The 72089-nt window shown below is 40.8% G+C and overlaps 4 protein-coding genes across 8 annotated transcripts in view; 1 reads left to right on the top strand and 3 right to left on the bottom strand.

Moving 5' to 3' along the window:
* The window catches only part of LOC138195164 (bcl-2-like protein 11), a 25432-nt gene extending 22650 nt beyond the window's left edge, over positions 1-2782 (bottom strand). The window contains exons 1-2 of the mRNA XM_069144298.1: positions 2457-2782; positions 1-267 (exon numbers count right to left, since the gene is read on the bottom strand). The exon at positions 1-267 is cut by the window's left edge and continues 158 nt beyond it. Coding sequence (XP_069000399.1) covers positions 1-267; positions 2457-2473 — 284 coding nt within the window. The 5' untranslated portion in view covers positions 2474-2782. The remainder of the gene's footprint in view (positions 268-2456) is intronic.
* Positions 2783-24839: 22057 nt separating this feature from the next.
* On the bottom strand, positions 24840-51396 carry pank1a (pantothenate kinase 1a). Its single transcript, XM_069144297.1, has 8 exons — positions 50962-51396; positions 39081-39227; positions 38644-38849; positions 37896-38149; positions 35125-35301; positions 33847-33970; positions 30935-31060; positions 24840-30717 (listed from the first exon to the last, which is right to left on the bottom strand). Exons 1-8 carry the CDS (start codon positions 51254-51256, stop codon positions 30658-30660), a joined length of 1389 nt encoding a protein of 462 aa, XP_069000398.1. The 5' UTR covers positions 51257-51396; the 3' UTR covers positions 24840-30657.
* A 2896-nt stretch (positions 51397-54292) lies between these two features.
* LOC138195162 (C-signal) lies at positions 54293-57661 on the bottom strand. Its single transcript, XM_069144296.1, has 4 exons — positions 57281-57661; positions 56043-56220; positions 55842-55936; positions 54293-55319 (listed from the first exon to the last, which is right to left on the bottom strand). The coding sequence occupies exons 1-4, from the start codon at positions 57605-57607 to the stop codon at positions 55128-55130; spliced, it is 792 nt and encodes a 263-aa protein (XP_069000397.1). The 5' UTR covers positions 57608-57661; the 3' UTR covers positions 54293-55127.
* A 496-nt stretch (positions 57662-58157) lies between these two features.
* Positions 58158-66447, top strand: nphp1 (nephronophthisis 1). Of its 5 annotated transcripts, XM_069144295.1 has the most exons (21): positions 58258-58337; positions 58547-58717; positions 58825-58886; positions 59038-59098; positions 59448-59581; positions 59817-60018; positions 60935-61036; positions 61290-61414; positions 61571-61619; positions 61741-61843; positions 62347-62441; positions 62532-62660; positions 62965-63039; positions 63164-63274; positions 63448-63530; positions 63843-63919; positions 64046-64145; positions 64282-64394; positions 64509-64582; positions 64959-65003; positions 65429-66447. In XM_069144295.1, the coding sequence occupies exons 4-21, from the start codon at positions 59054-59056 to the stop codon at positions 65705-65707; spliced, it is 1941 nt and encodes a 646-aa protein (XP_069000396.1). In that variant the 5' UTR covers positions 58258-58337; positions 58547-58717; positions 58825-58886; positions 59038-59053; the 3' UTR covers positions 65708-66447. The 5 variants fall into 5 exon arrangements, with proteins under 5 accessions (XP_069000392.1, XP_069000391.1, XP_069000393.1 ...); XM_069144291.1 differs by lacking the exon at positions 58547-58717 and having other exon boundaries at positions 58158-58337; positions 61574-61619; XM_069144290.1 differs by lacking the exon at positions 58547-58717 and having other exon boundaries at positions 58162-58337.
* Positions 66448-72089: the final 5642 nt, after the last annotated feature.

Here is a 72089-nt window from a genome sequence, read left to right as displayed (position 1 = left end):
TAGGAGAAATATCCACTGGAGGAGCGGCGAGGGAGGTGAAATATCGATCTGGTCTGAAACACGCCTAGGCTGGCTTGGGTTCTGCACCAGGACGGCGAGTCCGGCTCTCCTCCTCCGGCGGAACTGGGGTGGCGAACGCTTTTCTCGCCGGCGTTGTCCGACCGTGATGTTTGGGCTGAGGCTCCAGCGGCACCGACGGGTTGTGAATCTCCACCGCTGTCCTCCGTTGCCGTTACTGCGGGCGAGCCATCGGGCGGATTTGGTGGTCTGTTGGATGAACAGAGCGGCACCGTCAGCCTGGGCTTTCAGCACTCTGGCCCAAACAGCCTACAGCCTCACGTCTCTGCGGCATCTGGTGCTGCAAATGTGCAGGATTGTATTTTGTTTCCATTTTGTCCTTTAAACCTGCGGGATCTCTGTCATTTAAACCTGGTTAACTTCACACAGGCGCGGCGATCCACACACAGCTTTTAAACAGCGGACGTGCCAACAAATAACAAGCTTTTATGAAACGTTACCATATTCTCTCTTTCTTCCCACTGCGGCTGATGCCGACAGAAGCGCTGGCAGACGAGCAGTGACTTTGACTAGTTTACGTGCCCTGGCTGTGTTCCTGTTCAGGCGGTAGCTGCAGGTTTCCTGTTCAAACTGGCCGTCTCCATTGTTTGACAGAAATTTGCTGATCGCAGCAGATCGACTTCTGGGAAAAACATAATCCGGCATGAAGGAAGCGGCTGGACTACTGCGTCACAGACAAACAGTCAGGGATATTCTTAGCGGATGAAGTGAATCAATTTAATCTTTCAGTTTGAGGACATTTCTGCTTTTTGACAGTTATGGAGGAATTTATGACATCAAGTTTCGTAAAGTAACTTTATCGAAAGCAATCTGCACTAAAACAGAAATCGTACTCATTTGACATTTTAATCACCAAAAGCGGACTCTGAACGTGACATTCTTACGAAAGGACAACATTAAAATGATATTTTGTAACGGCGCTTCCTGTTTGTCCAGACTAAACTACAGCTTCCTCCACGCACGGACTCCCAGCGACAATGACCTACTTCTGCTCCAAAATAACATAAAATCATAACCAACTAGTTTTCAGCATAAAGGCTCCATTTGCTGCCAAACACACTTTTACACACCTTTGATGTAACTCTTCATCACTTTGAGTTTTGCGCATTCTTACACGCGGATTAAAAGCGTCAACAGCAGCACTTGAACCGAAGGCGAAGATTGTCCACCAGCTATATTAAATTTAAAACTCTCCCTGTGCGTTTCGGTCCAGATCCGAGTGCCAGGAGGAGAGATAAGACTGTGCTGCACATACAGGAGAAATGGCTACGATGCGCACTGGCGGCCACCTTGCCAAGAGGGAAAAGTAAACGGGGGAGGAAATCCGCAACGCCGCAGCCAGAAAACTAACAAACACGGTATACAAGACCGTCCAGCAGCATGTCTGCACCGTCACCGTGTTAACACGAAGAGGGAGGTTGTAGTTTCTGCGCCTCTGTGAGCAACAGGCACAACAGTCTCACCAGAGGGGGGGGAAAAAAAAAAAGACATTTCAGTTTGCACGACGAGGTTTCGCTTTATTCAGACTAACGTATTCAAATAGTTCAGCAGCTGTCACAGAAAGTGAGTGCCTACTGGATTATGTCTACTATATTTAAAGCTTTCTTCTCCAAAACCAAGTGCATCGTTTTTGACGCATCGTGTGCGCCGCCCACTGGACAGCGCGCACGCACTGAGCCAACTCATAATCTGACAATGACTGGTAAATTGACTGGGATGAACTGGATGACCTCGGTCATAAAGCAAAGTTACTGATATATGACCACAAAAAAAACAAAATAACATCTCGTCTGTTCTGTTAGAAGCTAAATAAATCAAGTCCTCGTATTATTCAGAGAAACAGGCACGTCCGAATACTGGGTTCTGGGGTTATTCAATTTAAGAGAAGCCGGTGCACATTCAGCGTTGCCAAATATACCGGTTGAGCCAGAGAACCGCTGCAAAACGCACTTCTAAATCCATCTAATCACAACAGGAAAAACCCTCATAAAACAGTGAAGAGTAACTTTAATCCCTGACTGGAGTATGATGATAATTATCTTAATTTAGGAATTACATGACAAGAAAGCATCGTACAATTAATTACCTTTGGTTTTAAGACCCTTTTTTTTTTTTTTACAAGAAAAAAAGTCTTCAAGTAGATTAATGACACTGTAATAAGACAAACAATTACAATGTAAAAGCCAAGTAATTATCAATTACCTGCATATTTAAAACACTGTCATTGAACATTAGTTATAGGCTGTTTGCAGCGTGACAGTAGTCATGCCGGTACGGGCGACGAAACGGCTAAAAACATACACACACACACACACACACACACACACACACACACACACACACACACACACTTTTCTGATCCGTGTGTCCAGACTCACCTGGACGGACGATGCATGTCAGTGGCGAGACATCACCGCGTGCTCCGCAAACAACTCGATGATGACTGGAAGTTGGCTTCAAAATATAGATGTTACAACAGTATCAGAGCAAGTCCAAATACGATCCACAGGTTCAAAGAGAGCGACGCATTTACTTCCAAAAGTAAATTAAAAGTCGAAAGTGAAATAAATCCCCAGAGTTTTTGCTGAGTAATGTCTCAAAATGGATGGAAGAGTGGTTGAATAATCCGCCTCGTCCGACTGAAAACTACAGCAGAGGAGGTAAACAACCTCCAACCAGCTCTTTTGTTTGCTCCGAGGTTTCCTTCCTCTCCTTCTGTCTCTCGGGTACAATGCTGAAAGGTAGTCTGAGCTCTGGCTGATATTACGCGCTCCTCAAAATACTCCACCCACTAGGTGGAGTTTTGGTTGTTGTTTTTTCTGCCTCATCTGTCTTCGGAGCTTCCGTGGCTCTCTATCGCCCCCTGTCTCTCACATGTAATGCTCTTTGTCTCCCCCCTCTGTCTATCATCACTTGCCTTTGCTGGCATTCAATACAAGAGTGAACGAAACAAAATACTGATAACAACCACAGAAATTATATTATAACAAAACTGCTGTTGCACTCATTCTGTCCCACTTAAATAGACAGACAAGACAATACCACCGGGGGAGGGGGGGCTGGCCCCAAAAAACTTCTGCCTCCAACAGACGCCCATTCAAAAAGCATTAACTGCTCAAAGTCAATGCATTTTCTCCAAATCAGTATGGTGGCATTAGTTAAATTCACTCCTTCTGATCGGTGTTCTGGCGGTCCATCTTATAAAATATTTCAATCATGAATTCGATAATAGGCCTCAAAGAGTTTTGGGGGTGTGCCTTGTTTGATTGACAGGCCTGTGGGGCAGTCAGGTTATAGGTGGGTGGGCATGGTGTCCTCAGGTTCTCAGGCAGATCCACCCATCGTTCCTCCCCAGCTCGTCCAAAAATGGTCGCTTTTTACTCTAAAAACCCCAAGATGGATTTCCAAAATTCCAGACTCAAGCAGCAGTTCACAATCTAATGGTTGAGGGTACAGTGGGTTGCCACCTCCTCCACTTGAAATGCTCCTTTGGCTCAGACAGTGGCTGGGGACCACAGTAGCTGTCGGTGTGAACGATGAACGTTAACCTTATGTAGCTGTTTGTTGAAACATTGAAAACTCACAGGATGCGGGCAAAGTCCCTTCAGAAGGTTTCGGTTTTCTTGTGGTTTACTTATCCTTGACTAGCAAGCTAACAATACAATGAAGAAATCTTAGCTCCTTCTGTCTTTCTTACTTTGGTAAATACAAATCAGAGGCCCTCATACTGTCGGTGCAAACCGAACGTGCCCAATCCTTACAAAAACAGTTTGTACACGACACAGAAGAGGATGCCAAGCTTCACTCCAAGCACCCAGGTCGTGATAAGGGTCAACGCAAGAGAAGAGTGAAGCCTCATTGACAATACAATGACTGTCCATACATTTGTGAAAGAATTGTTTTCCTTGCTTTAACAAATGCAAGTCGAGTTAATGAACTGTTATTCTACTTTCATCGTGTCTTTACCGTGGTCAAAGTCTCACCTCCGCTGGCACAGTGATGCTGACGTCAAGGCGAGGCCGAGGTCTGTCGGGAAGCAGAGGGCCCACTGAGAGAGGAGTCACACACACATATACGCGCGCACACACAAATCAATACAGACAGACAAGAGTGAGACAATCAATACCATTTACATGCGATCAATACCAATCAATTCCTCAGAGTGTGGGAAAATGTTCGTAAAAGCTGCGGTTTTCCAGTGCTGCTATTGTCGCTTACTTTACGTACACCAGGCAGTGTAGAGAGGTCGGTTCAGTGTGATGAGAATAGTGCTGTTGGTGATGGTGATGAAAATATACAAGGAACAGTCACACCGACCCATAACAATATAAACAGATCTTTGAGATCTATGCCGGAATCTGTACAAAACTACAGTAAGGCTTTAATAAGGAGCCGTGTAACAGCAGGATAGACCCACACTGCATTCACATTTAACCTCCACTAAAACACCAAAGGAAATACCTGCTCGCTTATCACTGATCACAGATCGGAAAAAAGAATACTCTTAGGGCAATTCCCCTCTGAAGGTATATTGGAATTAGCAAATACAAACACACATACTGGCATAGAAAGTTACTTTTGTGTCTTTTTAAAAGCCACCGTGAATTTTGGAGCACAATTTTCACACTTGTAATCAAAAATTAAATTTCTTTGTAAAACATATGAACAGACAATACATTTATCAGGAAAGCAAAATTATTCTCCCTTACAGTTTTGTTGGAGTCAGTCACACATTTGTGAATTTTTCTTACAATGCAAAGCACTTTGTTGTGACTGAAAAACCTTTGCTTGGAACTTGAATTGGACATAACCGGCCTCTTTTTATGTTTGCATTAAAAAGACAGAAAACCAGCTTTGTATTGGTGCAGAATGGCCACCCATGAAGAAAAATATCATGGAAATGATTTGACACGTAACACACTTACTGGTCATAATAACAGTAAGTCTCCATTGAGGGAAATGTCGGTCCGTCGGTCGGCCAAACTCTTTGATCCGGACAGAAATATATCAGCAACTATTGGATGGATTGTCATGACATGTATATACTATACATCTATGGTGCCTGATTGATGTATGCTCATAAGTTTGATAATCCTCTAGTGCTACTGGGAACTTAACAGTTGTGGTTTTCATTCTGACATCTCAACAGCTATTGAATATACCACCATGAAACTTGGTGGAGGCTTTCATATCTCACTCAAAATAATTTGTACCAACTTTATTGATTCCCTTGAGATTGAAATTTCTATTTCTCCAATATTTTAATTTATTACCAAATAACTGCTGATAACTTTGATTGGGAAACCTTCCTGATTGGTCTCACATGTACTTTTTATATTTAGTGCCTAATAACAAATGTTAGCAGGCTTACAAGCTGAACTACGATAATGACCATTGTAAACAATATTCTTGCTAAATATCAGCGTGTAAGCATTGTGACTGTAAACATGTTAGTATACGGGTGTTAACATTTACCTCAAAGGTCAAAACAATTTGATAACAATTATTTAAGGTGAGTGTTCTTATTTGGAGTCTTTGATTCCTACATGGGTAGAGTAGACTGTACCAAATGGATTTTTGTATATGTATATATATATATATATATATATATGTATATATACATATATATATGGAGTTAACCAACCGTCCAGGTGACTGAGATGCATTGTGGTATTTGTCCCATTATCACTCATCAACTGCCACTTCTGCTGCGCTTCTAGATCGATAAAGAGAGGAGTTTTCTGCACGGGTGGTTTCATACAAGTGCATTGCAATGTTTCCCACTGTGCAATGACATTTTGTGGTTGCCCGGCCTCTCTTCTGTGAATTTGTTTAAACAGGCAAATCATTGTTGGAGCTTGACACCGCTGGAACATTGAAACCTAACAGAGTTTTATGGCATCATTCGGCCCCCGAGGAATTTAAGGGTAATTACAGATTACTCACTACAGAAGACGTCTTTGTACACAATAGAGCATAAGGAGCTATAAATTAGACTATAGTACCAGCCTGACAATTTTGTGTCACTGAAAAAACAAACTGATGGGCAGAAGGTTGTCTGTGTCATGACGATCAATTCAAACGAGAGGTGCAAATATTTCCCAGTTTGCCCATAAGTTAATTGAGTTTTATAGACAGTGTGTCAGTGAATATTATTCCCTAAATATGAGATCCTTATTGAGAAACACGAGATGTTCGTTGCTGATAATGTTGGTAATAAAGACATTGAAGCTTTTTTTTAATTTTTTTTTTTTTTTTTTTTACTGTTACGATTATTGTCACTGCGCTGATTGGTTGCCTCGGAGAAACTCAAGCAAATTGACCCAGGTGAGTAAGTCAATGAAGACTTATAAATGTGTGACTCAAGCTGCAATTCTACAGGAAGAATTATAGGGTGACCAAGGTGTAACCAACGGTTAATAAACTAAGAAGGGGCCATAAACTTTTGCTTTTTGCAGTTCTTTAGTCTTGTGCTCTACTTGGAGTTCTTTATTCTTCTCCTCTACTTCTTTCTTTGCCTTCCTTCTCCTCCCTTCTTTCTTTCTGGCAAATTTCCTTATTCTTCGCCATCAGCTCTTGTCGGGTCAAAAGGTCCAGCCTCGGGCCAGCAAGAAGGCTCGGGACCTCTCACCAACACTTTGTCAAAACACCTCTTGGAGCTGTAGGTTTAGTCTCTTGCGACTTTGAAATAAAGCACTGAAGTCTACAAGACTTTCTGATATGAGATAACTTATTGGGTTTTACACCACGAAAAACATCAATAAATTAACGGGGCCCCGGGACCCACACACACGAGCTTCTTCGTTCTTTTACTTTTATACTCTTCAGGGCTCCTCCTATACATTGGATATTTCTCTTTGATGGAATAAAAGTAAGGCTTTCTTTGTTTGACCATGTTCGTGAGGCGTGCCCATATCAGGGTTTTTCTTGCGGAGAAAACAGAAAAACAAGCCAAAAGGCGTCTCAAAAGTCCTTTAAAAAAAAAAATTAAGCTGCAACAATGCAGATAATCAATTGCTTATGATGTTTATTTTAAGCAAAAATGCTAAAACATTTCTAATTTATCTCGTTCCAGTGTGAATATTTGCTCATCATCATATTCTATGCGAGGAAACCAGACTTTGGACTGTTTAACTACTCAGAACATCTCGTTGGGTCCTGGAATATTTGAATCAACAATCTTCATGTTCTGACACTTTATAAACCAATTACTTAGGTAGGTCATTAAAGGAAATATCTATTAACAATTTATAATGTTAGATGCAACCTAATTTCAATTGTAACTGATTTAATTGATGTTTAATTAAATCTGTGTTTAAAAAAAATATATATATATGTCTGTGTGTGCTGGTAAGTCTGCATGTGATTAACATACATTGACTACTGGCCATTGAGTGCTAATGGAAAGCAGTTCCCATGCATTGAAGCATGACACCCTGCCTCCCCCCAATAAGACAATAGTGACCACCTGGGCCAATAGTGTGTATATGTGTCGGTGTGTGTGTGTGCGCGAGCAAGCATGTGTGTCCAAAATACTGACCGTTGACTGGTTGTAATGTGAGAGGTGAGGACACAATAGCGCTGTGACTCTGAAGACCTAACACCATGCTGAGAGAGATCACAGCTATGTGTCAAACAGACCTACACACACACACACACACACACACACACACACACACACACACACACACACACACACACACACACACACACACACACACACACACACACACACACACAGGCACGGAGTAAAGGCTAATGATAACACTGAGAAGAAAATAATGGATTAGACTAAGGTCTGAACTTTAATTTAAATATATTTACATCAATATAAGAGGCGTTGGTAAATGATCTGCACTTCTAAAGAGGCATTATCAACTTATCGGTCGTAAAATGCTTTTTACACCGTTTTCTATTCACACACTAATGAGCTGTCACACCACAAGATACAACCCCCCTGGCAAGCCTCAAAAGCTTAAAGGTTAAAAAAAAAAAAGAAGAAACTGGCTAAGTTGTGGAGCAGACTTACGGACTGATGAAACAAAAATCCACCTCTATCAAAATGATGAAAAGAGGAAAAAAGGAACGGCTCACGATCCAAAGTATATCATATCCAGCTACTTTTATGCAACTACATTTTTTTTATTGACAAAGAAATTCCGTGAAAAAAAGACTATAATATTACTCATTATGTTATTGAGCTGAGTGTTCTTATTGACGGAGGTAAAACAAACAAACAAACAAAAAAAAACGTGTAAATGGCCTAACCACACTAGTACACTTGTATGTACCTTTGAAATGTTAGGGTTGTACTATTCCTCGAAAAGCACTGTCACAAACAGAAATGTATTCGTTAGGGATGTAATCATGAGATTGTATTCGTGTCAACTTTTTCACAGGAAATGAATGTTGTCCATTATGCAGTTCTACTGACTCAACTTGTTACCTGGAATTTGTTTTGCAGATCTTTAGCTTTGATTAGAAAGACACTCTGATAGTAATCGTAACTCCACTGGGAGTGTGACTAGCCTGAAAACATTCTGTTTCACTACATTGGTTTGTTTATTGGTTTGCAACAAGTCCATTGCACGGAAATACAAGAGGCTTATTCGAGTGCATGGCACACTGTTCATTGTAACAAACTCAAATCTAAAAGGGAGATAAACCTCTCCATGTTTGCCTATCTGTCTCACCATCTTAAAACTCTGCTTGGAACTCCTTTTATTTTTCTCACTTGGTCCCATTTTGCTGCCTAAACACACTTCTGCATTAGTGTGTGTGCGTGCGCGCGTGCGTGCATGCGTGTGTGTGTGTGTGTGTGTGTGTGTGTGTGTGTGTGTGTGTGCGTGCGTGCGTGCGTGCGTGCGTGTGTGTACTCTCCTTGTTGTGACTCCAGCAGTCTGGTAGTACAGTTGCTCTCACTTTGCTGTGATCAAACAGTACTGACAGACGCACACACAAACACAAACACATACACACACACACACACACACACACACACACACACACACACACACACACACACACACACCTTATGTCATGCATCGTGTTAATTAAATACTGTACTGCTGTGTTGTCATTTTGGGTTGGAAGCCATTCAGCAGAGTGTTTATCCTTCAGGTCCTGACACTCCAAACAAACCACAAAGACCAACACTGACAAAGACCAACAGAAAATGCTGCCTCACATTTTCTGTTGCAGTTTGCACTTGAACACACCATAAAGACGACAACTGATGGGCAGCAGAATGCAAACATGCATGTTCTGTGCCTGGAGGAGTCTGGAGGAGAGGAACAGCCAGTTTTTTTGTCTGAATCTATTCGTATCTCTAAAAGCACGCAACAGACAAAACTTTGAATCTAATTCATCCATCTAATTCATCCAGTTAAATATGCTTTAACTGTTCAGATTTTTAGACGGATTTCCAACAGGTCAGGCAGTGCCTGATTTGGTTTCATGTTAACATAGAAGGAAAATCAATGGGTACACACTTTAATCTGCAATTTAATCATTACATCATTCTTTTATCGTAATGACGCCGCCATTAGAGAACATTCTCTCTCGGTAGTGAAACTAAGGACAGGGTAACGGTCTGTCAGAGCTAGATAAGATGCTGCGTCAACATGAAAACAAACAGCTCGTTTTGTCAGAATCATAAAAAAAAAAAAACACAGTTATTAGATTTGTAAGGTAGTGAACAGTGCACATGCAAACCTTCACACCAACAGTGATGTGCTAAAGAAACACAATGAGCAGTGCTCTGTGAGTAGAAAGTCGATTTAGTTGTTGGAAAAGAAAAGCACGTGGTTAGTGAGTTACCTCAAGAGCTCAGTGTGAACAGAGAGGAAATGGAAAAATAGACATGGTTGTTTTAATAGATGGTCTCTACATTGCTTGTGTGTGTGTGTGTGTGTGTGTGTGTGTGTGTGTGTGTGTGTGTGTGTGTGTGTGTGTGTGTGTGTGTGTGTGTGTGTGTGTGTGTGTTTGTCTTAACTGCCACATGAGGTCAAGTCAAAGAGTGGAAAAACACACTGTGCACACACACCTTTGTGTTGACACCACATCTGACTCGATAACTTAAACGTTTGTGCCAGGATGTTTGTTCGTCCTAAGCACGAAATAGTCCTGAGTTTGGTCATTTTAATAACCCCTGGGTGGCCTTCCTACTTAATAAAAAAAAGGAAGACGTGCGTGACATGTTAGTATTTCGAGTGCAGTCAAATACATCATGTTGCCACACCCAAATGTCTTCCCACAGGCCTTTTTAACGGCAGATATTTTGATTTGTCATAGTAAGAGAAGCACAGATGTTACTCATTACGACAAACACGACAACTTTGCACATCATCACGTTTCAAATTGAAACATGAGGTAACTGAAACTTTAAAACCAAGAAAAAAAGCAAGGTACGGTCTGTAACGTTTAAAGGATTCTTTCTCTGAATTAAAGGAGTTAAGGCCGTAATGTGTGACGCGAGGCTAGCCTTTCTGAAAAAGTATAAACATGATCAACTTTGCACATGATAAGACGACAATAATACGAACTGAAACCATAAGTGTGCGCAAAGTGACAGGAAACAAAAGTTACACATCACTTTTCATTGGTGTAAATTTAATTTTGACGTCAATGAAACAGCACTTCTCTAAATCAGCCAAACCCCCCTCGCGCACACACACACAAAGTTTTTAAGTTTCAAAACACATCGCAAGAAAAAGTGAAATGTCAAAACAGACTAAAGTGGATGAAACAGCACAGGAAGAGTCACTTCATTTCGAGGACATGACATCATGACAGTTTCTCACTGCAACAACTCTGAATTCTGCTGTTTAAATACAATTTGTGAAACTCCTTTTCTCTCACTTTCTTGCCTTGTTGATACAATATTTTGCAGAACACAGGAACACATTGAAAAATAAAACCTGCCACAAACTCCCTCAAAAAAAAACATGATATTTCATAAGCAGGATGCAGATATTTAGATGAAAGAAGCACAAAGAGTAGACTATGCACTTGGTGTTTCCCCCTGCACAGGGTGTGGGGGAGTTTAGGTCACATTAAGATATACATCAAAATATTACTACTGTTAAATATAATTGTTGTTATTAGGAATTACTTAATTTGTCAAATGAGAGTTAATATTACACCCAACAATGCTGAATAACTTATGGGAGCCAAACCTGCCTCTACACATGTTTGAAACTATTAATAGTGCATATATACAGTTTCTTTGCATTGTTAATGTATGTGTTACATGCAAAAGCACAGATTACCACAATGTATACAAACACAAAGCTTTTAAATAGTTGTTCAGGTGAACTATTTAAATTTGCTGCAGGGAAAAAAAAGCACCAAGACTCTTAAAAACAGAAGATTTTCAACAAGAAACCTGCAGTTTTTTTTTTTTTAAGGGTGAAACTGAAATTTTAACCAAGTACAGCAAATCAAACCAAAATGAAGATGATTATGGGTAGGCAGAGACAGGCAGCATGATAAAATGTGTGAATTCCAGGGGATCCTCCCCACATGAGACCTGAACTCCCCTGAAGACCACCAAAGTTTTGTTTGGGGGAGTCCCAGTTAACGACCGATTTTCAGTCATTATTATAATATTTCTAGTGCTGCGATAAATAATAGTTGTTAAGAATAAAGTCAAATCAAATTTAACTCGGTAATTTAAACATGTGAAGCCCTACACGGGTTCATGAGCCTGACTTCATCTACTACATTTATTATTTAGTTGAAAATGACATACAAGTGAGGTACAGTCCAAGTCGCAATAACACATGTCCGGTTGGGACATGGGAAAGGTGTTTTCTATGTGTCATGATTGTGGGCTGTGGTTGTGTGACACTGCTTTATGTATCCTGACTGTGGGTCTGGTGTACGTTGGTGATTTACAGTCTCACATAAACTGATATCAGTCTGGAAGCTGTTATCAGACAATAACTGACACCCACGCCGCACTCATTCCCCAACGCCATGAAGAACTTCCTGCTGTTCCCAACCACACGCCTCTGGTTAGCCACAAAGACAACACTTTGGAATAGATAAGAAACCCTTGGTTTTCAGTGGTTCTGCAGTATGACAGGTTAGCTGTGAAATGAAGTTCTACATCTGCCACATAAGAAGAGACAAACTGCCCATCAAGCGGATGGAAAGTTATAGTGATTTGTTTTGAATACAGGTTCCTGAAACTGTTGTGCTGAAACGTCACTGCTTTGCACTAACCTCATTACCCTTGCAAATAGATGAGCACAAAAGGAACACATCAAATAAATGCAACAAAATAAGATTTTCCCTGCAGGGTTAAGCACAAAAGAATAGGATGCGATTCGCACCTTTGAAAGCTCATAATTGTAAGTGGTGTAAAATACACGTTTGATTTTATGTATTCAGTGGAGCCTACTGCAAGTGCTTTTTAATAAAACTCACAAGTTAAAACTCCGTGGGCAATAAAAGCACTTAATGTGATCACTACCCCTTAATTTGTTCTCATTTAAAACTACAGTTTTATAGGTATCAAAGCTGACAGACGCACACATGTTGACAGCATGTTCTGTTGTATGCCATGTCTGTTTGTTTGTGTGTGAAGTTTCCATAGAGAACCGTGGGCTGACTCAAAATAAGAACCCAGAGTTTCCTCTCCGAGCCTGAGAGACAGAAGACGAGTGGAAACCTGGTTTCACACACAAACACACACACACACACACACACACACACACCGACTCACACAAAGCTCAATATTCTACAAAACAATGTTAACACACACACACACACAACAAAGAACATACCCGGAAAATGAAACACAGAAGAAACATATGTAACAACATACAGTACACACGTACACACACACACACACACACACACACACACACACTGAAACGAACACACGCATATTATCCTGTACATTGTGAAATAACATCACACATATACCTTTGTGAAGGTGCAGCCCTCTTCAGCGATGCAGCGTTCAACAGCCAAAGCAAACTGCTCCAGGTTAACTATGCAGAAACACAGGGGGGCTAAATCAACACCAGGATCACCACAAGAGGTCAAATGTCAAAATGTCCAAGTGTAATAATGCAAATGTACCACACAGGATTTATTCAGCACACTGCCTAAAAACAGATGCATGATTTATCAAGGTTGAGGGAGGCAGAAGGAACACAACGATTTTCATCTACAAACCTGACTGTGCTGAAATTAATTTACATTTTGTAGAAATTCTGAAAAAATACATTATTTTAGCTGAAGGGTGTTTTAATTCTAAATATCTGATTAAATGTATGACACCAAACGGGTTTGTTTGGTCTTTTCGGATACAAATTCAGGGCTAAGGCAAATTTAAAGAACAATTCCCGTTTATCTAAACCTAGCGTATTTCTAATTAATGTGTCAGCTCTATGAATCATAATAACTTTTCTCTCAACATCTTTCTAAAAAACTCGAGCTGCATGAATCATTTTAAATGTTTGAAAGAAAGACAAGAAGACCTCAGAAAACCAGTACCCTGTTGGATAAGTAGAAAAAACTTTTGCTGCAAAGAAATGTGACTCATTAATTCCAGACTTGGAGAAGCACATGTAATCCCAGCTGTGACTCTGAGAAAACGTCTGGTTTCAATTGAAACAAGAACTTCCTGCTGTTCCCAATCACACTTTGGAATAGATAAGAAACCCTTAGTTTTAAAGTGGTTCTGCAGTACGACAGGTAAACTGTGAAATTAAGTGTGTGGTTTCAATTATATTCTTCCGAATTGCCAAAATTGGCTATAAAATTGAAAATGGCCGACTTCCTGTTGAGTTGAGGTCCAGGGATGCTCCAAACCTCACGAAACTTTGCACATGCATCAGGCGTGGTAAACCCCATGGCCGCGTCCACCGCCGACCCGCTGGTTCCCCGATGAGCAACATGCAAGGGCCCGCATATCACTGCTTGCAGTTTTAATTAGCATTGCTGCCCTAGAGATTTGGTTTACCTCCCCAAAAGTAACAAAAAGTAACAGCTCCTTTAATGTGCTGGATAACGTATTTGCCAGATGGGAAGCTGCCCAGTCTCACACTTGTGTATCTGTTTAAAATGTTTGAGTTACGTTGCCATCATTGTTTTTGTTTTTTTTACAGTTATATTTAGTTACAATCAAAACTCTGATGGTTCAACATAAAACAGCATCTGAGAAAAGACAACAAAGAATTCTGCCACAACAAAGCTGCTTTTATTTTTGTGACTCATCTATGTTGTTTCTTACACATTGTAAGGTTTTAATATTTAAACACAAATGCCCCTCTCACACTGTGACTCTTTCAAAGAGCAAAGACGCCCCAAACTCAGCTCACCTTTTTCCCCTTTTCTTTTGAGTTTTCTTTCTTCCTCTATGTCTCTTTTCTACCTTTACCCCATTTGAGCAATTGACACTTCTCTGAATGCTTTTCTCTCTCTCTCTTTTTTTCTTCCCCTTACTCTCTAAAGCTACTCTGCAAGAAGTGTGTGTGTGTGTGTGTGTGTGTGTGTGTGTGTGTGTGTGTGTGTGTGCGTGCGTGCGTGTGCGTGGTTGTGTGCTTGTGTGTGTAAATGTGTGGGAGGGTGAAGAGAGGGGACTGGAAAGGTTATGGTCGTAGGGGTGTATAGAAGTGTGCGGTTTTCTTTACCTTGACTGGCTTTAACAAGGTGCAAGAAAAAAAAAAAAAAAAAGACAATCTACAGGAAAATGAATCACATAAAGAAACGTAAGTGCAAGTGCTCATGTGCAACACACAAAACTGCAGGAAAGCAAACTGTCACACACATCCACTCCTGCACAATCTGTAACTGTGTAATTTGGATGGTGCACATTGTATATGTGATGGTTTATGAAAGAAATACATGACTACCACTGTTGCTGGTGAATGTGTGATAATGCTATAATGTGTGGGAGGCTGTTCTGAGAACACAGTGCCGATAGTATGAGCATCACATCACAATTTTTACACATTAATGATGCATTAGTCGTATATAAAACAATCTTTTGTGAACAGTTTGGTCAGCAGTGTGTTTGTGTGTATGCGTGTAAACTGAAGCTCCAGTACAAATGTCACTGCTTGATCAGAAGGCCACATATAGCCCTGTACTTTCAGCTACAGATCGGTAATGCTTTTCGAATTGTCGGATAGTCTTTAGAAAATATAAAAACATTGAATAGCTCATGAGACTATTGTCTTATTTCCTCTCGTCTTCACCGGCAGCTAGCAGTAATATCCACTCCCACCAGAAGGTGACGGTAATGTACCTAAATGAAAACAACAAAAAGAGGAGAAGAAGAAATGGGTTTTTTTTTTACCAAGCTCCAGGGAATTGTCAGGTGTGGCACTGTGAGATTAAATGCCACCGTACAAACATGAGAAATGACTGTAGAAAACTTAGCTGCAGTGCAAAGTAAAGCGTGTACATCGTAGGTCCACCTCAACAATGTACAGTCACAAACACATGACAGCCATCAGCTGTGTTGTTTTTTTTTTTTTAAACATTCGATAGCATTTGTTAAGTTCAACTTTATAACGTAATAGAAGTTCAGTAATGCCCACACCCTACAGTCAACATGACAAATGTCTTCAGTAAAACTGTTGTGTGGGTTCCTGTACTGTATCCAGTTGCGTCGCTTCACTGGCTTCCAGGCTAAATTAAAATCATGTGAGGGTGGTATCGGGAGATAGATGAAATAGTCCCGTCTGCCAGATACAGTGGTCTTGTGATGCATCATTATCTTATGTTACAGCAATATTCCGGATGATATAAAATTGATGATATATAATTCAAATGAAGAAATGTCCAGTTAACCTAATCTAAGTTACTGCAAAGTGGATACAACTTGCACAAAAAAATATCATTGAAATGACTTTATGAGGTGTGATGTGCCTTTTATTTCTGACCTTTTATACCTTTGAACTTTATTCTTTTTATATTCTTTAACCTTCCCTTTATCCTCTTATTCATTATCCTTTCGTGATATTTCTGGTCATTTTAAGTTAATTTTGATTGATGCATTTTTGTCGCTTTGTTACCGTTTTCATTGTGTCAATGTTGTTGCTGTAAATACTTTATATTATTATAGAAAGAAATATCAGTCTGGTTTCAAATCAATAACATTCTTCTCTTTGTTTCTAATCTCCTCACTACTACACACGTGATCGGTTGTATTTTTAACCACAACCAAACTCTGGTGACTCCTCTAGGAGCTGCTGGAAAAGTCTTAAAGAACCATTCATCTCGCTGAAACACCACTTCTCCTTGCTCCTTGCCCTTGACCTAGTTTCGTTGATAATTATTTTAAGATACCCGTGGAGATCTGGTGTTTTCCGACGTGCACAGCATGTGTCCACGTGGTGCCTTCACTCGGCCTGCAGATGTGATTTATGCAACTCTCATGACTGTTTTTTTGCGATGTACCGAGTGCTGCGCTAACCTAATTACAACGCTACGTCTCCACACATGTTGTGAACTGTTCCTCCACCAAACAAGCCTGATGAATCTCCCGCCTGTCTTCAGTGCAAGAAAAATCTGATTTGTGCGCATTGGGAGGGATCACTTCAGCCGTCAACAAAGGTCGCTTTCAGATGTCAAGCGGAGCAGTGAAGCCTTGTGACTGAACGTGAAGACTGTTCAGCTACACGAGGACAAAGAGTTCAGTTTAGGATCAGAGTAACAGGCTTGCACTGCTCGTGGTTTTAACCATTACGTTTAAAACCCTCCATTAATGGAGACGACTTGCATCACTGGTCTGCGGAACATTAATTTTTCTGTCTCAGAGGTTAAGAGAGCTAAATCTAATCACATCTCTTCACAGATAATCCTGAGCCAAAAAGAGCGAGGCATGTGCCCGGGCGTCAAAACAACATCTAACAGTGTTTTACATACATAGGCTTCACTTGGGCGGGCCACCCAGGTGTATTAACAGCCACCACAAGTATATTTGGCGACCCATTTTAGCATTGTTTATGTTTTTATCTGACTGAGAGAACGACGGCGTGCGTGATCAATTACCTAGTGGACCATCTCAGAAGCGGAATCGGAATCAGCTTTATTGGCCAGGTATGTTTACACATACAAGGCATTTGACTCCGGTTGTAGCTTCTCTCCCAGCGTGCAAAAAACAAAAAACAGACGGACATAAATAGACATACAGTGGGTACGTAAAGTATTCAGACCCCTTTACATTTTTCACTCTTTGTTTCATTGCAGCCATTTGCTAAAATCAAAAAAGTTCATTTTATTTCTCATTAATGTACACTCAGCACCCCATCTTGACAGAAAAAAACAGAAATGTAGAAATTTGTGCAAATTTATAAAAAAGAAAAACTGAAATATCACATGGTCATAAGTATTCAGACCCTTTGCTGTGACACTCATATTTAACTCACAAGCTGTCCATTTCTTCTGATCCTCCTTGAGATGGTTCTACTCCTTCATTGGAGCCCAGCTGTGTTTAATTAAACTGATTGGACTTGATTAGGAAAGGCACACACCTGTCTATATAAGACCTTACAGCTCACAGTGCATGTCAGTGCAAATGAGAATCATGAGGTCGAAGGAACTGTCCAAGGAGCTCAGAGACAGAATTGTGGCAAGGCACAGATCTGGCCAAGGTTACAAAATAATTTCTGCAGCACTCAAGGTTCCTAAGAGCACAGTGGCCTCCATAATCCTTAAATGGAAGAAGTTTGGGACGACCAGAACTCTTCCTAGACCTGGCCGTCCAGCCAAACTGAGCAATCGTGGGAGAAGAGCCTTGGTGAGAGAGGTAAAGAAGAACCCAAAGATCACTGTGGCTGAGCTCCAGAGATGCAGTAGGGAGATGGTAGAAAGTTCCACAAAGTCAACTATCACCGCAGCCCTCCACCAGTCGGGGCTTTATGGCAGAGTGGCCCGACGGAAGCCTCTCCTCAGTGCAAGACATATGAAAGCCCGCATAGAGTTTGCCAAAAAACACATGAAGGACTCCCAGACTATGAGAAATAAGATTCTCTGGTCTGATGAGACCAAGATTGAACTTTTTGGCGTTAATTCTAAGCGGTATGTGTGGAGAAAACCAGGCACTGCTCATCACCTGCCCAATACAATCCCAACAGTGAAACATGGTGGTGGCAGCATCATGCTATGGGGGTGTTTTTCAGCTGCAGGGACAGGACGACTGGTTGCAATTGAAGGAAAGATGAATGCGGCCAAGTACAGAGATATCCTGGAAGAAAACCTCTTCCAGAGTGCTCTGGACCTCAGACTGGGCCGAAGGTTCACCTTCCAACAAGACAATGACCCTAAGCACACAGCTAAAATAACAAAGGAGTGGCTTCGGAACAACTCTGTGACCATTCTTGACTGGCCCAGCCAGAGCCCTGACCTAAACCCAATTGAGCATCTCTGGAGAGACCTGAAAATGGCTGTCCACCAACGTTCACCATCCAACCTGACGGAACTGGAGAGGATCCCCAAATCCAGGTGTGAAAAGCTTGTTGCATCATTCCCAAGAAGACTCATGGCTGTACTAGCTCAAAAGGGTGCTTCTACTCAATACTGAGCAAAGGGTCTGAATACTTATGACCATGTGATATTTCAGTTTTTCTTTTTTAATAAATTTGCACAAATTTCTACATTTCTGTTTTTTTCTGTCAAGATGGGGTGCTGAGTGTACATTAATGAGAAATAAAATGAACTTTTTTGATTTTAGCAAATGGCTGCAATGAAACAAAGAGTGAAAAATTTAAAGGGGTCTGAATACTTTCCGTACCCACTGTATAAAACATAAATAGACATATATACAGCTAAGAAACAAATATGTACACCTAAACAATGGTGCAACTGCACCTAGTGCAAATGGTGCTGATGCGGTTGGGTGTAGTGCAAAACGTCCAGTGATGTTGAAGATGTTATGTGTTGAGCAGAGTGACAGACTGCGGATAAAAACTGTTTCTGGTGCTGTGTAGCGCCTACCAGAGGGGAGGAGCTGAAACAGAGGGTGTCCAGGGTGGGATGGATCTGCAGAGATGCTACCTGCCCGTTTCCTGTATAAGTCCTGAATGGCGGGCAGGTCGGCACCGATGACTTTCTCTGCAGTCCTGACTGTCCGTAGTAGTCGGTTCCTGTCCTGTTTGGTGGCCGATCCAAACCAGACGGTGACGGAGGTGCAGAGAACAGACTGGATTATGGCTGAATAGAACTGGATCAGCAGCTCCCGGGGCAGGTTGAGCTTCCCGAGCTGCCGCAGGAAGTACATTCGTTGCTGGGCTTTCATGATGATGGAGTGGATGTTGGACTCTCACTTCATCTTACTTTACAAGAGTTTCATTAGTTTTCATAGATGTTACAAACTCAGCTGAACTCAACAGCCAGACATTTCTCTGTTCCGTTTAGGAGCTGCTGAGATTGTCACCAAAATGCGAATAGATTGTAAGTAAGGCAGCTCAGGTTTGGCTAACCCATTGTCACTGCCAACTTTATTCCATTACTGCGGTGTTCAGTCACCGACCTCACCGTCACACACGCGCTCTCTCTCCACACTTGGATAGTTTTTTGTGTTCATTCGGGTTAGGCGCTGTTTAGAAAATACTCTTGGGTGCTGCTCCTAAGTGTTATACTGTTAGGGAAAACTCTGATCACAGCAAAGGTAATATTTTGCATTCTAAAGAAGCAAAGAGCCACAAAAGTATAATTATATCTTTGAATGTTTTATTCTATAATGACTTGTCTTTTAACCCAGAAATGAGTTGTGTTGCAGATGTTGGTGTCGGATCCCCTTTTTGAGTTTACAGCCCTGCTACTCAACACTGACCTACAGTAAACAGCATTGTGTATGTCAGGCAGTGCCGTGCTGATTCTTAACATGTGACTTAAAATTACTAAGAAAAGTGTAAACATATAAAGATGCCATGATCCTTAATAAGATAATTAAAAACATCTGACAAATAATTCATAAATATGGAGACGAAGCAGAAAATTAGAACCAGATTGACTTGTCAGATAAGAACAAGCAGTTCGATCCACATTAGCTTTTATCAGACAAACTTCGAAGTATAGCAAAAACCATTTAAAGTTAGATGTAGCAAATCTAATTACCTGACGCAGCATATTTATCTGACAGGCCAACACTCGGGGTTAGTCCAGTTAAAGAATGAAGTTAAATGAAGCTGAAAGTCCTGATTTGTTGTTATACTGTCTTCATAATAACTGATTTATTTTCACAATGAGTTACAAAGATTTTTAGTAATATATTTTAACATACAAAAGAAGAAATAATTTAACGCAGAAATATAAAGACAAAGAAAACAGTGTCTTTTAAAAACTGGAAAGGTGGTTGAAGCCGAATCTTTTGACCTCATTTCAAGAGTTTCAAAGAAAAATTCTGAACCTGCAGCCAAACCCACGAGGAAACACTTCAAGCATTTTAACAGACGACATTTTGTCCTGCACTGAAACTCTACTTTTACTCGCACACAGTTAACAGTAGTGTTAACAGTCACATGGCAGCTATAATAAAATACTGAAATACTACAAAATAACAAATGGATGATATGAAAGATTTTAATGAGGGAACCTTCAGTATCATGGCTGCATGTGGAAGTGTCTACACGTGTCCTTTTCATCTGTTTCCTCAGCAGTATCTTGTGTTTTCGACAGTGTTGTCTTCCCACAGAGAAGTGTGTGTGTGAGTGATGTGGTAAAACACACACACACACACACACATACACACACACACACACACACACACACACACACACACACACACATACAGAGGGACACACACACAGAGGGACACACACACGAGACACCTGCGTTGTTGGTTTACACTAGATTCCCTTTCTGATAAACTTCTGTACTTTTGTCATGCTGCAGCCAGGTGCAGAATGCCACTGTGTGTGTGTGTGTGTGTGTGTGTGTGTGTGTGTGTGTGTGTGTGTGTGTGTGTGTGTGTGTGTATGTGTGTGTGTGTGTGTGTGTGTGTGTGTGTGATTAATGTTCCTGACTAACAGTCAGTGTTTAAATGAGCAAAAAAGTTTCTGTATTATTTGGGTTTTAAGGCACAGTGTAATGTTGAGGTGTTGAGTCCATTTAAGACCAGCAACAGTGAATCTGCATGTTCTGCTGTCCTCCTATAAAAGTGTGATGACAACTAAACGAGTCTAAGTTAGTAATCGTGCTAATGCGTTTTGGACTGAAATAGCGGGTAGACAAGGGGTTTGAATGTCATCAGAATTTGACCCTGTTCTTCCTGCAAATAAAGAACCAACACTTCTACAGAGCTATATTAATATCATTACATTAAAGAGACGATGAAAATTAAAACAGAGGATACGGCAGCCATGTTTAAAGGCTGTGCTGTAGTTTCACGTTGCCTTTGTCTCCCCCATGTGGATTAGCGGTTTGCAAGCTCGGAGTGAAACAAGGATGCTGATGTGTCCATGTTTGTTATGCAGGGAAAGACTGTATAGTTGTGTTATGTTGGGACTAAAAGACAAAGAAGAAGAAGAGGATGATGAAGAGGAAGTCACATTTAAGGTGTTGCGATCAGACTGAAGGCCTCTACTATCAACAAGAGTACAAACGACTAAAAAAGTCTATATTTATATTCATGTGCTTATTATAATTCAAGCATAAAAATCTGAAAAAAAACAGAGGTTGTGTGTGAGTGTGTGTGTGTGTGTGAGAAAGAGAGAGAGAGAAAGAGAGAGAGAGAGAGAGAGAGAGAGAGAGAGAGAGAGATCACAGGGGGAAGTCCTTTTCTTTTCTACATTCGGGGATGCCAACCTCAGAGGAAACCCCTCCTCTGCCTGCCTCCCACGCATCCACCTACACAGTGGAAACTTCTGTCTAGAACACACACACACACACACACGCACACACACACACACACACACACACACAGTGCGTGATCACGGAGGCCACCTGTCGAGTCTTTCAGGTGACGTAAAGCACTTTCTGGCAGCCATGTTGGAGGTCATGTGCTTGGAGGAAATGATTGTATTAAATTGCTTTACTTTGATATTTCCACTATGATTCCTCTCTTCCACAAATTTGAAATATTTTACTTTTTTACTCCGTAACATTTATACGAGAGTAACAGTTACTAATTAATATGAAGACGTGTTTTAAATGTAATGCCTTGTAAAACATAAGAACAAAACTATGCTACTCAGTTGTATATAGAATTTGCAACTGTTTGGTCAACGGATTGTTCATTACAGTCAGTATTTCATGGTTTCAGCTTCCTTTGTATTAAATGACAAGAAACTAAACTATTTTGTGGTTTGGACTCTTCTAAAGACGTCACTTTAAGCTCCGGATAATTGTGCTTGTCTTTCATTTTACAAATCAACCCCGAAAAATGTGTTGATTAAAATTATTAGCAACTGATTAATCCGTAATCAAAATTAATTGCAGCCCTTTATGTAATAGTTAAATAGTAAAATGAAACATGATCTGAACTCAACCATCTCACCACAGCTGAACAGACACGGTTATGATTTGTGGTTGCTGAAGCCTTCAACAAGCTCTCACTGAAGATGAACTTAACATGTTGACTCAAATGGAGGTTGAGTCAACTTAGGACGCTTTGGACCAAAGGAGGGCAACTGCATCAGTAACCATCGTACTATATCAACCCATCTAACGATCACTGAGCTGTTTTAAATGCATCTGATCTGCAGATTATGACGTTGATCGCTCGGTGACCCATCGTCATCAGACCCATAAAAACAACTTATATCACAAGATAACGACCAACTTCAGAGAGATCCCCCCCCCCCCCCCCCCCCAGATCTGTAGAATTTGTGGCAGACAAACACAAAAGTGTTTACTGAAAACAAAACTACCTTATCACATTTCTCACTTTCATAGAAAACATCACTGAACGCATCTACAGACAGACCACAACACAAACAGGATTGTGACACAGCAACACAAACTCTGAGGACGGTTAACTTCAGAGTACTTTTACTGAGATTCAGACGCTGACGGATGGTGTAATTGTGATCTAAAACGAAAATGCTGTTATTGCCCTGCAGAAGGCCCTTGTTCACTAAACTTATTTTGAGGAACTGAAAGTAACTTGATTCTGTATAATTGCTGTGCGATGACACACTTCTGACTTAATAAACACTTCATACAAATGAGACATAAGATTACAGATCAATACAAAAATAAATCACCCAACATATGAGACGGTACATTGGGATGCTGATACAATAAATCCAAACACAGGTATATGCATACTGCGTGATGGCGCGCGCGCACACACACACACACACACACACACACACACACATGTCACTGTTGAGGATGCAAAGAAAAAAAACACAACGGTGGTTGCAGCAGCGGAACAATGCAGGGCACCCCATGTGGGGGCGGATACACTCGGAACGGGATGTTCTCTATGGTGTGAACACACACACACACACACACACACGCACATGCACACACGCACAGTCTTACATCCATACATAACAAACACCTCTATACCTGTATAACACACAACCTTCATGACTGGGCTTTTGCTATTGAAATTATTGCTCATAAAAGTCAATATTTGAAGTGTCCTCCTGCACATTTGGTTTCTGATATTACCATTTTAATTTTTTTTTATTATATTAACTTCTTCAGTATTCTAGTTTCAAAAAAAATTCCTGCATTTACTACTCCACTGAGGAGATTAAAAATTACAATGTATATGCATTAAAAATAATTTAGGTTGTAAACTTTGATTTTGTTTTCTCTGTTCTTGCTTTGGTTTCCTCAATCAGCATTTTCACATCCCAACAGTCCAGTAGCTGTCTGCTGTTGGACAACTTGTTCTGAATAAACTTCAAATGTCTTTCAAAATGCATGTAAGGAGCTGACTGACAAAGCAAATGAGGGACTGAAGCTGGGCACGTGAGTCGACTGCCCCCTAATGGAGGAAGTCAACCACTTCACCGAGCTGCACCTCCATGAAACCAAGTTGAATCCTTTACTGAACATACACAATTTGTGTCTGAAATGAATATTAATCATGTAAGAAAACATGTACAAAAAAATATATAGGCTACACATACAACAGCAGCTGGGCACTGGCTAACAGTAAAGCCAGATTTACAAAATAAAGCTTTAAAACTGCCACCAATTACGGTATTAATTCCAGGCGGAGCAGGGAATTAGATGATAGCGATCGTAAAGAATACACAGACATTATTCAACAGCAGCTATGCACTGGCTGTTGTGGAAGCCAAATTTGGAAAATATCTTGATGACAAAAACACTGCCATTGATATTATTCACAAAGAAAGATCATGGGACACTTAATAATCACAGGCTAATGTGTATTCAGATCTTCTGTACAGTGGCATTTTAGATCATTTTAGTTCTGCATATACTGCTGTTTGTTTTCCTTTCATTCATCAGATATAGTTACATATTATTTGTTATTATCTTGTCTTCATGTCTTTTAGCTAATTTCTCTGTTGAAAGCTTCTATACAAATAAATATTTGCCTTCCAAGATTGCTGTGGATCAAACCCAAAAGTTTGTGAAATGATACATTTTCTTCACCTCAACGAACTATAACAGTAAAACAGTACTTACGTGACTGTATATTGAGTCGTTTTAAGGAGACGACTATCTTTGCTATTGTGAATTTTGTCTGTTTTCTGTTTGTTTCCTCAATAGTTCATCCTTTTCTTCTTAATTCTGTCTGCTTGTCCTTCCTGTTCTTTCTTTCCTTCCACCTGCAGGTTAAAAAAAAAAAAACACATCCAGAACCAACATCTCATCCAGTTTTAGTTTAATTCCTTTTTAGAAAAAAAACAAAAATCTCTTCACTTCAGTACATACACATTGCACAAGGCAGGAAGCCTTTTTATTTTATTTTTTATTTTTTTTTGTTCCTTTTAAACCCTTTCTTTTTTCAAACCGGAGTTATAAGCAGCAGCATAACTGATGCTAACAACCAGCACGAGGCTTCCCAAAACTTCCCGAAGGACCCGAGGTGAACAACTGGCACTGAAATCCAGCAGACAGAAAACAGGCACCACGACCATGGTCACTAAGAGCATCCAAACAACAAGAAGGAAAGGTCTGAGTCAACAACTACAGCTCTCAAACACCATTCAGATATTTATTTTTTTTCATCAAATGGGCCTGAATGGAGTTGGGAGAATGATAATATAGTTGTAATAAATGTAAAATAATTACATCCGATTGGTGACTTTACCACATGGAAATACAATGAATACCAGAAGGTTTCGACAATCACAGACGAATATCTAAAATTGTATCTAGTCGTAATGAGGAAGATTTCAATTATATACCACAAGTAGGTTAAAACAGACTCCTAAAAGTATGCTAATACTGTTTATCACAGCTCTTGTAAAAAGTCGCAGAGAAACGGGGTTCGTCTCGGTGCGTCTTCTGTCCGCGTTGGGATTGTATGTCAGGTGCCGAATCAAGCTTGGGAAACCTGGCCCTGAACAGTTGAAACCACTTCATCAACAGACAGATTGCTGGTGTTGAATATATCATATTATTATTCATATTATTATTACTATTTACAAAATCTCTGTACAATCAAATACACAAAGGTGAAAAGGTCTGTCCTGCCAGACAAAGCATTCCAGAAGACAATTTAAAAGCTGGATGTGTTCACGCAGCAGGATGTTGGACCGGATTACGAACCTCAGAGCATGATGTCACAGTGGCTTGTATACAACATGAAGCAGATAAACACTGCTAAACATTTCCTGTCACAGAGCCTGGGTCAAGATGCAGTGGATGAGATGAGCATCTGCCTGAACAGTTATTTACAAAAATAAATGTTTAGCGTGATGAAGTCACAGATCCCACTGCAAAAAACATTCTTGTCACACATCTTTCGGTGCATAATGTGGTCGAAAACATCCTGGTACGAGCATCCACCTTCAATAGTGTTAACAACTAAATCAGCAGGACAGAAAATTCAGGAGAAACTCTCTCCGTCAAGATTCAAACAGGATTTCTGGGATGGGGGGGAGGGGGGGGGGGGACTAACAGGGTTGCATATTCTTTTTAAAAGCATTTAGAAACAAGTCAAATCAACTCTGGTAGGTTTAGGGAAGAGGTGAGTTTGACAGAGATCGATGGATGAGTTACTGCATAGCTCGTTGGTTAGATTTCACTATTGATGACATAACATTTGCCGTTCGGTGGACGCTTTCGGACGAAGCTCCTTACAGTACCGAGAAATACATACTGATCCGAATACGGTCCCCAGTGGGAAATGAACCCCGAACAAAAAATGTTAATGATGTTCAAACAGCAAAACTCTAAATTCACCACTCGGACCGCCATCAAAGCCGACTCACACTGTTGAACAATGATGACAGAAAGCTTTCAAGTTAAATTCTTTCGTCTCATTGCATCTATGTTGAAGTAACAGAAAATACTTCACAGACATATCAGCTGCAGAGCAAGAATGTGATGTTGCTTTGAAAGCTTTCATGAGTGTTGTTGCTGAAAACAAGTGTTATTATTTTGATAGTTGGAGACTAAAACACTGAAGCTGCAGCAGTACGCTCATCCAACAGTTAGGTCCAAAAAATACTACATTTTTTTACTCTTGATATTCCCATGACAGTTTGAAACACTGGCTTGGAATAGTTTTCGATTAGTATAGTATGAAAATTATGTTATGACTCGCAACTTTCCTGTCACAGGGGACACGGGTACACAGGTAAAATTACACCATATCATCTTTATCCTGCAGAGACCTCGTATGGTCTTCAAAAGCTTCCAGTAAAAGATACCACTGACACCAGGCCTCAGCCAGACTGTAGGAAGATACAACCACTGGTGTCCATAAATACATGCGTTCACCTGTTTTGAGATAAAATGTTGTAGAACTTGTAGGGAGACTCATTACTCCTGCAATTTGCAATACGTTTGGAAAAGATATCCACAGCCTGACAAGCACACGGGTGCAGGGATTTACATTTGTGGGAACAATCACACTGGTTCTAATGTGCCAACCCAAAACAAAACAAAAAACAGTACGACAGTATTTTCAAATCACGCAGGACAAACAGATTAACTCACATTATTACTGGCCACAAAAAAAGAGCATAATAAAAGGACACAGCTTTTAAAAATGTTCCCAAACAAACAAAAGAAAAGAAAAAGATTGGTCAAATCTGAATTATAATTGTTAATGACCTGTGATATCTAAAGAACTTTGTGGCTCTCCAAACATCTTAAAATTTTACTACCAAAGCCACTGCAGTAAAGTTGTTTTTGTACTAAGACACACTTGGGACCAGCAGTTGAGTAGTGAGTGCTGCACACTTTGATATTCAGACTGTTGTGTATTAACTGCACTGAAACTTCTGTTACAGAAAGAAAAAAAAAAAAAAAAAAAAAAAAAAAAAAAAAAAAAAAAAAAAAAAACACAGGAAGCAAGCATAAAAACCCAAACAGAAAAATGTATCTGCATGCACAACATAGAAAAAAAAAACAACACACAGAAGTGAAGTTTAGAAGGTAATGAACTGAAATAATGCAGGAAACTGAAGGGCACAAACATGGCGTAACACACGGAAAGGCAACTGATGGGGTTTTTTTTTCAGATTAAAAGAAGGGGTGGCACGTGATGACCGACACCAGCCTGATTTAAAAGCCGAGTGGCACCTGACGGGTTGAGGTCACTATCATCATCCAAACATGAGTTGGAAACAAGGCAGATAAAAAAAAAAAATTAAAAAAAAAAACCCGCCAGAAAACAGAGTTTGTGTCACAGTTTGAAGTGTCATCACAGCTGAAAACCAGCAAAGACACACTGATGCTTTCAGAGGAAATGATTGCAAAACCTCTCTTCAAAATACTACGACTTGAATAGGATTTCACCACAGTCTTAATGGTAACACTTGCATAAATCAAATCATTTGGATTATTTCAGCCAATAGGTAGTTAACGAAGCCAGAAAAATTAACACTAAATTTTAGTGTGCGTGAGGGTTCACCAAGACATGACTGATAACCTGATGAGTTTGTTAAAAATGATCTATTTTGATCCTGTTCAATCTCTAAGTGGCAAACATTGACGTACGTTCAATTTCACACAAAAAAATATTGTAAGTGATTGTGTATTGTGAGTGTCTGTGGGTAAAAAACAACTTGTTTAAATGAATAAGAAGTAAGTGGCCTATAACCCAAGTACCCTATGTGTCTTTTTGCAAATAAAAAAAAAAGAACAGCTTAGCAGCAGACATGTCATTAGTCGGGGTCAAAGTGTTGTCCATGTGCGTGTTACACGGAGAAGCGGAGACAACAGCAACTTTGTCAATAAGACCTTCAGAATACTTGTAAAGCTAACACGAATCTAGCCGATTAGGACTTAACTCTCGTACCTATGGGTTAAGTATGAAGGTACTGTGAATGAAAATGTGAAGAAACAGACCCGAAGGTTTTGTTAGTGATGATTTGGAGGTATTCAAACACAAAGGGGTGGAAAAATAGGTCATTCCAAACAAGGGGGACGAGCACAGTTCCTCTGCAGGAGAGTAAAGGCATGTAGACAGTGGTACGATACATACAGAGCAGTGGACAGTAGAGACGGCGCTGTCCTGCTTTATAGTTCGGCTGCTTTGACAATAAAGAGAGATGAAAGGCTGTAAAGGTCCAGTCTGGGAGAGGGAGGGGAAGGAGGGGACGGGGGGGCATTACCATGACAATAATGGAAGATATACACTTGTGGTCCATTTTTCTCAGAAATCGCTCAAATCTAATTCAATAATTCACGCATGATGAACCTCTTTACAGCTGTCATGGCTGTGAATAACAGGATACAAACCGATATCCCCTCTGGGATGATGCACGTAAGTTACAGTTTTAGCTCCTCCGTTTGGTTGCAGATCAGGTTTAAATACCTTTAAAAAGGCCATGGCTTCCACAGAGATCAACACCGGCTGATCCATTTTCACAAACTTGGGGAAAAACATCCATTTTAAAATCTCTTGTAGTGTGCATGTGTTTTGTGTGGATATGGACTCAGATCGCACACAAGAATTCTCTGACTCTCGAGGCTACTTCCCTGTTCAATGCTGCTGTAAAGTCTAGTTAGTGCCACGCCGCAGTTTACATAAATGTGGTTAATTCTAACCAATTCTTCCAATTACCATTAAACTGAAGCTCAATTTATGTTTATCTGGCTTGTTGAAATGAAGCAGAGCGTGTGAAAAGTACTCTGTAGCAGGGCAATGTTGGACAATATATATTTTTTACGAGTATAGGATTTTTGTTTTTCACGAGCACTAAGTGGTGAGAGGGAGAGGATTGAACCCAAATTACAGAACAACCACCAGCACAAGGAAAAAAGACAACACAGTAGGTGAATGAATTCTGCTGCAAACGGGGTGGGGGGAGGGACAGGGGGGCAGACTCTGGGCAAAAAGCATCTTGGTCCACTTTGTCTCCCCAAAAGGTGATACCGTTCTTCTGCATCTGATTCACAAAGAGCAGCCCATTAAATCGGACTGAAAGATCCAAACAAGGCAGCAGGGTGGCAGAGAAGCCAGAGTTCGAGGAAACAGGCTGAAATCCTGCTGAAGTGTCCTCGAGCCAGACACTGACAGACAGGAAAAGGAAAGATCAGATAGTAAAGTATTTCACACAACACAAACAGGAGGCGCTGAGCCAGACTCGGTCAACAGAAATCAACAATCTAGTCTGTTGGAAGACAAAGTCTTGGTCCCGTCATCTAGCACTGAACTCAACAGGTCGGGCGTGCGTGCGTGGCAAGATGGTGGCGTTGGTGTTGTTTACACAGGCAGAGGAGAGACAAACAAGAAGCAAAGGCCATGTGCAGAAAAAAAAGAAAAAAAAAAAGAAAGACTGTTGTTGTTTTTTTCTGCTTCCCATCTGAGCTGAAGGAAGCAGGCGTAATATGAATCTCAACAGGATTTGGCTTCAGTGCACTCCTCAGAGGACCGTAGCAGCAGGGACGGGGACTTTTTGTGCAACACAACAAGTGACCGCGATCCGCCTCCCGACCCTCCGATGGTGTTTCTGTGGTCGCAGAAAAGGAGTTGTCCTTGAATCACTTCTTCAAAAGTAACTTCCTTTTCTGTGCACAAACAGTCGCCCGGCGCACTACTGTCCCCCGAGGACGTAATGCTACAGTAGCTATTCACAAAAACACACAGTAACAAAAAAAAAAAAACAACACAAAAATACTTTGTGTCTCTGTGCTTCCTGACGCAGGGCTGATTACAGGAATCAACAGACCTGATTACAGGAGACTATAAATTAAAAGATTACAATATTAAAACCTCTATGATAGGGGGACTCTGGGAAATGTAGGAGATGGATGTTAGAGGTTATCATTATTTACAAGTGTTAAATTATTAAAATGGCTTTTCCCAGTTTCTACGTCTCTCTTAGTGTTCCTTTAGCGGCCTCGTGTCAATGGGGCCTTTCAGCAGCGTCACAAGTTGTCGACGTCACAGCATTGAGAGTTGGTGACATCACGGCGTTCGGGGGGAGGGGGGGGCGGGTGACATCGTCTTCTTGGGAGATGATGATGATGATGATGATGATGATGTCGAGACAGAATTTTCCTTCACGGGTCCTCTGTTGTCTTGAGCAGCTCCATCAGCGCACCCACAGCTCCGAAATAACCCTGGAGGAGAAAGACACGCACATAAACACACTTTCCACACACACACTTCATGGCATTAAGGAAAGTTCGGTTGTTGTTTATGACGGAGTCAAACAGTGCTGCGCGTTTCTGAAGGAAGAATATTTCAGTCTGACTTGGGTAAATGGAATTAAATCATGTTTTCGAGTGTGACCTGACCTGACTTTAAAATGTACAGTTTGTTGGTCTCAGTGCTCACCTCGTGTTCCAGGAAGAGGGCTCTTAGTTGTCCTTTGGACCAGAAGTCCATGGCGTAGGCTAGCAGCTTTGTGGACACCGTGTTGATGCGAAGGAAGTTCCCAACAAACACCACACGCTCGATTTTCTGATGAGAATAAAGACGTAGAAAAAAAAAAAAAAAAAATCAATGAAACAACAACAACAACAACAGGATAAATCCTTATTTAAAAATATGAAGGAAAATATGAATACATGAAAAGCTGGTGGCCGATTATGAACTGCCTGTCATCCCCCATTTCTCTATTATGTCATCTGATTTCTCTGCTAATTGACTGTAATGAAGTCATAAAATGGGTCGAAATCATAAATAAGAAAAAAAAACATATATAAGGCTAAATATTGTTTCGGATTTAATTCAGACTTCAGTGTTTGCACCAAATGTTGGTGCTCTATACTCTTTCTATGACAATGTGAACTTCAGTTTCTTATTTAAACTTGTGAGGGCAGTTTTAAATCTGTTCTTAATTCTTAATCACATTAACAAATAAAAACAATTTCATCCGTCACAATATAAACAGGCCTTAGAAAGACAAAGATGGACACAGATCAGAAATGGAGAACAATACGAACAACCTCTTCCAAACCACGTGGTGGTGCTGCAGAGCTGATAAACATGTTAGCAGTGAATCTCTCTCACCACTATGGAAAAGGCTCCTTCACTAAACTCTGGTAACCTCAGCAGCTCCGTCACATCCGCTAACATCCACATGTTGAATAAATACGACCCAAAACCTGAAAAGCTTTCAGAATTGCAACAAAGCCTGACAGTCCTAAATTCTGCTGCAACCTTTTGATTTGTGTGTCTTATTACGACATAATTTGCTTAAATATATGGCAAATATTCTTGAAATCACCTGACATTATGCAGCAAGTCATGTAAATGAAGATGGTGTGGAGGAGAGAACATCTGGACTTGTGAAATACTTTGAAAAGAGAAAGTCCGTGAGGCTGTTTCCATTCGGCTATTTCGATCCGGACATACGCAACCTGGCCGTGATCGGACCAGAAGTGGCCGGCAAAAGTGCAGGTGGAAACACACTCGGGAAGTACCGAGTTCTGATGCGTTCAGGGCGCACTCGGAGGTGGTCACATATGTCCGGATTGATTCAGCCAAATGGAAACAGGGTTTAAGGGACAGCAGGAGATTTACAGTCACAGATTAAATGCTTATATTTTACTTCCTGTTTGACATCCGCTGTGCTGTAGTAAAAACAGTGATAAAGAAAGTACGGTCTGTGCGTGTGGAGGAAATACTTGTAAAATCCTGCAAACAGCCACAATGTTGTTGGAAGTTTCAGATAGATAAACCTCAGTGACGAGAGTGTGTGCAGTTTTTCTGCTGTTTTAGAAGATGTTTGTTTGACCTGACGCAGGTGAAACAGTGACGAGGTTATCTTCATGCTGTAAACTGCATTGTGCAATATTTTATTTTCACTGTACAGAACAAGATGTTTGTGGGTTGTAAAGGCTTGGCTCAAGCAGTGCGCTAATATGCCAAAATCATAAACAAATATGGGATTTATGTAACCTAACTATCAGGTCATCCACCTCTGGTATGATGGCGGTTCCTTCCTGTCCAACAATAGTTTTGCGCATGTATTTTTGTTTGTTTATAGGTCAGTGATGTCCTTTGAAAACAAATCTGTTTGAAGGCTAAATATTATAGTGAGCTACCTTGAACGCGTTTAGCTTTCTGAATTTGATTGTCTACATTTTAATCCTAAAACTACTAAAGGAAACATTTTCTTCAATCAAAACGGGACCTTGTGGTTAATTCCATACAGATAAATCTATATTAAACCTGGGGTTGACGGGCCTGAGTGCGTGTCCCCGCTGCCGCTCTGCATGCAGTGATAGCCCTGTACAATGCTGCTTGATCGCCATGCCACAAGGCAACACTGTAAAGAAGCTCACAGCACTCAGAAAGATTCCAGATTGATCCTTCCTTTCTTCAGAGGGGGGGGGGGGGGCTCTGCTGCTGCTGTTGCTGCTCCTCACACACGTTCACATCCAGCTTCAGCAGTTTCTCCTTTTTCTATTTAACTTTCCATTAAGCTATTTCAAACCATTGAACTGTTTTGGTTGTTTGTTCTGTTGTGTTATATGGCAGCCAGCCTACAGTTATTATTTAAAAGGTCCAGTGCGTAGGATTTAGGAGGATCTATTGGCAGAAGCAAAATATGATATTCAGTTATGTTTTCATTAGTGTATAATAATCTGACACTAAGAATCGTTGTGTTTTTGTTACTTTAGAATCAGCGATTCACATCTACATAGGGAGCGAGTCCTCTTTCACGGAGGGCGCCATGTTTCGCCGGACTCTTTATACCGGACTCTTTATACACTAGCCCAGAAGGGACAAACTAAATACTGTCGCTAAAAAGGACCTTTTCATTTTTACGTTACCTGAAGGCCACCGTAGATTCTCCTTCACGTTTGAATGGAAAGGGGGGGAGAAGGGGTTCAGTCGTTTGCAATGTGAAACCTTACCGTGAGAAGCCACTAAAACCTACACACTGCTCCTTTAAAACTCAATTTTAACTCAAAGATGAGCTTGAACATGAACTGAATGAAATCGCGATAGAGAGCAAAAATGATATAAATCACGAGTGTGTTTTGGTGGCATTAACAAGCATTTGTTTCTTTCTGTGTTGTTAAGTCATCCTGAGTGGCGAGAAAAGCTTGGCGTCAGGTGAGTGTGTGGATTACTGACATGCTGACTAGCTAAACCCAGGTCAGTGTGTGTGTTTCGAAGTATTTCAACACCAGTGGATGGTAATAGTTCATGTTAGTGGCAAGAACAGCGATAATCACTCGTGTTTGTATTACAGAATCTATACTGTGTATGTGTGTGTGTGTGTGTGTATATACCTCATTGACAGCACACATGCGTGCTATGGATCCTATGTTATTGGTGATGGAGACCAGCGTGGCTCTGGCCAGGTCTTCCTTGCTGATGCTGTCTCGCTTCTCTTTGCTCATCATGTGACCAAAACTGTGAAACAAAACACGCGAAACACAACGTTGTAAAAATAAAAATAAATCATCAAGTTATTTCCCATATAAACACAGACAGACACACTTTTCCTCTCGGGTACTATTCACTTCTGACGAACTCTTAACATGTTAAATAAATAAACCTCTGTAAATGTGACAATCATCTTCAGCGACAACAGAAAACCAGCGTTGTTTATTATTGTGTGTGTGTGTGTGTTTTGTTTCAATATATGACACAAGGCAACACCATAACAAAAAACAGCTAGATATCATCCGATCCCTGTAATAAAATCTGTTTTTCCTTTGCTTTATGGATTGAACCTTTGAACCCACAGATCTGCAGGTTTACTAGATACATGCTAAACCTAGATTAGCAAGTGCCAGTGAGCCTGTGTGTGCGTGTGTGTGTGTGTGTGTGTGTGTGTATTTTGTAATGAACCGTCAATTTATTTCGGATCATTCACGTTCTCTCTGTGAGTAATTTACAAATGAATGTGAACACATGCATCACATCTTTAAGCTGATTCAGCAAGTTCCAAGCCTATTTCATCCACTTTACATTATTAGTTTGATAATTTGCATGAAATGACTTAATCAGCCGTATATTTTGTTTGAAATGAGATCAATTTAGGTTGTCCAGCTTTTAATGAGGGGATTTGTTTAAGATTTATTCTACAGCTGTACTCAAATCTCCATTTATTATTCAACTATGAGTAGCCAGATAAGGCCAAATATTAAACTGTTTTTTCTTTTTTTTTCCTGCAGTATACATCACTCCTTACTGATTATGACAAATACATTATTCGCTTCTGGACAGTTACAGGTCAGTCCAGCGGTGCAGCACCCACAAAAGTAAAGTCCCATAACATCTCCCGTGTGACTGAAGAGGCCTTTAATGTTAGAAAGAGACACAGTTAGAAAGACGCTGATCTAATCAATACGAATATTGACAGGATGTTTTTGTCTTTGCAAGAAGAAGAGGGGTGATTAAAAAGTTCCGCGCTGCTCCTGCTGTGATCAACATCAGCACCTGAGTTACACATCGTTTTGTGACCAAGCCTGGACGTTTTCAGGTTTAATCACAGTCTTTTTATTCGTGGTCACTGACACGTTGAGCGCCGAGAGGATCGAGCGTCTCGCCGCCACGCTCACCTGGATGCGACGGCGGAGCCCTGCAGACCGAAGCGCTCGTAGTCTCCTCCGTAGATGTCTTTCACCAGTTTGTCCACGTTTGTAGAGTCGCCCTTGCTGGCCATTTCCAACGCCTCCTCGAACGTCTCGCACCCCGTCAGCAGACAGCAAAGGCCCAGGAATGTACCACCGCCCAGACTGAGAGTAAAAGAGTAAGAAGGGGGCGGAGGGTTAAAAACAGAGTGATCAGAGTATGAGGGAGACAATAACAGAGGAAGAAGGGAGATTTAAAGAAGGAAGAGGAAAAGGGATGAAGAGTTGAAAGTGAGGAGTTGACGAGACGTATGAAGAAGTTAAAGAAGAAGGGAATAAAAAGGCAAGGAGAGAGACAAAAAAAAAAAAAAAAGTGGTAGGGAAGATATTTATTTCCTACAATAAATTCCCTTCTAGTTTTGACCTCGGCTCTAAAGAGTCACAGGAAGTTGGTTCGGACGAAGCAGATCTGACCTCCAACCTCAGGGCAACCTTCAATTAATGATCATCAGCTATATAAACAGCAGAAACGTCACACCTGCTGGTTTAAAACTGTCAAATGTGATGCAGGTACAAAAGAAAATACACATCTGGGTGGTGGGATGGACGAGGGAGGAACACCTGAGCCAGGATAATGGGACGGCTGTTTTTTACGGTGTTAATATAACAGAGGCTCTGCACCTTGACCTGACCGCACTACTCACACCCACAACAAAGTTTAATTTGCTCCCGTTTTCCTCTTCCTGGAGCACTGCGACAGATTGAAATAGAAGCTTTACACACATACCTTCCTTAATCAGTGTCTTAACCCCAAAAATCCCTTTTTTTTTAAGCGGTTCAATAAAGCAAAAGAGTGCCTGAAATGTCCTCACTCCAATAGTCGAAAACTGGTCACAGAACAAGGAAGTAACAAAAGACCAGCGGTGTACGATGACAGCCAATGAACACAAACTGGTGAGCTAAGATCTCACGGATAAGATAATCCTTTTTCCACCCATCAATATGCTCCCATTGTGTCAAGAAGGACTTTATTTTCTCCCTCTTTGTTACTGCTCATTATTTAATCACATTGACATCACTATTACACGAGCACTAAGCCACAGCAGGTGATAGTAGATAGTGCTGGAATTCAAAGCACCGGGTCAGACATATCGGCCAGATCTGCTGAAGTTATTAAAAGTATTTAATCACCTTCACCTTTTGCACATATTCATTCAAGTTCAAAACTCAACCCTTTAAGGCTGAAGGTGGACTTTAGCGCAACAAGCAACTCTAATCCTTGCGCTGTTTTGGAGTTTTGAGCTCCCTTTAGGCTAAACTGAAGACGTTCTACAAAATATGTGTAAATTCTGCTACCCTGCTTTTCTCAAACGATTTTGTGGAAATTTATTTCAGGTTTTACAACCAGCAGAAGGCAGGCTTGTGTAGAAAGTCTAGTTTTGTTAAAAGGCGCCACTGAATGTATTTTTTTGTGCTGCTTAATAAGTGAAGAATTAAAGGTGCAGTCACAGTAGGTCATGCTTGACATTGTCAGTGGTTTCTGTTGAGTGCTTGTAACTGTGTAACTCAGCCTGTTGTAACCTGTGCAGGTGGCAGCTTCCTGATAGGTGAACCGAGAGGATAAAAGGAAAGTCACTGGGTTAAAAAGTAAAAGCGCCGGTGGCAACATTGAGGTTAAACGTCCTATTCCTGATTTTTTTCCTCTATTAGATTAATATTTTTGTTAATAAATTACATGGACCCCCGCCTACTAATTTACCTTAAGTGTTCACTTTCTGCACAACATCTCCTGCCTTTTACGTGCCAGTGGAAGCAACACATTGATCATGAATCTTTGGATATTTTGACATTTTCAAACTGCTCTGATTTAACTTTTCATGCTGACGCAGGCTGTCTTAAAAAAAACAGTTTTGGCTGCATTTGGAAACTTTGCTTCCAAAAACCAGTGCAGACTTAGAGAACGTGATGTATCGGTGAAGGAATCCATTAATCACACTCTTCATGATTTCTCTCTTTACATTCACTCTTTGATTTTTCTCAACCAAAAATCTCCGTATTTTTAAGCTGATTGCCTAAACATGAATTTTAATTAATATACACTCAGCTTTGATGATGTATATCTTGGTATTTTCCACAGAACGCTAAATGTTTATTTGTCAGTTAAAAAGACAGGGTTTCCTCCCCTGCTTGAAAACATACAGCTGTAAAACATATAAATATAAAATGATATAAAATAAATACCTCTGTGTCTCTTGTGTTTTTTTCCTCTGCTCCTTTAGTGACAATGTAATGTAATGAAGGCAGTTTATCTGCTGTGGTGGAAGCAGAACTCCACACTATGAAAACCCAATTGCTAGTTCCTATAGTTAGCGAGCCTCCTGTAGCCGGTGTGAGCCGGGTCAGCTTGGCGCCTTTATCTGCTCCCAGCGACTGGCGAGCCAGGGTGGCTGCATGACTGTCGGCAGGAACAATTCACCACCAACTAACTCTGCAGGGTTGCACGGAGAGCGAGTGACAGAAGAGAGATGAAAATCACTGGCAAAGTTTTACAGAAGAAACAGGTTATGTTACACAACATCAGACTACGCCGATGTAAATGGCATCGCCTCATCCGATATCTGGTGTACCTTGATAAAGCCCAGCCCTGCCTTGTCCATACGACTTCACCTCAACAATCACCTCCACCAAAACTAATGTTCCTGTGACTCTGCTGCTGAATGTCAGGTGTGTGTGTGTGTGTGTGTTCCAATCCTCCTCACCTGGTCCCGGTCACCCGCTTGTAGTTGTTCTCCGAGTACACGGCCAGTATGGAGACCCCGGAGCCGATGTTGACCAGCAGCATGGGGAAGGGGTTGTCCAGGGTGCACTGCTTCTTCACGCAGCTCTGGGTGTCCGACGGGTTCTGGAAGTAGTAGCACTCCGGGTGCCCGTTGAAGGTCACCCGGTCGACGAAGAGCAGCCCGCGAATCAGGCAGTCCAGCTCGTCCAGCTTCAGCAGCTCCAGGTCGGCCATCTGCAGCGCAAAATGGAGACGGCGCTGTTTTAGCTTCTCAACGCTCACAAATGGATTTTTAACTAATCTAGATAATTTAAAGTGAAAAAAAAAAAAAAAATTGAAAATTTCTTGGAAGTATTGATTTGTCAAGTTTATGAAAATGTTTTGAAAGCACTTAAGACTTTTGGGTTCATTGATCCCACTCTGCACAAACGGTCAATGAATTCAGCTCGACAGTCAGATTACGAATACAATCACTTCCAAAGGATTTATGAATCACCAGAAATATAAAGAAATGTTCGAATAGTCTAAAATCAACTTCGAACATATCCAGTCAAACAGACACGTTTGCTCAAATTAGATTATAACTGGTGAGACGTGCTGTAAATGTAACAGAGATGGCCTAGTCAGCTGATTGATTAATTGACCAATCTTCACAACTCTGAGTAACCAGAAGTTCAGAGAGACAAAGTTTCTCGTGTTGCCATTTTATAACGTGAACATTTTCTCACCGTCCTGAAGTCGTTTTCGAACTTGTAGGCTCCGCCCCCGGTGGCGCAGAGCGTCGTGTGCAGGCTGGAGAAGTTCTTGTCGCGTCCCATCTGGATGAAACGGGGCATGGCCTGCGTTGGGAAGCGGATGAAGTGCAAGTTCCCCGTCCTGCCGAACATGGTCAGGTTCCTCAGCTCCAGGTGGACGTCACGGACACCTGTTTTACCTGAGAGCGGGACGAACGACTTGTGCTGTGGTTTAAGTTCATCTGATCACTTTAATGACCTAAAAAACTAACAAAACTCCTTATCCACTCAATGCAACACATGAGTGACACACTGTAAAATCTTTCCTGGTATCTTCTCGTCCTTGACATGACTTCCCCTGTCAGAGATACACACGAGTTAACGAATGCAACTGTATCCGAATGTGTGCATTAGTGCGCCAACAGTCGTACCATAGGCCACGTTTGAGGTGAGGTAGCGGCGGATGGACTTGAGGTTTTCCACTTCTTCCTGTTCTTCCTCTGCAGTGATATCGACCGGCTCAAAGTACACCAGCTTCACCAACGTCCCACCGATGTCCATACCAAACCAGGGGAAGGCTGGAGAAGAAAAAAAAAACAGGAATTAACCTCTATATTTTTACAAAACCAGACATATTACACATCAAATTAACAAATTTAATTTTTTTTTTTTTAAATGTGACTGTCAATCCATGGAGCAGAAATGAAATTAAAGAACAAAACTATAACAAGTGTGATAAGCAGTGTATTGTAATGTAACTGAGGTTGAAGACATCAAATTTACCACTGGGCCAAAAGAACATAATATGAATGAGGTTTAACGTAACTTCTTGCTGCCAAAAAAAAACCCCTCAATTTCCTTTTTTGACACAGGCTGCTAATGTAACACCAGCCTCTATAGCTTTTTAAGATATTTGGCTACATGGGTTAATTTGGTATTTTCTAGATCAATGAATTTATAGTTTGGTGTACAAAATATCAGAAACAGAAACAAAATGTCGATCATAATTATGGAGCATCAGTCGCTATGATTTCCAAAACCAAACCACTTCCCGTTTACAAAGATTTAAAACTGAGAAAAGCACTTTTTTTCCCCACACACTTGTGTTTGTCATATAAAAAAGATAATTGAATATATTTGGGGTTTGGACTACTAGCCTGACAAATCTGGGTCATCATATTGACCATTTTTCACAATATTCTGATATTTTAAGTAAAAAAAAAAAAAAAAAACTGTTAATGGGGGGAAATTAATTGCCAGATGAAATGAAAATGGAAAATAACCCTGTTAAGACCGAAGCGGCATGAATGCAGCAGAGACGGCTGGAGGAAGGTCTGGATAGTTAGTTTGGTAGAACATTGAGTTCAGCACACAAAAAATGAAATCTTCCAGCACAACTGGCTGGAAAAAAAAAAAGAGAGAAAAAAAAAAAAAACACCACGCCATAGCTCGGCAAGAGCTGAGGTTACCATGGAAACAGATACCCCCCCTCCATCATCTCCCCTTCGCTCTGTATCTCACACACTCCTCAGCTTCCTATTTTCTCTTTCACTTAGCTTCTCCTCTCATCTCTCAGCCTCTATCGCAGCCTTATACACACCATCCATCTTTCTTCCTCCATCTCCCTCCTCTGTCAACACCAACTGCAGTCATCCCTCCCCCCCTTTCTGTACATGTTCTCCATCCCTCCTCCCTCAGTTTCCCGTTTCCTTCACCGAATCCTTTCTTTTCATTTTCATTCTCTCGCCGCTCCTCTTCCCGTCTTCCCGTCTCAATCAATTTAATTCAATTAAAGTAAGATTTACTGGTGTGGATGGAGGAGAACTGGTACTGCAGGATATTTCTACTGCACTGCTTAATAGAAAGGGTTGGGTATGATTGAAAAATGGTGATAATGGTTCCTAAAACATCACTTTTATCAATACCAATTTTATAAAAACAAAAAATGTAACAAAAGGAAGATTACAGTACAATTGGTAAACAATTAATGAAGAATATAATCTGCAGATTAATTTATAAAGGAAAAAACTGTTAGTAGCAGCCCTATAATAACAAAATCAAATGAAACTGGTTGGATTTAAACAATTCAAAAGCTTCTAGAATAAAAACTAAATAAATAGCCCGTTTATAAGAGTCACAGTGAACAAGGCGTTATTTTGTTTTACTTAAAATATTGAAAAATGTGATGACGTAGAGTAATACTGAAGTTTCCTTGTCTACAAATGTCTGAAATTGAAGTGGTAAATTTGTGGAACAACAAAAAAAACGACTGCATCCCAGAGATAAAATATCAGTGTTTCCAAAATGGTTGCAAAATGTTAAGACAAATCCAATTGCACTTTTGTTTGTGCATACTGTATCACTATTTTTAGATCCACCTCTATTTCCATTGGCAGTTCGACAAATACAAAAGTTCTGGTTGAAAACTTAAGTGAACCATGTCTTTGGAAGATGGTGTGATCACAGTCAGGTTACTGAGGGGTCGAACAACAGAGGGCCTCCCAGCAACGAGGAAGATTCAGCACATGTGTGTGCACATGTGTGTGCTCCTGACATGTGTCCACTTAAACATGTGTTTAAGTGCAGTTGGGAGCTGCAGCACTGAACAAAAGAATAGGTACCAGCCCTCTGAAACACCAAGACACTGCAAACTTTCACTAATAAACAAACATAAAGCGGCAGGAGCCAAGTTAAACATACAGATTACAAACCTGCCTCATGTCACTGCGCTAAGCCCCTCCCACCAAAGGACGTGCCACACGTAACACACATTTTTCTGGCCTTTAAGTAGAAGAACGTCAAAGTTGTCAAATTGTTGAAACTTGCAAGCTGACATATGTTCTACTCGGTAAAGTATGTCTGACTCAGAGAGAAACAATCGTGAAACTGAGTGTGAAAAGGACGCGAGCGCCAGTGAACCGAGCAGAGAGGAAGACACACAAGACCAGATGACTCTTGTTTGTACAGTTGCTGTGATTGACATGTTATGTATTACCTCATGCTGACTGACTGTTGACTGTTTGACTTTTTAAAACATGAAAGACAAAGGAACAATGGATACATTATTTTAGACAAGCCCTTCAAAATGACTTATTTCCACCAAAATTATGAAGAAATATTACTGCCTACTGCAGCTTTTACCGATGTTTTATGAATGTCGGTGAGTCTAGAGATTTTTTTTTGTATCCAGCTTTATACAAATACTATCTGATGATAGAAATTAACAAAATGTATTCAGTTACAGTATGAACATCGACATGTTTTCTTTAAAGACAGTACTGGACCAATGAACTCGCAGGAGAAAGCAGGAAGTACAGAGAAGCAACAAAAAACAAAAACAACAACAACAACAAAAATTACAGTGAAAACATAACTGTCATTGAAAACTGGAGGGAAATGGGGGTCAAAATGGGCTGAGCTTAGTGTTAAACCGTTACGTTTCTCCACCAGTTACTTCTGCATGAAAGTCTGATGACTATTTTCACGATCAATTAAATCATTTTGTTTTTATTAATTGGGTAGAGAATAAGAGTAATAATAATAATAATAATCAACACAAATAAACCATCACAGTTCCAAATCAAGATAATCTAAAACCCATAAAGTTCCTGAAAAGTAAGAAGCTTGAACGAGGGAATGTTTGGCATTCTGCGAGATAAATGATCAATTAACTGTTTCTGCGCCGAGTACGTAAACGACACTTTGGATATACCAGTTTTCTTTTGCCCGAGTCTCCATGACACCAGTTAACACGTAACTCTGTGATCTACCAGCATACCAGAGCAGTGGGCTCTGCCAGTGGGCCCTGCCAGTGGGCCCTGCCAGTGGGCCCTGCCAGTGGGCTCTGCCAGCGGGGCTTGTATAATTCCTGACTTCCTGGTGCTCTCTGTGCTCTTCAGCATGGACACAGCGTGACGATCAGGAGATGTGACTATTTCACAACAGACTGCTGAAGTGTACAGGGTGACTCCGTCTGGCTTATCCAAACAAAGTCCACTGAGCTTGGGATTCCAGGTCACGGGGGGAAGCACTTGCATACATGTATTTCATGCTTTTCCTAGCTTCCTCTTGTAACAACAATTAGAAGCCTGTTGGTTGAGATACCCAGTGACGGCATACGAGCATATACGAGTGACAACTGCTTAACTGAACTTTAACAACCATCGATCTAGTGGTGTTTGTGTGTTCGATGACATTGTTTGTCGTTACTTAGAAAACCGAATGCGTGTCGGCATCTTGTTTATTAACCCTCTGAACCCCGAGCAGTTTCTTGGGCTCCTGTTGTTACTCACTGTGGGCTCATTTTTCACTGCACTAGTACACCTCTATGCATACAGCACAATGGCTACGAGAACCACTAAAAAAAATCTTTTGTAGAGTATATGCCAGGTATAATGTCATGAATCAGAAAGAAAAAAACTAAAATTTGGACGTGAATTTGATCTTTTTTTTGTCAAATAACTTTATCTCAGTCGGATCTTTCAAAGCTTCCTAGTTGCGCCGGAGAACGCGGAATTTAGTTTTTTATATTACAAAACATGGATCATACAAACAGTTTATTTTGTAGTATAAAGTGATTTAGATTTTTGATTTTTCCTGACAGAAGCGTTCGGTGCACATGATTAGTTTGGAAATCATGTGCACCTCACAATGATTTCTACTTTTACAGTTTACAGACAAATGGTGTAATTTTGGTGATTTACTGCCTTTCGAACCTGCCGGCCGGTTGCCGGGTTCATCAACTATATGGGGCTGCATTCAGTCAAAACTCAAGTAAAAACCAACTGTATGACTGCGACACCACCTCTGCTGCTCCACTGGTCGCTGTATGTTTCAGCAGGAGTCACTTATTACCTAGTTTACTGTTTGGTTGACCTTCAGCTACCGTCCCCTCTCACCTAATGACCAGCGCTAAGGTATGTAAACAACGACAGGTCCATATGGAAAAATTCGTATGGGCCAAATACACAGAATTGTGTTGTTTGTATTACTAATAACTGAAAAAAGACATTTGTTGTATGTTTTGTATCTTATTATTTCAACTCAGTTAAATTAGGTCTTCAACTTGTGAAAACATTAATCTCAGATTCATTACTTTAACCAGCCACTAGGTATTATTAGAAAGCAGGAACATGAGCACAGCAAACACATTTTCCACAACAGCCTTCTTAATTGGTGGCTTTACCTTCAAAGCCACAGGAGATAAAGCTTTATAACAAACACCAACTCTGAGAAAGAGCTGTGATATTTTAGCAGCATTACACAGTTCTGCCTTAAACACGCCTACAAATAAATTTCCTTCGCTGATATAATGAAAGGTAAGATGGCAGAGGCCAGCCAAGGTGCATGACGGCATCTGCCTCAAGTGACAATCACATTTTCCTCCAGCGCCTCGGCCAAAAACACACTCACAACCAGCACATGACGGGATTTAAATTCATAAAAACAACCTGTATTTCTTCAATTTATCATCTTGCTGCTTGGGGTGTATAAACAAATAAATATTACACTGATATTTCAAGTTTCTGGGAGACAGTATTTTGTGTTTAATGCCCTTGCTGTGACCTTTAATAATGTGCATGTGAGTGTAAACTGAAAGTTGTCCGTTCCCCTTCCTGGAATTTTATGTTGTAATAGTGGAATGTCCTTAAATACATTTAATCCCGGTGACATAAAAACAAAACTTTGCATTGAAACCAACACTAACAAGAAAGACATCTCAGTGAGGGAGGAAAATACATGGTGTACTTTACTATACATTGAATAAATTACGGCTCCCACACTGTAAATAAATATGATATAAGACAGCAGATACTTTGATCATGAAAACAATCAGCTGTTTACACCTTTAATGAGTCTTTGCAGTTTGAGAGGAGTGTAAACTCCATTAACTGTAGGGCAAAGCATTAGACTGCTGTGTGAGGTCATTGTCCTTTTAATATTGTGCCAATTTGTGCCCAGAATTTGGATTATTTATTTCTTTGCGGGATGCCTCATGTTACAACTGTAAATGTTTAAATACTGTAATCATGAATTTTAAATAATAAAAGCAGCCTTTATTATGCAACCAGAGCAGCTGAGTCCCATTAAAAGATAACCACTTGTAAGTCCGAGTTCTTAATCACAACCATCCTAACAGCTGTCTACTGGACATTTATTTATTGCATTTCTCCCATGATTATTCCCAGCCTTCATTTTTTCTTTTGTTCATTCACTGCTGCTCAGTTTATACACTCATCTTCGAGCCTGTAATTAAGCAGTTCTTCAGCTATTTTTGTCAACCTTCCCTTGACCGAGGAATTTAAACACCGTCAAACTTTCTTCAAATTTCCATGTTGCACTCGTGTCCTACTCTCCTCACAGGTGCCTACTCACCCAGAGTTGCTATTTAAAAATCAGAGTGACGAGCACACATCATAGCGAACATAGTGTGCAGCCAAAGGTCGGCGTGAGGAGGGATTTGTGTCCATGTAGGTGAAAGGTGTCTGGTCTAACATAGACCTGCCTCGCACGGCAGACCCTTACTGACGCAGCGATACAGTAAGTAAGTGTACAGTCTGACCTGAATCTCGAAAGTGTCATAAATAGACTTTTCAACTACTGTTTAACTTCCCCACATGACTTTTACGTGACTTCAGGGATGATCAGAAGCAACCATTTCTAATGAAACTTGCCTGACCTTTGGCTTTGGATTTCTCAGAATGGCTTGCGTGTGTGTTTGCGTGTGTGTGTGTGTGTGCGTGTCCTAAACAGAGCAACACTCGTGTGTGATAAGACAAGGTCTGTGATAAAATCAGAAAACAGAGCAGCGGGCAACTGAATACTGCGTATATTGTGGATACAATAATAAACATAATAATGTATAAAGCGTAACATCAGAGGTCGTTTTGTCCTCCAGTTTCTTAACAATGATTTAACATCATTGTCCTTCTCTGTGCATCGTTGTAACTTAACGTACAATGTCGGTAATATTTATACTTCTTGTCATCGTTCTGTTTTACACTATCTTTTGTAACATTAATCTATTTCTTTTTATTGTTATTTCCATTGCTTGAATAGTTTTTTTGTTTGTTGTTGTTTTGGATTCCTCTATTCTCTCACCCAAATGTCAAGTATTCCCTTGTTTAGATTTTATTTTACGATCATTATTATGATTGATAATTTTTTTTTATGTGACATTAATCAAGAAAAGCACCAAATTTGGAGCTGTGCAATTTCTGACTTTTTTTTCTTTAAATGGCAAATGGTCTGTACTTTTATAGCGCTTTATCGCCTTTCGGTCTCAAAGCGCTTTAACATAGTTTTCCCATTCACCCACTAATGAGACGGATCACCATGCAAGGTGCTACCATCAGGAGCACATTCACACACCGATGGTTCACCATCGGGAGCAACTAAGGGTTCAGTGTCTTACTCAAGGACACTTAGGCATGTGGACAGGAGGAGCTGGGGATCGAACCACCAACCTTCCGATTAGTGTTCAACCCACTCTACTGTCTGAGCCACAGCCTCCCAGGCTTTAACAAAATAGTTGATGATCAGTTTTCTTGCAATTGATTAATCTATTACCTGACTCAGTTTCAGCTTTAAACTGAATATTTTCTTGTTTGAGACTTTGTCTTTAGACAAAACAAGCAATTTTAAGAGTTTGAAGTGGGCATTAGGAATCTGTTACTGACATTTTTTTTTTACTGTTTTAATAAATAATCAAAGAAATAGTAATCACATCAATTGATTGGGATTACCTCTTGGAGCGGATGTCACATCAACTTCAGTTATTACTGCAACACGGCAGACCTTTTTGACAAAGCTGGAACTTCTTATTTTAGTTAAGATACATACTCAGGCTGTAAAGGTTGATGCGAACGAGCCGGAAACTGGCCATGCCGTGGTACTTAATTAAATGTTCTTCACTTTAAAACCATTTGATTTAAATCCAGAAACATCCAGAGTTTCAATTATGTCCCTAATTGGAATTTTATGGCTTTTCTGATTGTCAGCAGCTTAATTGGACCACAGACCTTATTTTAATTTCCTAGGAGCACTGATAATCAAACATACCCCTCTCTTTAGCCCCGCCCAACAAAAAAACACCCTTGTATCAAAAGCAGTCTCACCCCACATGTCACCATGAAATCTCTCCTTATGGAGATTCCATGTTTTTTTTTTGTTGTTGTTGTTTTCCTCTGTAATATCACCATAGTATCTGTAAATGGGTCAAAACCCTTGAGTCACACATTACAAGTTTATATTTCTAAAAACCAGAGACCAAACATTCCAGTCTGGGCATCGGCCTGACTATTCAGCACATTCGCTTTTCTACAAAATGCACAGCCAAAATCTTCTGTTGGCCCTGCAAATAAAACGTATTACTGCTGTTTTGACTGGCTGCGGCCAAATGATAGAATTATGAAGCCCTGAAGAGACACATAAACATCAGCGCGGACCTACACAGGTGGGGTTACGGGTAGGCGCGGGTCACAGCGGGTCACAGGAGGGCTGATGTGCACGCAAATCTCAACAGCTCTGTATCGTGGTGAATCCACCACGCCGGTGGATTCAACTCCTGTCAGGACTCGGTGTCAAAATGGAGATGAAAACATATACAAACATCCAAGTATAAAAGAAACTGCCACTGGGATGTAATATCTACAGCTTGATTTCCATCTATAGTGCAGAACAATTCCACTTAAATAATGCCTCTGGTTGCTTTAATCAAATTGGTTTCGGTCCCTGCAGCTGCTCCAAATACTGTATACTGATAATAATACAACCTACTAACACTGCTGTGTTAATCTGTTTGCATTTTAAGGTGACCCCACTCACACAGCAGATGTGATGGTGCAACACGGCTCCTTCAAAGCCACGTGTCCCATTGACACATGGACTCACAAGCGGTGGTGTGCAACACTTGTTCAGACCACACAAAAAAACAACTGGCAACGCTGCGTACGAAGCTGGTGGGCTGAAAGAGAAAGATTCCTCCACTTAATTCTTCTTTAGTGACTGAACCCATGAAAAGATAAAGTAGGATTTAAAGAGCATGTCCACAAACCAGTTTCAAACAAACAAAGGTGTTGTACAAAGGGTTCAAGAAATGGTCACACTATAATTTATATACTTTACTTCAGCAACAGATGATTCAGTGTGGATTTAATTTAGTGCACATCTTCTACATATGATATACAATCAGATCTTATAATAAATAATTACTGGTATGCTTCTGCTGTGTTGAAACACTGTGCTGTTCACACAATAACAATCATACAATTTTGAAGTAAAACATATTTGAGGTTGACCTTGACACGATACAGTATTACAGACTGCCTATAAAATGTGACAGAGTATTAAACAAAAAAATTAATTGTAATCAATCTACACCACTGCAGGAAACGGCCAACAAAAATGTCTGCCAAGCTGCTTCTGGTGTAAACGAGCAGTACGACAGGCCCAAACCCAAACAAGCTCAAAGCACAGAGCAGGAAAAAAAAATCTGAGGACAAAAGTAAAAAAATCACATCCCCCAGGGGAATACATTCCAGAGTCAGGCCACTGTGGGGGAAAGCTTAGAGGGTTATCTGGGTTTATCAGGATGGCTGGCCCCCATCCAAGGATGACTGCAATAAAGCATAGAAGCGATGTGCACACATCTCAAAGTTTACTGACGAGACATTGCCTTAATTACGTAATCTGGGCTCATTTTGGTGTAAGGCCCCTATTTCTCTGGCTACTCAGCATCACAGCAAAGAATAAATATACTATAATCTGCTTGTTCAGGGCGTTTAGAGTCACTCTCCTCCAGCAAGAGGTTGAGGTCCATGTTGACCAAAACCTCAGGCCACCGGACCGGCATCTTCCCGACTGCAGATGGCATCATCAACTAGATTTTAGACCCCCCCCACTGACTCAGACTCTATACCACTCATGCACAGAGTAACACGTAATTATTAGGATTCTCTGTGTTATTACACTTGCACATTTCACATACTGTTTATGCAGTGAACGTTTGCACCAGTGCATATTTTTTTGCACCTTTTCATTATCATAGAATTGTATTTATGTACCACCTGTCTTCATTGTTTTGAAATGTTTTGCACCACTACAAGACAAATTCATTTGTTAAAACTTACTTGGCAATAAGTCCAATTCTGATTCATTGAAACATCACTCCACAATTTGTCCGTCCATTATCACAGATGGACAGATCGCATTATATTATATGAAAAGATTTGATACGATGAATTTTTATCATGAGGATGTTCATGTTTTCTGGCTGGTTTATTTGACTTTTCCACCCCACACTGGTGAATCTAATCTGTCAACTTTTCAGGAGTGATTCTGTTTTATCTTGCTGTACTACATATTTATTTTTTCAACACAATAAACAATTGTCAGCAATGTTATCTTCCAGTGAATGTAAACAGGTAGCGGTTATGTTAACAATGAGTGCATTTTCCCTTCAAACGACAGAATTTAAATTTATTCAGAAACAGTTTTGTGGTGGGCTGCATGCACCCTGTTACAGGCTGAGATCTGTGAATTCATCAATCGAAGAAACAAGAACAGAAATGGGACTTTATGGTGCTTGAAGAAGAGCATCTGTAAATAAAGAACAGAGCACTTTCATACTTATCACGTTTTTTTGTGTGGTTTTTTTTTTGTGAAGTAATTCCTGTGGTTAACTGGAATAACAGGTATAAAACATATATGGTAATTATAAACAAACACATAATTTGAAAGGGGAGACTCCTTACAAATGCAATTACTGGTTACAAAACCTCCCAGTTGATACCACATAATAAATGATGAACTGCACCTTGAAACAATAAAGTGCTTCTGACAGAGTAGGTGATGTGCAACAACTGATTGATATGTAAATAGCACAGCCTTTTATTACACACTTATATTACTTTAGTACTACTAACTATTGAAGTTACATTGGAGGAGAAAAAAAATCTATATACTTTTGTGAATTTTACAATCTTATGGTGTGACATTAAAAACTGACTGTAATATTCACAGGAGGCGTCTCCCAAGTGAGAGTTAGAAAGACTTCCTTCAAAGCAGAAACCTAAAAAACGATGTCCTCACTCTTTCCCGTCCCTCTCAGTCTCTCTCTAACACAATTACCAATGGATGTAAGGAATGTGGCTGACGAAGAAACAAGGCTCTTAAACCAGCAGCTTGTCTCTGCAAACATCTCCACAGAGTAGGAACAAGTTTGACTATGACATCCACACTCAACAACAACAACATACCTGGGATGGAGCTTTAAAAACTGTCAAGCTGCAATTCCCTGCCATCAGCTCACCAGCAATCAACCGAGTGACACTAAACTGCATGTCTAGATTTAAGAGAACACACCTTTTTTTTTTATAGATCATCTTTCAAATGTCCAACACACTCATTAAGCTGTCTGACAGCAACAATAATCTGTGAGGATAATGAACGCAGAAAATAACAGCCGTCAGGAGCCTGACATCAAGTTAAGACATGAGATTCACAAACCAGCTCACACTTACCAGGTTTCTTTTCACTTATAAGCTTCATGGTGGAGCAAAATATCAGCTGACAGGTGCGTATAAAAGGACAATTAAATTGAAAAAAACAACAAAACAACGATATTACACAAACTTGTCGGAGAAAAGCTTACAAGGCCTGGATGTAAAAAAAAAAAAAAAAAAAAGACCTCACACGGCGAAGAAAACGACACTTTCACACATTCTGCGCTAAAACAGCAAACTTTCCTAAGATGATCCTCACATCATCCGAAATACTCAGTAAATAAGGGGGCGGGGTTTACAGCCCATTCAACCCGTCCTCCTGTAGACAAGAGTCGGGCGCTGATTGGGTGAGGCAAGCCAAGCCCACTTATCAGGAGCTTTTTCACCACCGGTAACTGACCAATCACAGAGCTCCAAATGCAACCTGAGGTTTCATAAAAACAAAAGGGGGTCTCCCTGACGACCGGGTTGGACAGATCAGCCAAAGCCGCAAATTTGATCGAAAAATAAATAAATAAATAAATTAAAAAAAAAAAAAAAAAAAAAAGAGGTGAGAGTGTGATGATCTGAAACACGCATCAATCACGCATGATAAAAAGTAAATAAAGCAAATGAAAGCGCAGTGACATTGAGACTTTAGACGCCGGAGGGTTGCGTCTCTCGTTGCAACACGGCTCGTGGTTGTGCAAGCGCCGGCTTGCAGGAGTTGCAATCACCCGGTGTATGTGTAACACCACCACCACCACCATGTCATGTGAAGACTGCAGCTGAAAAGAACTTCACATTATTTATTTTTTTTTTAACTTACGTGGTCTGTTCCGTCTCAGCGACTCCGTCCTCCTCCGTAGCCTGCACCTCTTGGCCGGGGACCCGTTGCACTCCGCGTCGTCCCCGCGGTGCAGGAGATGCATGCTTTCCAGCGCGCCGCCGCCGCCGCCGCCGTTGGGTCCGGGGCTCGAGCCGAACGCACCGCCGCCGCTGCAGCAGCCGCCGTTAGCGGCCACCACGACGTGCCCGTGAAACCCCCTCTGGCTCTGGCCGTTGTTGACGTGAAAAGGTCCCGACGCTCCCTTCTTGTCCACCATCGACTTGGCTTTATCCATGGCAGCAGCTGTAGCCTAGCCTAGCCTAGCCTAGCTTAGCTTAGCATCTGCGGGAAATAAATAGTAAATACCAAGCGAGTAACCGGGCTACTTTAGCTTAGCTGGCTAATATTAGCCTCCTCCCCCCTCCCTCCCCCCCCCCCCCTCCTGCGAGCGAGTGACAGCTGTGCGAACAGCTAAAACGTCCCGATGTAAACCTAAAGCTAAATTTCGGCGTGCATTTTTTTTGTTTCCCCCCCCCTCCCCCCTCTAATGTCGTTTAAAAAAAATTAAAAAAAATGCAAACAGACGCTAAAAAAACCACAGTGTTTCCTTTGAGGTCACTCGCGGTCATTTCCCTACATTGAGATCCTGGCAGGCGCAGCGGCAGCCGATGTGTGTGTGTGTGTGTGTGTCAGCGTGTGTGTGTGTGTGTGTGAGAGAGAGAGAGAGAGAGAGAGGACTACTACGTCACACCAGCTCCTCCAAGCCCCAGAACTCGTTCACCTCCTCCGACCGGTTTTTTTTTTTCTCCGCAGAGAAACGAACACCGTCAGTCTGCATTTAAAAGACAAAAGACACGCCGGAGCAGCAGCAGGAGCAGCAGGAGCAGGAGGAGCAGCAGCTCCGTCCCGAGTCGCCGGAGTATTAACCAAAGTGACCACAGTCCTCTCCCCTCCCCTCCTCTTGCAGCTGCGGGCGCTTTATTTATAATCGTCGCTTGCTCGCTGTCATCCTCATTTTCCCCGCAGTCCTTTCCACGCGTGATGTGCGCACAAAAGCTGCCGTGCAATCAATACATGAGCCGCCGAAATGAACTGTAGTAACCCTGCAGTTGCGTGCACAACACGGGCAGCTATAAAAAAAATAAAAAAAAAACTGTTTTTTCTTTTCTTTTCAGGAGCTCCCTCTAATAACGAGTCTTTTGTTTTGACTGTAGAGCGTTTTAAATTGCAATCTAATTTATATGTATATTGTATGTTTATGTATTTTCTCCCTTAACTCCTTAGAATTGATTAGTTAAAGGAAATTGGAATAAATAAATTTAAAAAAATACAAAAGGAAGGAAATACTTACCACTTAGTTTTTATAAGATAAAGATTGGACACCATGGATAACATTACAAACGTTTAAAACATTTGTGGGCTCTGACGTCTTACAAAAGTCAGTGTCAAGGTCATATTTTTGATGTCTAGGAGTTGTCAACACCTCCACCAAACATGCATTTTTTTTTTCCTTTCTAAACTTCTCACATGGTTACTATTAAATCCATAATCTAATAATAAGATCCAATATATCACCAAAAATCTGAGGAAAAGTCCTAAAACTTGAAACAGATTAGTGGATCACAACTGTTTGTTTTCTTCTTTCCTCCCCTCAGATTTATCTGCTGCCTCTGTTTATAAAACGGTATATAAGGTAGCTCAAATTGATGCTTCACTATCAATCATCTAATGATGTCATATATAATAATAATATATCAGAGGCACCAAACTAGTACTTTTACTTGTAGTTTGCTGCTAATATTTAAGTAGCAATTTCATGCAGGACTTTTACTTGTAATGGAGTATTTTTACAAAGCTGTGTTGGTACTTTTACTTCAGTAAAGGATCTGAATACTTCTTTCGATATCAAACAGAGCATTAGATAAGAAGTACAGTTGCCAGGATGCAAAGGTCGAGCAGCAATCTAAACTGCAAAACAATCACCAGAACAATTAACAAGACATATCTCTCCTTCTTTTCCATTTGTTCCTACTATCAAGCTGTAGATGCCACACATTAAACCATAAATTAAAAAAAAGAAAAAATCGAATTGCTTTACTGCAAATTTGCTCAGAAAGCAGGAACAATGAAGCATTTTTAAAATGCAATAAAACATAATTATACAATTTTATAAGTATTACAGGTGCAATTATAGATTAATTACCAGCAATACACTGCAAAGAAGCCCATTGTATACTGCAATCTGTGTGACCAACGAACTGAGGAGAAAGACATCAACATGAGGATTGTTGATATCAAAGAGCTGCTTTGATGGAGTCTTAAAAAGCTATTTGTTTTTGTTAAACGACTCTTGTGTTGTACCGTGAAAGGAGTAGATGTGAGGAACCTCTAACCATAATGGATTCGCATCTAAAGTTGTGTAAAAGTCATATTTCATGAAGTTAGGGATATTATTATGACTGGTTGCATCACATTATTGTAATAAAAGTCCAGTAAATTAACCCGGTAACCCGCCTGGTAGGAATCAGGGCAACACGGTGTAAAAATCTCTTAACAGGATTGAGTTCAGCCATTACTCAGCCAATTAGTCACAGCCCACCATTGCTTAAGAGCCTTCTCTGCTATTCCTCTGCACAAACAGCACACACACACGCACACGCACGCACACTGCAGTAGGTTTTCTCAAAGGAGATGTTTACAGCTGTTTCAGAAATGAAGTCTTTTTCATTAAAAAGTCTACGACCTTTTCCAAGTTTTTCTACAGGATGTTTATCTTCTGTGTTATCCAAACAGAGCTTGTAAAATGTAAAAATGCCTTCAAGAAGACTTTAAGGCGTAAATGCTCGACTACGTTTTATATGTTGACCAAACCTGTAACCCACACAGGTGCTCCATAAACAGAAATCTGCTGCCTATATAATGCTGTTCAGTCTTTGGCAGTGATTTCATGTCATTGTCTTTCAGTGAAACCACACTCTGATGACTTTTTATCCTGCCACAATTAAAGCTGCTGGATTTTACACAACAATACGCTTTTAAGCAGTACTGGAAAAAAAATAAAATACAAAAAAATAAAGTATATTTGGGGGACAACGTTTTGCCCACAGTGGCAAAAAATTTGGGGTGTTTTGAAAATTTTGGTGGCACTTAAAAAAAAATAGAAAAGTAGCCTGATTGTGCATTTAGTTTTAATGTGAAATGAGCCCAGATTGAAAGGCATGCAGGAACCACTAATTTATATCAACAGGGGTAAATAAAAAGCAAAGAAAAGTGTGCAATCATACTTATGTGTGTAGAAAAACCATCTGTATGTGTAAAAGAAAGACAACTCTAACTTTTTACGCTTTTATTTAGCTCTTATATGTATAATGCATAAGTTAGTTGAAAAATTTAAAACTTTCTCAGGTGTAGGATTGGCTGATATCGTAACAGAGTTAATGTAAACAACAATGTGCGAGTGTCTTAGAGGCAGAAGTCAAAATGAAATGAATGAAAATAAAATAATAATAGGTTAATCTAGTATTATGATACAACTTGTAAGTATAATTAATTTCTAACGATCCTGGGAGCCCCTTAATTTTCCACACTAGTATCATGGACAACAAGGAACATCTGAGATTGCTTTTACACAAATACCGTGTGCTTTTATTTACTGTCCCGCTGCGAGTTAGATGAAAACATCAAAGCCACCCTCAGAGGGGGGTGAGCTCCACTTCAAATCAGCTAGCTGTGGTGTCGTAATGAAAAGTTGTGGTTATACGGAGTTACAGCTGAATGCACCCAAGGGCAAAGTATAAATGTGGTTGACATTTGAAGTGAAAAAAGAAAACTTTTCTTCAAATGTAGAAAATAAAAAAAAAACAGTAATTGTAGCAGAGTTAAGCAAATTATGCCGTACAAATTATAAGATATACAGGAAGAGTCTTTAATAAGGCCTTTTTAAAAAAAACAATTTTTTTTTATTAAGGCATCAATAAGGCCTTTATGTGATGACATTATTAACAACATAAGTGTCTCTAGATTTAAAACACTTTGGCTGTTTTTGAGGTAGTGTAAAAAGTTTGTTCTGGACTGTTTGGACCCTCCTGTTCTGCACTAACTTCAGCCCTGATATTTTTTTTTAATGGATTATGAACTACTCTCTTTCTTCGTCCATTTTCTTGATTCTACCACGGGAGTTCAGCCCCATCCCAGTTGTACGCCTTTCCAGTCTTTTCGATGCCAAGCGTCTCTATGATGCTCATCAGACGCTCCACAGAGTGTTCGGCGCTGAACAACTTGTCTTTGGGCACGTTCCTGTGATAAGGCCGCGAGAGGTCTGTGTTGACTGTTCCCGGATGTAAGGACACACACACCACCTGGAAAATAATCATCGGAGAGAGCGTCATCCATCAGACGTCGGACATACATTCATACATGCATTCATACATGCATTCATACATGCATGCATGCATGCATGCATGGACGGACGGACAGACAGACAGACAGACAGACAGACAGACAGATAGACAGATAGATAGATAGAGAGATAGATAGATAGATAGATAGATAGATAGATAGATAGATAGATAGATAGATAGATAGATAGATAGATAGATAGATAGATAGATAGATAGATAGATAGATAAAACAGTGTTAATGGTGAAGGACAGATTTGGCCAGAGGTGAGTTATTGTAGTCTGATTGCAGCGGGCAGCAATAATCTCCTGTATCAGCAATGATCTCCTGTATCATGAAATCAGGAATGTTCTCCTGTATCAGGAATGATCTCCTGTTTCAAGAATGATCTCCTGTTTCAAGAATGAGCTCCTGTATCGGTCCTTGTGACAGCGGCGCTGGATGAGTCTGAAGGAGAAACAAAAAATTTTAAGAAGACTTACCTTGGGTCGACTGCGGCCCAACTCTATAGACAAATTCCTGGTGGCCATGTTGAGAGCTGCTTTAGACATTCTGTAGCTGTACCAACCACCAAGACCTGAGCGGTGAGAGAGGAAAGTCATCTCATGTTACGTCACTACACAGGTTAAAAGTTAAATACTTGTTTTGTGTATCCTACATAATGCATGCACAGAGATAGGTACCATTGTCTCCGATGGAGCCCACTTTGGCGGTGATGTTGACGATGATGCCGCTGTGCTGCTTGGCTTTCTCCGCGGGCTGCTGACCGAAACCGCCGGCGCCCTTCTGCAGCAGGGGGGCGAAATGCTTGGCCATGACCAGGGGACCCACCGTGTTGGTCGTCAACGTGGAGATGATGCCCTGAAACGGACATGAAGTCAAGTCAGGATTATAGATGGTGGAAGATATCTGGTGGAGCTCCAGGAGAGGAATGAATGAACAAAGCGGTGTGATAAGAAACTAGATGAGCAACACATTATGTCAGGTTTACATGAGTAAATGTGTCATCATTTTCATCAGCAAAGATTATTGTATGTTGTGCGATTCTGTGCTAGGTTATGTTTACAATAATACAACATATATGTATGTATCATATTAATTATATATAGGTCGTATTATCAACTATTAATCCTAAGGGGTAGACGAAAGGCTGTGTTTGTGAATGAAGGTGTAGACAACAGGGTGTGGTTGTGAATGAAGGTGTAGACGGAAGGTTGTGAATGAAGGTGTAGACAAAAGGTTGTGAATTAAGGTGTAGACGAAAGGTTGTGAATGAAGGTGTAGACAAAAGGCTGTGTTTGTGAATGAGAGTGAAAGTACTGTGCCAAACCAAAAGGTCACAGGAGGGAGTCGGCAACCTGTGGGGTCACAGACTGTTGTTCTGCTGCTGTTAAATAAATATCTTGAAGCCTGACATATTCTTCTATTGCCTCATTAAAGAACACGCAGGACTGGGGGCTGACACATATTGGCTTTGTACTAGCAGGAGCCCAAGTCCAACAATGTACAAGTATTGAGGGAATTTTGCTATTTCCATAAGCAACAAGCAGGCCAATCTAAAATAAACATGTATTTTATGTTGGAAATAATATTGCTGGGTACTTTGAAGTGATGCCGAATTTATGAGCCAATCCTAACTCTTCATCTGTAATGATGTTGTCTCATCAAGTGTTTACATTTATTAACAGCTATGACTCAATCAAAATGGCAGAATTTGTGAAGGGAGTTTGGAATGGGAGAACCAGTTTACAGCCTCTTCATTTCAGAAAGTGAGTTAATTTGTTTTCAAGCATAATGTATTTCAGGATTATGACGTTTCCCATGTGGCAGAATGAGATTAGTCACTTTAAAGCACTTTTTTTTTTCCTGTCCTTGAGGAAAGATGGGCTTTTCAAACAACATCTTACAAAACTTACTTTACCTGTGCAGACACATCCCTCAGGCTGGTCTCTCCTTTCCCGGAGGGGTGAAGCATCGCCGAGGAGTTGACGATTAAATCCAGCCGACCGAAGCTCTCTTCAACCCGCTCTGCAGCCCCTCGGATGTCCTCCTCCAGGTTCACGTCCAGCTGGAGGACCGTCAGTCTGCCCGGGTGTTGGCCAGCCAGGCCCCGCAGCTCGGCCGCTCCGTCCGGGTTTCGACATGTCGCTATGACAGCAGCGAGGGATTTGTTTTTTAATATATGTTTGCAGAATTCAAACCCCAGTCCTCTGCTGGCTCCTTGAATGAGAGCAACGGGGGCAGCCATGCCAGTCAAATGACATAACTAGTAGCCTGTGCTGCCTTCACTTGTACCCAAAAGGGTCGTAATATGGAAACTCGAGGAGCAAGATAGCAAGGACATTTCCTGAAAAAGGGACGTTTAGAAAGTCTGTAAAGGATTATAGTAATGTTAATATAGAGCAGCGCTGAAACCGCGAAGATGTATTTTGAAATAATGAATTTGAAGTTCAAAAAGGGAACTGAACGAGGGGTTCATGAAGGGAACATGTTTTCACAACAAGCAAAGTACGCCCCCTGGAGGTCATTCTCAAACCACTTACAAAACGCTGCATGTACGTGTCCCGTAAGCTGACGTGTTTATTATACCATGAAATAATACGTTGTACTGGTCAGATGTGGGGCTGTAAGCAGTAAATATTCCTGGCAATCATTCTCAACAGCGGTAGCCATTTCATTAACGACGTAGAGGTTTTTTTTTTTCATACCCTTCCTCCTCCAGTCCAACAGGCGGCAGTAGCTTAATGACAAACACCAATAACTGCGGGGAGGGGAAAAAAAAAAAAAAGCAGCGCTCTGAATATATCCAGGGAAGAAGTCGGTTGCCTAGCGACCGGTGGAAGTGTAGCGTCAGCGAGCGGGCTAAGCGATCGGCTAAACACATGAATCGCGCGACCCAAAGCATCGTCTAAATGCCACCAAAAAGAAGAGGACCTTTGCAGCTTGTCCAGAGAGAAGTGGACGACACAAAAAAGCAGGTTTGTTTAAAGAATTGCGCCCTGAACGTGCAGTGATATTTAAATATGAGCGCGACTGTTTTGTGTTTTATGTCCACCAACATTTATACGACTAAGCTGATTGTGATGCTTTTCCTACAATGAGTGATGTAAACAAAGGTAAAGGCTGAGGATATCATTGAAGTGCTTTTTGGTCAATCAAGTTAATACTGATTTTTTTTTTTCTCCAGAAAACACTGAATGAAAGGGGTTCATGACGTCTTTAATGAAAGACTCGGTTAGGAAGCACAGAAACATAAACAGGACAGATTTTGAATGGAGTCTGGTCTGCAGCATCGACTCTCTCTGGGCTTGATAATCAAGGCAGCACGGTTACACTCAAAAGACGGGCTTATAGATGAGTGTGTATATATATTTGGCCACAGAAAAGCCTCATAAAAAGAATATAAATTGAAAAATGTACAGACGTACAATCCAACCTCACTCGTTTCCACTGTTTCTCTCACAGGTCGACAGTCTGGTGGAGAATGTGCAGAGGCAGCTTGGATCCACTGAAGATGCATTTCGACAGTAAACTAGTCCTCTTTACTGAAACTCCAGCTGTGCACGTTCAGAAATTGGCCATTTTACTCCTGTTCCTTTTTTTTTTTTTTTTTTTTTTTTTTTTCTCTTGTTATAATTTAGTTGTAAGTTGTTTGTTCATTTTTCCACTTCCCAACAGATGTCAAGAACTACAGATGTCGGCAGAGAAGACCCTAAAGACCCTGAAGGCACTGACAAAGGTTGGCGCTCTACTGTTACCTATTGCTCTTTGTAATAAGTAGAGATCAACAAGTGTGTAATTCAGCCGCGAGATGACGAAAATTGCAAACATGCAATACTGTCGCCTCGCCAATATTATTCATTTCATCAAGAAAATTCCAAATAAACCAGCCCATGTTTTCTGAATGGTTAAAAAAAATAACACAATTTCCACATCGTCAATTATTATATGATACTTAAAATATCATTTTTGAAGAGAGTCAGACCAACAGCAGATTGGACAATACTGTCCGAACACATTGGTCTGAACTTACTGTGTTGGATATTGCTCAGTTGTGGCTCATTTGAGTCTGTCACTGGATGTTCCAGGCTGATGAATTGGCTCCGGTGGGAAACTACGATCAGAGGAAACAGGAAGAGGAGAACCGACTGCAAAACGTCTTGGAGCGTCTGAAGACGCTCTCTCTGGAGCTTTCACCACCAGGACCGAGCAACAGAGCCGGGTCGGTCATCTGTGTGTTCGCCGAGTTAGGCTGCAGTGGTTCAGTTTCACCACAACATTATCCAGTGTAAAGCTTCAATTTATATGAATCACAGTTAGTGCATGTTAAATTTAAAGTTCAGTGGGTTTTTTTTTTATAGGCTGCAGAAGACAAATTCAAACCTTAGTTGGACACCTCATCCAAAACAAAACAAAAACAAAAATACCTTTTCACTTCACTGTGTTTCGATCCGCAGAGACGCTTCAAAGGAAGGCAATGAGGACAGTGAGGACAGTGAGGACAGTGAAGACGAAGATGATGACGAAGACAGCAACGATGACGATGTTGATGACGGAGATGAGAGGAAAGCTGTGAAACCGCCGTCTCACTCGGACCTTCGCATCTACACGGTCCTTAGTGATTTCAGAGGAGAGCAGGAAGGAGATCTGTCCGTTCAGGTGACGTACTTCCTGTTTCACAGACAAAGACGGGCCTTGAAAGTGACTGTTTTCTTTCTTGTATGGATTTCTTACATTTTAAAAAGCTGCACAGGAAAAGAAGTGAAGCTTAAATCGGGTGACAGATTCTTCTCTTAGTGCCGGCTTATTTAGTTTAAAACCCTTCGCTTGAACCTGGTTCCTCTGTAAATGACCTGTTCTGGTAAATGCTGCAGGTTTTCTGAACAACAAAAAGGAGGGAATCTGAAAGTTAAGAAAGAGATGAGGCTCTTTTTCGTGTCTCCTGCCATTTCCAGAAATGCCACATAATGTCATCTGCCACATTTGTATTGGTTCTTTATTAAAGAGAAGTAGGACTGCTGGAGCTCAGTCTCTTTTCCTTGCATCTTAAAAATGGCAGAGTGTTGTATTTACTTAAAGCAGAAGATGGCAGTCTAGCCACCCAAACGCACCACCGACAGTCCTGCAGGTCGACCTGAAGTTAAAGAAAGAGTCAAACCAAATATCTCTGACAATCTTGCCTTTGTTCGTTGTGTGTGGCGAACTCCAGCTTCTTGCGTATGATTTATTGCACTGTGGTGTCACATAAAAACACTACTTATCATCTTTTTAAGTGATGAATTATTCAGGTTAACGAGTGATTGTACATTTGAAATATGTCCGTTTAGCACATTTATTTATTTATGAAAGTTTAATAATTGGAGTCACACAAAATACAAATGATCTGTTTATTTTTAAATAGTCACTTGACCCCTATTTCTGTATATAACCTTATTTCCAAATCTGAGTTTCTGACCCACTTGGCATGAAATGAGTTTTGCTCCCCCTGGGTGTCACAAAGTAATTCAAAAGTCTGTTTGTTACCAATGCAGAACTAATGTGAAGCTATCTTTGGTTGCGTTTCCTGCTGTTTCAGAGGGGGGAGGTGTTGAGGATTATCAGGAAGACAGCAGATGGATGGTGGCTGGCTCAGGACACTAAAGGCAGCAGGGGAGTGGTGCCAAGAACCTACCTGAAGGTACAAATGCTGCAATGCGGTCACGCATCCGACAAGACGAGCATTCAGCTACAGATCTCATAAAACGTATCTGTGAACATAAAAATAGAACCTTCGATGGTGTATATTGAAGATGAATGAAGCTTTTGCGGCATTATTTCCATATTTACACCAAAACACAGAAGGATGAAGTCATTGTAAATGTCTCTCCTCACAGAAACTCATTTACACTCTTTGTGTTTTCAATCTTCAATGTCGCTGTAATTTGCATTAGATGGGCTCCGGTGTTGATGATGAAGATAATGAGGATGATGATGACAATGATGATAACGAGGAGGAGGAGGAGGAGGAGGAAGATGAAGACGGCGAAAAACTGACTGATGAGCGAGACAAACAGAAGTAAAACATTTGACTTTTTAAAGTTTGATGACTCTGAGCTTCCAGATGTTTTTAAATCTGTGTTTCCCTTCAGATTATTTATCCAGATGAGCAGCAACGTACAAACATGAAGCATTTGTTAGTCACTCATTAGTCTTGTTGTTCCTCTGTCGACAGCAGTGCTTCACATTCGAACTGGTCGACGGTCAGAAAGACTCTGACTGAGGTAAAACTCTACAATTATATCAACAAGTACTCACTCTGCTGGTGATTTTCAATTTTTGTCGATAAAATATATTTATGGTTTTCACTGTGTGTGTGTGTGTGTGTGTGTGTGTGTGACACAGATTGATGCAACAGATGTGCTGTCTGCCATGGGGGCCATTCCTTCAGGATTCAGACCATCGACTCTCAATAAGCTGCTGGTGGAGGAAGGTCATTATGCAACAAGTGTGTGTGTGTGTGTGTGTGTGTGTGTGTGAGGACTGTGATACTGGTTGATTGCTCTTGGTTACAGCTGAACTCCATCATTGTCTAGGAGCCGAAACTCTTAAACGTTCTTAATTGATCATTTTGTTTACAAAAAAATAGTTTAAGTAACGTTTCCCATATGCAATAGTCTAAAATGTAAACAAAATTCAGTTAAATATCATGTAGAACAAAGAAGAGCAGCAAATTCTCACATTGTTTTGAAGCTGGAATCAGAGGATGTTTCATGTTTTTGCTTTAAAAAAAAAAAAATCAAGTGATTGTACACATTTTTCCAACTAATTGAGTTTCAGCTACTTCCAGCTCTAAACTAGAAACGGTCACTCCAGACTTATGAAAGCTTAAACTTGCAGTTTTTGAAAGGTAAACGAGCAACGGTGGCGCATCAAGAAGCGGAAGCAGAGAGAGGATTTGGGTGATGCAGTAAGATTTAAAGGCATAACTGTAACTGTGTCTTTTTCCAGGCGTAACATACAGAGGAAGTCACTACATGCAGCCTGAGCTCAGCCAATCACAGCTCATCTTTAAAGACCTCTTCCTGGACCCGGACACCGGCAGGGTGAGAGTGTCCCTCTTTGTGTGTTGGAGAATAATAGTGATGTTAGTTGATTTTATATGTCTGTTACCTTGTGAATCTCCTGTCCCGCAGGTTCGCGCTCGCCACGTCACGACTTGCGTTTGTTTCACGTTGTGGAGCTGCAGGATGATTCCTACTCCCGGGGTCGGAGTTCAGGTCCTCAGCAGGCACGTCCGCCTCTGCGCCTTCGATGGAGCTCAGGTACCGGGGCTTTCTCTCTGGCGTAAATATTCAGCCTTGCTCCACTTCTTTACCCTTCTCAGGTTTCTGTAGAGGAAAAAAAACAACAATGGAATTAATATTGTTTGATAATTAGTTAAAAGCTAAAACTGACCTGAAACACCTGCAAAGATGTAGAATTGTGTTCAGATTTCTCTCTGTTGTTGTATTACCTGCTGTGATTCATCTCCCTGATTACTTTGGTGGAAGGAATCAGGACAACAAACAACACATTTATGACAGAAACTCTTTTGTTCCATTGACTTTTCTTTTGTTTGTGTTCCAGGTGCTCAGTAACATCCACACAGTGAGGGCAGCCTACAACTCCAAGAGCCCCAAGAGCTGGAGCTTCTCTCCGAGGGTACGACGAGGAGACGTTTTAGAGCATCGCGAACACCGAATCACAAACTCTTATCGCAGTCCAACCTTCACTGAGCTGCGGCGCTTAAATTAGCCACAATTCTCGATTTGTGTGTTGGTTCCAGATGACGGGCATCCTGCCCACCCTCGTCGACGGAGAATGTTTCCTGCGCTGCAACTCTACGTCTCCGGACCTCGGTATCCTCTTTGAGCTCGGAGTCACTTTTATACGAAATGTAAGGACACAAGATGAGAAACAGGAAACGGAGCAGCTTTTCTTTTGTCGTAATCAAAGACAAAATCCCTGTTTGTAGAATGTAGAGAAAAACTAATAAAGTAAAGACTGTTTGGGAAGCACTCTTAAGTGTGTGTGTGTGTGTGTGTGTGTGCGTGTGTGTGTGTGTGTTAGTCTACAGGGGAGAGAGGGGACCTGAGCTGTGGCTGGGCTTTCCTCAAACTGACCGACGATGCTGGAAATCCACTCACAAACAGGCGCGTACACAAAAACAGACACACAAATAACACATCAATCAGTATCGTAACACAAAGAAAGACTCAAGTGTTTCAGCTCGCCGTGTACTTGAGACACATCATGTATATATTCATACACCCAGACCCAGTTAGAGAGACATGTAAGTATGAAATCACTCAAACATGGTGGCATTTTATTTCTAGTCTGCTGCGAACAAATGAATGAATAACTACAAATTAAACCTCCCACAGCTCCCTAATGGCTGAGTCATGAATACAAAGATGGACTGACGTTACTATTTATGCACCTAAAATGTGATCTACTGTGTACAGGACCTTTGAGCTGCCAGTGAACGGCGGCACTCCCTTTGAGAAGGACGTCGCGGTGGAGGTGTCGGTCACGAGAGGATGTGAGAAGACACTGCGGACTCGATTAAAAAAATAAATAAATAAAAGGATCGAGTGAACGAGAACAAGTTTGGAGTCGTGATGCTGCAATCAGCTCGTCTCTGCTCTCTCTCTCTTCCTTCTCTCAGCTCCAGGTGGTGTTTTCCAGCAGATGCTGCAGGCCAGGCGGCAGCCCAGACTCATCGTGAAGCTGAGATCAGCCAACAGCCGGACCAGGACGCAGCTCGGGTGGGAGGATGAGAGACAAAAAGCCGATTATGTGATCTTTTTTTAGTATCAGTAAATCATTTCTGGATTTATTCCTGCAGGCATGTGTGTGAATACGGTACGAACATGTTAGAAGAAAGTATGTTTTGCTCTCCAGTCTGCTTCCAGACACTCTGCTGCACTGTTTGAGCTGCGTCCACCTGCTCGCTCTGCACAGGCAGCTGCTCGCCGACACGCTGCTGATGGACAGGCCCACCATGCAGAATGCAGGTAACACACACACACACACACACACACACACACACACGCACACTCACTCTCAGCGACTCTTATTTAAAACTGCATATGTTCAAGTTGTTGTTTTTTTACATTTCTCTGTTTCAGATCTGATTTGTAGTCCTGTACTTTCCACCTTTCCGGTGCTGTTGGACCAAACAGACCTGCTGGACGCTCTCAGGGTCAGAGCCGAGGGCGTTACGGCCTCTTTTTTTTTATATATATATATTTCTGTCCATTTGTTCCTGTATAAGTATGGATTGAATATATCCGAATATATTTTAAACATTGTCAAACTAAGAAATGTCACAATTAGGATGCGTGTGAAACAGCAGGTAGACTTTTTAAAATGATCGATTAGATTAAGCGTGAGGCAAATTGTAAAGCGCTTTGAGACCGCTAAAGTCATAAAGCCCTGTATAGGTGCAGATTATTTAGACGTGATTTTTCAGATCACAGAAAAATCCAGAATCCACCACCGCTGTTACATCATTAGATTTACAAAACAGCATCACCTTATCGTTGCAAGAAATTTTAAATGAATTTGTTTTCTTTCAGAGTGCCTGGCTGGAGGCTGAGAACAACATGAGCAGAGCACAGAAGGTCTGTGTGTGTGTGTGTGTGTGTGTGTGTGTGTGTGTGTGTGTGTGTGTGTGTACGTACTTGTATTACTTACTTGTGGGGACATAAGTCTGTTTACCTGCCTCCCTTCAGGGCACAAAAAGTTCCTGAAGTGTAAATCGTTGATTATTAGTAGAAAGACAATGTTGAGTACATCTGAAGGAAATAAATGTAAGTCAATGGAATGTCCTCTGAAGTGATGGAGACGCTGCTTTATGTGTGTAATTGCAGTACGGGCCTGTAGGGAGTGCTGTCAGGATCAGCGATTGAGCTTTTCTCTGTTGAGTATTGAAAATGTGTGTGTGTGTGTGTGTGTGTGTGTGTGTGTGTGTGTGTGTGTGTGTGTGTGTGTACTCTGCTGTTTTGGTGTGAGTATAAACAGTTTTTTCCTCCCTGTGTGTTTGCAGAGAGACTTGTCCTTCCTGAAACAGGAGTTTGTTAAAGTCTACACGTCGTCAGTCTACTTCCTCCTCCACTCGCCCTCGCTGCCCCGTCATCGGTGCGCCGACCCGCCATCTGAGGAGCAGCGGGCCAGAGTCGTCTACGCCACCCTGGACACTCTCAAAACCCACCAGCGCAACACCGGCCAATCAGGAGCTCTGGAGGTCTTTGTCGACCCCACGCATTCGCATCTCGCTTTTGACGTCACGGAATTGACCTTTGACCTCCTCAGTGTGGCGCGGTGACAATAACATCACGTTGCTCAGTTAATTATCCTGAGAGTAAATTTTGACGTAATATTTCTACACTTCGGTTTGGTTTCTAAAGACAATAATAATCCTGAAAGTGCCAGAAACACCTGTTGGAACATTTACATGTAAAAGATCACGCCGGGATTTTTCTGTTTGTTTTATTGTCAATAAATTTCACAGGAAAACGAAACGCAGCAACGCCTCCAAACTGACAACACTTTCTGGCTTTCTTTGGCCAACAGTTCACGGAAACAAATTGACCAAAGAGCCGTAGACTCACTGCTACTGTGTGGCTGATCCATATGTTTTTAATAGGTTTTGACAACACTGGTGGTCTGTGGCACTGAGGAATAAAATATATCACACTTTATATACAGACAATATTTGGATAAGTTGGATCCATTTTTCATCGGTTTTCCATAAAATTTGTTGACGATAAGCTAAATATAGAATATCACCACCTATCACTCTGCACTGGGACCGCAAATAAAGTTGCCTCAGTTTTGAGAAATGCTAACACATACTGAGCAAACATATTAACATTTCTGTCCACCTTGTGTACCGGCTAAAGACTGACAAGTTGAGAAATAGTTGTGTTTTATTTATTTAATCCAAGAGTCCACTTTGCTCCTCTTAAAGTAAACATAAAAACATTGTCACAGTAACAACGGAGGCCAATAACAGTGACAATACTGGTGACTTCATAAGCATGTTTTAATTTCCATTTTGTAATAAATCATCTCTTTGTATCATTTGTTGATTTGTGGCTTTTGTCATCTTTATGTTGGCGCTGCTCCACTCATCTACACCCATTAGTTCAACATCAGTCATGTGTGTGTGTGTGTGTGTGTGTGTGTGTGTGTGTGTGTGTGTATGTGTATAGAGTTACAGGAATTCAACAGTTTTTAGGGTTAATAATTCATCTTTTTATAGCCCGGTATAAAAGAGGTGGCGCAGCGACAGGTCGGATCAGTCTGGATACAGACTGCTGCGGTTTCACATCGAAAGTAACATCTCCCATCAAACAGCAGTTTTTGTTGAAATATATATTTTAACTGTTGGCTTTGCAAAAAAAGAAGACATTTAATTCTTCATAAATCTTGAGTCATGGCTCAGATTCTCAAAAACGCTGAAATATTATTTATCAGACAGAGATTTTAAAAAAACCAACTGGATTTAAAGTGACAGATTATTGACACTGTCCTTCACGATGTAGAGGTGTTGCTATAAACTCTTCATACATCCCCCCACAACACAATTTCACACTTAAATAAATAGTTCAACCCGCCACAACTTCTTTAACTCTTCAGTTTTTGTATGGATTATATAAACAAGATATAATATGAATGAGTGGAGGTGAAGGGTGGCAGATTTTGTCACCTATAAGCAGAGTCAGTCTCGCTGTTTTCCCCCGTTTCCAGTCTGCATGTAAAGACGAGACTGTTATCAATCTTTTCATTTTACTCTCGGAAGAAAAGCCAATAAACATATTTTCTAAAATGTCAAACTATTCCTTTAAGAGTGCAAAAAAGTCTGTCAGAACCATCCAAACATTTGTATTTATCACGTGACCCTGTTAACAGCCCTCATCCCCATGACGGCCTAAAAAAAAAAAAAGGTCCTCACGCCCCTAAACACACCTTTAAAACCACCTGAGTGTGTACACACACACACACACACACACACATGGAGCCTTTCATTGTGTTTCAGCCACATTTGCAGGCTACTCATACCCCACATCCTGTATTTCCACATTCCAGCGGTTGTTGTGGTGACTGTATGCTGCCCACAGTGACCAGACAGTGATGTTAGTGTTGGGTCGAATATCAAAGAGCAGCAACACACAAAGGGAGAAGAAACTCTTTGTGCAACTCAGATTTAACAGAAGATTGTTTCGTCTTATAATATATTAAAAAAAAAAAAAAAAAAAAAAAAGCAATTGTGATGAGCGTGCCAAATTCTTTCTGTGATCGACATATATATTTTTTTAAAACACTTTTTTTTTTTTACAGACAGTTCTCTGTTTTAAACTTGCAGCACCGAGCACAGGGTCCCATTAACATGAGTCACTAGTATCAATATCAGTGTCATACATTGTATTTTCCTTATAAAAATCGCCTACATCATTGATTCATCTCTAAAAATGTCCGATATAAAACGCTCACCGCAAGTTACCGCGATGAAAATGACTTAATTCGCCTCATCAAAAGGCAAAAAAGGCCAAAAGTGCAAAATTTACATTGACGAAGCTGTATTCGGCAGTTTCAATGAAACATCTGGGGAATCCAACATACGCAATGAAATAAAAACAACATACAGTTGCAATTAATATAAAAAATATTTACAAACACGCTATTCAAACACACCGTGTCGTGCTGCACACCTGTCTGAGAAAGAAGGCCAATAATATTCTGTTGTTCATTTTGGGAGTGGAACTTTCCATCTTTCACAAAGGTGACATTGTAATACGCGACCGACTTCTTGTTCGTCATCTATCCAATCACACATATTTATGTCGGCACTCGTCCTCTTTGCATCCGTCTTATTCTCGTATGAGATGTGTGGAAAACATCTTTGTTGCTTTCGATAAAATCACAAGTTACTTGATGCCCCTTTAAGATTTAAAGAATGTGCAGGAAACTTGGTATTTGCAGCCAGCACTTGTTCATATACAGCAATATATCAATAAATGACATCGATTGGGAGGTCAGTTTATTAACTTAAAGTGACATTGTGGAAATTCCATTCTGCAGATCACTGAGTATTGACCATTATTTCTTTATTATCATTAAAACCTGATTGTAGACATGATTATAGTTACCTGGAAATGTTGAGACGCTCTAACCCAGTTATCTTTGTCTCCCCGGAGCACCATTGTGTCTGAGGAGGAAGAGGAGGAGGAGGAGGAGGCAGAAGAAGAGAAGTCTCCAGCGAGTAAGTTGGAAAAATGATCCAGGAAGCAAAGAGCTGTATTTATCTTGTTGTGTAACTAAGTAGACAGAGATTCATTTTAAGATACGTTCTAGTAAAGAGGAATTCAGAAACAGAATAAATGAGCTGAAAGACACCAAAAGTGGTCCGTTTTTTTTTTTTTAATTTTTTAAACACATAGTTTGTATCGTTGGGCTCTTTCTGAGAGGTCAGAGGTCGCGGTCAGCTGATCAGCTGAAGAGTTCGATCTTCTGGAATGCAGTTTGTTCAACCGCAGGGCTGCTCATGAGGTCAGAGGTCACAGCGTGCTGGAATGAAATCCTGAAATGTGAAATTTCCTTCTCCTTTTATGGATAAAAAAAACAACAACTGACATGCAGGAATGCAAAACACAAGCCATACTTTATCATTGTTTGTATAGGTGTGCTACAGTGTGTAACTACAACCCGCACTGACAAATATCTATTGTACTTTGACAGACCAGGCAGGGGTTCCCATGGGAGTGTTTGTGGATGTGTGTGTGTGTGTGTGTGTGCGCGTGTGTGCGTGTGTGTGTGTGTGTGTGCGTGTGTGCGTGTGTATTTGCCTGCCTGGTGATTAGGACAGGCCTAAGACAGTTTTATATTTCACTGTGTGACGAGATAAAATAAACTATTAAACGCTCTGTGGGCGAGTTTGCAAGCTTTTAAAGTTAGTGACTAAGGAAGAAGGCATGCTGGGAAATGATAACTAGTTTCTTTGATGACCCCGCTCCCTCTCATTTGTGATAACTTGCACTGACATTTCTACTCATCAGTTCAACCTTTTAGCAAGAAGCTGTTGAGCAAATGGTCGAGAAGTTAGCAGTGTAGGTTGTGAGCATGAGCTCCGGTTTGGACGCAAAACCTACGAAAAATATTTGCAGCCGGGTCGATCCCATTTGTTACGCTGCAGAAATCACCTTCATCAGTTTACCAAATTAATGCCAGCTTGAGTCTGTTCAATGTGTCCTATTGTTTTACACATAAACGATATTAATTTTTAAACCTGCATTAACATAGACATATTATTTCCTCTCATTTATAGATTTTTTTTTAATTTTTTTTTAAATAGATTTGAGTGAGTAGTTTTGTTAATTACAGTCAAGCACTAAGCTAAAGAAGCAATGAATGGTAATGGCAGTTATTATACTTCATTAGAAATACCCGCCCTGGACATTTTTGTAGTAGAACACATTTAACAGGTTTTAATTTATGAGAATGACCTCATTTATATATTGAGTCACAACCTTAAATTCAGGGTGTTTCTGGAGGGCGTGATCAATGAAACCGTTGGAGGAGGTGACTGCTGACTTCTACTCCAAATGAACCGGTGATGCTGACGCGAACAAAAGACAACAAATGTCCTGCTTCCTGTTCATGTTTTAAAAGAACAAATGCAATCGGATTTACTCGGTAAATCCCCCTATGTGGATGTCATTTTGACCGGATCACATCGACCACAGAACAAACCTCGTTCCACTGACACTCGTCGGTGTGTCTCTGACCTCTCGAGCTCTGTGGCAACTCAGGAGTGTCCCCAAAACACACCTGAGTGACCTTAGCGAAGGTTAACGGATTAACGGGTTGACTCCGGGCGTGTCAGCCTCTGCAGAACAAAGCAAGTTTCTCTCAGTGAAAGAAACATCCCATGTTTGGTCAGCGTGACAGCTCCTTTCACAGAATGACTCACGGCACAATTTCAAAACTCTGCGGTACCTTTTAAAATGACAGTTAGCCAAGTGCGTCACCAGCACAAATCACAGGATGTATTTTACCACAAACCAGCACTCGTTTGAAGCCTGCGTATGAAAAGGATATAATACGAGTCCCAGTTCAAAAATCAATGCACATCAGTCTTTCTGAGTTTTATTTCAGCAGCATTCGTTTGAAGCTTGCGTATAAAATATCTATTATTGCGTGGTTCATTATTAGAGTTCTGAACTGAAATCCACACAAAGGTTAATCAAATTAACCTGGTTTTGACACTAGATGATGGGAAAAGGTTATGAAGACAATGGATATAATTTTGAGTCATATTTCAAAAATCAATGCACATCAGTCTTTCTGAGTTTTATTTCAGCAGCATCACTGATATAATATACTGCTTGACTTTTGACTCACTAAAACCACCACTTGAGAGGTCAGCTATATATCTATATAGATATATAGATCTATATATCTATATAGATATATAGATCTATATATCTATATAGATATATATAGATATATCTATATAGAGAGAGATCTTCCTCCTGTTAGTTTAATAAAGCAGTGTTACAATAAAGATTAATAAAGTACTGTTGCTATAGTTGCCGTTTATGGTCGACAGAAGGTTGACCGACAACCGTTCGCCTTCAGCAGTGCTGTTAAACTTGAACATTTATTCACTGCGAGCGACTTTCTGCCAACGTTTAAACAAACTGACAGCTGTCCGGTTCACTTTGTTCAGTCACCGTAAATGATAGATAAAATATCAATTGAGGAATCAACATTTTATTACAAAATAAAAAAAATAAAGAATCCAAATAATCCAAAAGTGAATCGATTTCCCCTCCCACCCCTTTGACACATCGAGCTGTGGTGCGTCCAGTTAGAGATGGTGTGCAGCAGCTCCTCCTGGACGCAGAGGAAGCCACAGAAACACCTCCATGACGCACGCGTGGCAACCGGAATACAAATTCAAACGTGCGCCCGTGTTGTTGTTTATTTCCTGACAACCCAGCGGGCCTGGCGAACCGAGACACGGATGAAAAGGTTGAACTGATAAACGCTCGTCCCACACAATAGGTTTTGTGCATCATTGTTGAAGTTTTAATCCCTCAACCTGGAAACCATCACGTCGCGTTCTGACAGGTCGACACACTGCCAGACAAAAACACAATCCGACTAATTGGTTCTTCACGCATATTGTGACTCACAGCTGACTGACATTTGTCATTTTAGTTAAAAGTATAGTGGGACTAGTTAAGACGTTTGGGGAATTTGCTTTTGTTCCCAGATTAATTGACGATGTCATGTGTCGGTGAGCATTTGGTTAGCTTAGCGTAGCCGGCTCGGTGCAAAGGCAATCCACCTGCCAGCGCCTCTAAAACTCAATAATTAATTTTCATCAATGTTGCCAGGAGGAAAACTACAGTTTAACAGGTGATAAATAAAATCCCAGCCACTCCGAACCTGCTGCCTTCACCTTGAATTTTAGCCTGATTTTGTTTTTGTTTCAGTGGAAAGCCAATATAAAAGAATCAGTTTAAAAAAAAAAAAAAAAAAAAAAAATCAATTTCAGTGGGATCCTGTGCAAACGCGAGAAAACTCAAAACTATACAAAAACCTAAGGCTTCCTTTCAGCTGTTCAGGGGTTAAAAGGTCAGTGACTTGGTGTCAGAGCATTCAAAAGTGGATGAATCTTCCGGTCTGAAAAGTGAGTG

This window comes from Embiotoca jacksoni, unplaced genomic scaffold (assembly GCF_022577435.1).
Source record: "Embiotoca jacksoni isolate LCO1_2020_lvr unplaced genomic scaffold, fEmbJac1.0.p SCAF_12, whole genome shotgun sequence".
NCBI classification, from domain to species: Eukaryota; Metazoa; Chordata; class Actinopteri; family Embiotocidae; genus Embiotoca; species Embiotoca jacksoni.
This window is presented reverse-complemented; position numbering and strand designations above follow the sequence as displayed.

Excerpts from the sequence above, each read along its gene's own strand:
- nphp1 (XM_069144290.1), top strand. The coding sequence starts at position 58,272 with ATGCCACCAAAAAGAAGAGGACCTTTGCAGCTTGTCCAGAGAGAAGTG. Across the intron at positions 59,099-59,447 it reads CCCTGAAGGCACTGACAAAG|GCTGATGAATTGGCTCCGGT; the intron begins GTTGGCGCTCTA and ends TGGATGTTCCAG. Across the intron at positions 64,583-64,958 it reads ACCTGCTGGACGCTCTCAGG|AGTGCCTGGCTGGAGGCTGA; the intron begins GTCAGAGCCGAG and ends GTTTTCTTTCAG.
- LOC138195162 (XM_069144296.1), bottom strand. The coding sequence starts at position 57,607 with ATGGCTGCCCCCGTTGCTCTCATTCAAGGAGCCAGCAGAGGACTGGGG. Across the intron at positions 55,937-56,042 it reads GGGCTCCATCGGAGACAATG|GTCTTGGTGGTTGGTACAGC; the intron begins GTACCTATCTCT and ends CTCACCGCTCAG. Across the intron at positions 55,320-55,841 it reads TGGGCCGCAGTCGACCCAAG|GTGGTGTGTGTGTCCTTACA; the intron begins GTAAGTCTTCTT and ends ATTATTTTCCAG.
- pank1a (XM_069144297.1), bottom strand. The coding sequence starts at position 51,256 with ATGGATAAAGCCAAGTCGATGGTGGACAAGAAGGGAGCGTCGGGACCT. Across the intron at positions 39,228-50,961 it reads GCTGAGACGGAACAGACCAC|CCTTCCCCTGGTTTGGTATG; the intron begins GTAAGTTAAAAA and ends TTTCTTCTCCAG. Across the intron at positions 33,971-35,124 it reads GGCTCCGCCGTCGCATCCAG|TTTTGGTCACATGATGAGCA; the intron begins GTGAGCGTGGCG and ends TTTGTTTCACAG.